Source organism: Seriola aureovittata, chromosome 17 (assembly GCF_021018895.1).
Source record: "Seriola aureovittata isolate HTS-2021-v1 ecotype China chromosome 17, ASM2101889v1, whole genome shotgun sequence".
NCBI classification, from domain to species: domain Eukaryota; kingdom Metazoa; phylum Chordata; class Actinopteri; order Carangiformes; family Carangidae; genus Seriola; species Seriola aureovittata.
The window spans coordinates 14,650,281-14,722,369 of NC_079380.1; the positions used below are offsets into that span (position 1 = coordinate 14,650,281).

Genomic DNA, 72,089 nt, shown 5'->3' on the forward strand with positions numbered 1-72,089 from the left:
TACTGTATGCTTGTAGGACAGTCTAAGTCGTGTGTATAGTTTGATGATTGGACAGTATGCCATTCAGTTATGTAAGATTATTGTTATAGTGGGCTTTTCATCGGTTTACACTTTAGTTACATTATTTGCTCCCAGTGACATTCTGATAATGGTTCTACTCACCCTACCTTGCTTAGGTGTTAAAGCCATTACAGTAAAGTAAGGCAGCAAACTATTCAGAATGTAGATCATACCGACAGATTATGCACATTACTATGAACAACATGCAGGAGCAAGATGGCATAAACTGTGTCTAGAACAGCTTTATAATCCAAAAAACATGAACTGCTCTGGCTAGTCTGTTCAGTTGTACCTTATCTGATACTGTCACTCCTTGCTTGATACTGGGGTGTGGTTCAACAAAGTTACATAATGTGGTGACAAATGGCAATGCAGGGGTCAAACAGGTGATCTCTGCCCTTTTTTTCTTCTCATTTGAATGGCAATGACTTTCTTTAAGCTTAAATGGTAAAATCCTGGCTGGTTTATGGCCGGTTTTGTATACTTGAGTCTAGTAGTCTTGGGTGTCTGGTGGAGTTCATCCGTGGATGTTTTATTCATGGCTCCAGCTCTGTGACTGGAGCATTTCCCATTTTCCCAAAAACGAAACTAGGGGAGCTGCGCAGACGCAATTAGTGCAGCCCACCCCGCGGTACGGTACCAGACCACAGAGAGACGTGGAGAGCAACAGTCTGCTCTGCGACAGCGTATGAAAAACGCACTACAAGTGTCTCTTTCTCACAATCAGGACCAGGAAGAGGACAAAGGCTGATTTCTCTCAGAATTTATTCAAGGTAAGAACAATCATCGCCTTTTTATTTATTTATTTTTTTGCTGGTGGTTGGTTTTTGACTTACTCATATTACAAAAAAAAAGAAATCGCCATTGTGCAGTATGGAGCTCACACTTTTCTGTGGTTAACGGTTATACCACATATCCGTACTTAAAATAAGTTACAACACTATGATTTCACATAACACAAAGTATGCTAACAGTTGAACGATTATATGGCTGTAGCTAAGGTGGCAGCCAATGACTTCTGCTATTGCTATATATTAACCTAGCTATGCAGTGTACAGTAAGTGAACTTGTGCTCAACCTACATTTTTGCAGTAGTGTGGTGGTAGCTCAACTATATTCGCATTATGATTCAAGCAGTTAATTTTTTGTGTACTTAGCTACAGAACAGACTTTTTATATGATTGCTTCACCTCGTGATTGAACACAGCCCCGTCCCTTTTTCTGACACTCTGACTGCTGTCAAGACATGCCCCATGCCCAATGCAATGCACTCACCAGTACACAATACACTTCAACTTTGTGCTTGCTCATACTTGCACAAAAGCCACGGGCGGGGATTTTCAGTAATCACACAGCGACGTCATCATGGATAAAGCTCCCGGAAATTCAGCCTGGATCACTAGGGCAATACTTGAGCCATTATTGTATACAAAACTAAAGCTGACACGCATTGCACTTTCCCATTAGGAGTGTGTTATATCACATGTATATTGTCAATTTGATGTTTTTTTCAATTAGTTTGAACTAAGTAGGTTAGTTAACTTAACTAGATTTCTCTCAAGGGTTGCTTTGCTGTAGTTCAACTTCTTCCAGTGTGAAGTATCGGTAGTTTGCAAAGCTATGTTTTCAAAGTAGCTTCCCCAACACTGTAGCAATGGCTGTGACTGTGACAGGATGGCTACAGTCATGTGTTGAAAAAGTAGCATTATAAAATGGAAATGTAAAGCTAGACACTCCTGCCGATATTTTAACCTTGTTGCGTTACTTCTATCGAATATGAGATAGATTGCATAGATTAATCACATTATGATGTTGTTACCTATTACTGCTTGGTTTTACATACAGGTAAGATAAGCCAAGCTATGAGTTAAGTTATTTTTCACCTATCCCCATTGCCAGGTCCAAGCTCATGGATATGGCCTAGAGATGGAGATCAGACCTGCTGCTCATTTGGAGCCTTAACATTGGACTTACACAGGTGACGAGGCACACAACTCAACATGATAATCATGCCTTGTATTTGCTGTATGTAATTGGCTGTTTGCTAACAAATCTATTTGTGATTCCAGTTTGAAGGTTTCACCACGAAGTTTGAGTAGATACTGTATATCTACTCAAACTTCGTGGTGAAACTTTCAAACTGGTCTGTCTGTGAGCCAGGTTAATTTGTATGCAAGATGATATTGGACTGAATGTAACTGTATAACACTTTATTTTATAGATTGAAGGTGATAAGTAAACACCAAAGAAGTTGTTAATGTGAGGAAAGGAGAAAAGAAATCATGGGTGAGTGGAATGACTAGTTGTTTTTTATGTCCAGTGTACGGAGTCAGTTGGCTGCGTGTGCGTGTGCGTGTGTGTGTGCGTGCTGACTTGAAATTATGGTGGGGCAAATTACATTCAATATTATTATGTTATTATCATTCTTATTATCATCATATTTAATACTACTACTACTATATATAAAAATAAGAACAAGTTAATACATTATTGGTAAAACAAGCCAAATATTGTCTTGACCTTGACAAAGGCATCGCTCTGAACCCTGATCAATCACCAAGCTCGTCGTCATAACCTTAGCTACTACCAAAGATCTTTAAATTTGCAAACTACAAATATGTCTGCAGTATGGAGGAGAACTATAGTGCTTCTCTTATTCTATCACTTATGATTAAACCTATTGCTGTTTTGTCTCTTCTCACTATTTAGCTGACAAACCTGAACAGTCACCCAAGAAATGGACAGAATCTCAAGTAAGCACCTGGCTAAGATCCATTGGAGTGAAGGAGCAGTATGTAGAAAAGCTCTGTGAGGAAGAAGTAGATGGACAAATCCTTCTTACGCTGGATGAGGACTTTTTGAAGGCAAAGATTTGCATGAAATCAGGGCCTGCTCATTTGATTATTAAAAAGAGAGATGAGCTTCTCAACTCCCAGCAAAAATCAAAGGAGAAGAAAAAGCCCTCCAGTGGCAAAAAAACTGAGCTGGAGCAGAAAAACAATCAAAACTCAGTTCAGTGTCTTACAGCAAGTGAAGATCCTTCAGCACAAGTTCCTGTGAGAGATGAAGGTGTCTTAAAGGAGAGACAAACTGCTCAGAAAATGTCTATGTCCAAGGCAGACTGTAAACCACGACCATTTGATCAAGAAGGGATTGATCACATATATGTAAAGCACACAGTCCTGCTACCTGAATCGGGTGCTTTTAATTTGATCTCCCCATGCCATGAATATAAGTCTTTTGCTGTAGCTGCTGCATTGGATCGCACAAGACTCCAAGCTAAGTTTGCCAAAGAGGTTCTTAAATTTGCGACTGGCTGCATGAATATCAGATCGAATGGCACAATACACTTTGGTGTGATGGACAGCAAGGAGGATACAGGATACGTGCATGGTGAGGTAATTGGCATCCCTGTGAAAGAGAAGGACATTTATGTAGATGCTTTGGACCACATTGAAAAGAGTTTCTCCTTGGACAAGGAGCATGTACGCCTGTGTGTGCGGCCACCAAGGTTCATCGAAGTAATGGATCGAGAAAATACAGAGAAGATGTATGTGGTAGAGGTTGACATTGTACCTTTAATCAGAATTGTTAAGGGCAAGGTGTATACAGTTCGTCTGCCAAACTTCAAAGAGTCAGCTAACAAAGTGGAATTTGAGAAGGAAGCGGTTCTGCGGAGGGTGGGTTCAAAAACCGAGCCAGTGAGTGAGAAAGACCTAAGTGATTTCTGCCAGCGAGTTAGGGATCGGGATGCTCAAAGAGACGAAGCAGAGAAAAATCAGTTCCTCTACGCTCCAGAGATCTGCCAAGACCTCGGAAGGAAACTCACAATGCTAGCAAGTGATGGGAAGAAATTCATTGAAAAGGAGAAATGGTTCATACTCGTGACAAACAAATTCAAACCTGACGATCTTTGCAACATTGACTGGCTGCTTAACATGAACATTTTCTGTGTGTTTGACTTTGACCCAGAATCAAAGATTTCAGGTCTTTGCAGTAAATACCTTCAGCATCATGCTCCAAACATGCATTCTCTGCAGAGCTACAGGATATCCAGTGACACAAGCATCAAAGAATTCACAAGCAACTTGCATCTCTTTGATCAAACTAGCTGGATCTTTTGTAATGGCCGTTCTGAGTTCAAAGGAAATGAAACTCCATGTGATGAAATGACTTGGATCAAGACAAAAATGACCTTCTTGAGGGAATGTGTGTCATTGATTTGTAAACAAATCTTGCCAAAAGGGGCGTTCCAGGTCATGTTCCTTCTCACATCACCAGTCGAGAAACCACTCTTACACACCTTTTATGAGTTTTTCACAGACATGGAAGGTCATGAAGACATCATCTGCATCTGTGAATCACAGGAAAACTTCCAGAAATGGCAAAGCTTTGCAGAGGGATCATGTGGAACAGAAACCGTGAACAATTTCAGTGTTGTTGGGATGAAAATGAGTCATGTTAATGCAACTCTGCAGACAATACAATCTGTAAAAGCCGGTGCCAGCAAACACTTGCCAGTCTTTGTGAAAGGCATATGTCTTCTTGAAACAAACAAAGAGGAACAGATGGGTTCTCTAGAAATTCTGACTGTCAATCACTGTGATGAAACAAGCGAAGACTTCATTGATGAGAAGAAAGCAAACATTGAACAGCAGTTCTACCGTGGTGGGAGAGTGACCTGGTTGAATTTCTGGCTTGGTGAGCGCAAGCATGTTGGAGAGGTAATTGAACGAGATGCTTATCATGATGTTTCCAAACTTCTCAAGGATGTTTTGAAACGTAATCCAGATCAGCCTCCAGTGACTAATATAAACATATACCATCATCCAGGAAGTGGTGGAAGTACTGTGGCAAGACAAGTGTTGTGGAATAACAGGAAAGATCTAAGGTGTGCTGTTGTGAAGCCCTCATACTCAGCTTCTGTTGTTGCGCAACATGCAGTTGACCTAAGAGAATATGAAGAAAAAGGTCCACAGAGTTGTCTTCCTGTGCTGTTACTCATTGAAGACTCAGACAAAGAATATCTGGATGATCTCAAGAATGAACTGGAGGTTGCAATTAACAGCAAAAGAGTCCAAAATGAAACACTATGTTTCATTGTGTTGAGCTGTAGGCGATCCCATGATCCAGAGAGCAGATGCAAGGAGTTTTCTTTACAGAATGTGGCTGTCACTCACCAACTGTCTGCGGTAGAGAAGAAAAAGTTTGCTGGAAAACGAAAGGTACTTGAGAAACGATATGAGCCTAAATTCATGATGACATTTGTTATGATGACCGAAGAATTCGATGAGGGTTATGTCCAACAGTTTGTGGAACATTTGCTCCAAGATATTGACCATCATTCTGTTGTCACTCGCCTCATTCACTATGTAGCACTGCTGAACACTTATGTTCAAAACTCTTTCATCTCTCGGTCCCACTGTGAGGCTTTGCTAGATTTAACCATGCGCCTGGAAAGGTTTCGCCAGCATGAGTTTGAGAGATCACTCAGTGATCAGGCTAAACTAGTCTTCTTGCACCTCAGAGATGACAAGACCTACATTGAATCAATCAGAATCATCCACCCACTCGTTGCAAAGGAAATTCTCCAACAACTTCTGGGAAACCAACAGACCCAGAGCAGTTTGGCAATGAGGATGCTCTGTGAGGATGTGCTTTTTGAGCACAGATTTGGAAGGGAGGAATATCAGTCATTCTTGAGAGCACTATTCATAACGCGATCCAGAATAAGCAAAGGGGATGAATATGATAGTTTTTTCTCTCCTCTGATTGAGCATGTGCGTGAAAAAGAGAAAAGCCCAGACAAAGCAATTGAGTTACTCAAGGAAGCATTCGAGCATTTCCATAAAGATCCATTCTTTGCACAACAACTTGCTCGTCTTCATTATACTTATGAAAAGTTCGAAGAGGCAAAGTACTGGGCAGAGACAGCAGCTAAACAGCTGCCCAACCACTCATACATACTCGACACAAAAGGGCAGGTGTACAGAAAATGGTTCCAAGCAAAATGCAAAGCCATTAAAGATGGGAAAATACCAAAAACAGCCCAAACTACAGCAGATGCCGTGGAGACTGCGCTGAAAGCCATCGAGTGTTTCAAAGAATGTGAGAGAGCAGCTGAGGCAGAGAAAGAAAACATGAACAGTTCAGGATTTTTTTCTGAAGTTGAAGTTGGATGCAGCCTGCTCAAACTGATCTCTTCATTGTTTGCAAACAGAACCAATGGCCATTTAGAATGCGTGAAGTACCTGTCAACAGATTACATTCCAGAGGAAGTTCAAGATGCTTGGGAACCATTTCATGGTCGTTTGAAAGATCTTCACAAGACATTGCAAGATGCCTTGGAATGGATTTCAGAAGACCTCAGTTACTTCCAGACAGACATCGATGCAGATGAAGAAGAGATTCCTCAAAGTCCTGAAGAGAGCCTGAGCCATCCTCTGAAATGGTTGGCAAAAAGATCTGCCGACTTTGGGAAGTACTTCAGTGAAGCTTATTGTAATGCACTATTACAGCCTGGGCAATCAATCCCAACCAATCTGACTCCTTTTCAAAAACGCATGATCATCTGTCACCTTGGTGGGGGAAATGTAATATCCATCCTCTCAAAGCTAACTGACCAGAGAAATGCTGTACGTCTTCTAGAGAACATCCTTTCTCTCTACCCCAGCAATCCACTAAAGGCAAAATTTGGCCAGAGGGATATTGTAAATTACATAGTGGCCCACATTACTCTGAACTGCTTGTCACCACAGGCTCCAAAGATTGCTCCTCTTAAAGATCTACAGGCACTTTGTTTTCAGTTCCCAGCTGATAAAAAGAAATGCTCACCAAGTGCCCTGTTCTTGCTTACCTTGCTTTTCTGGCCAGAGGATAATGACACAGACCATGAGAAAGAAGGCAAATATGAAATTGTTCAGTCGGCTGTTGAACACATGGAAAAAAGCTACTGGGCCAAGATAAAAGACATTCCTCAGCGAAAGAGAAGACTTTACACCCATTTTTTTCTGGGCAGTGGGAATGGATTGGATAAATTTGTCCACAAGAAAAAGTTTGAAAAGGTCATAAAGGTGTTCTCAGTCTCTGAGAAACGCATGAAGTGGTTCAGTGGTGAGGCGTGGAAAAAGCCTGACATTGCCATGATGCTGAAAAGTGTCTCTGGATGGACTGAAGATGGAGTTGTGTACCTTGAGGGCCCTCAGAAAAAGAAGTTCAGTATACTGCCTCTTCATGTACCCTCAGTGCCTCATAGTAATGAAAACGTCACCTTCTACCTGGGGTTCTCCTTCAGAGGCCCAGTTGCCTACAACATTGTTCCAAGTAAATAGTTTGTCTTTGAACAATGGTCCTGTCACTTGCTGAAGTATGTGCCCAGTATCCACAACACTGACAGGAGCAAGAAAATATGATCAGTTCAAAACGCACAAGCCCTCCTTTGCAAGATTATCAAGCAGGCAACATTTGTAAAATATGTGACTAAAAATGTTTTAACACATGGTATGGTCTTTGCATTGTTTTGTAAAATATGAGATGGTTTGATATCTACATTTTGCATTTTTCTCTGTTGTACTTCAGAATCAGAATTTGCCACTCAATAGAATCTTTTAGCTCTCGTGTTTAATTCAGTGTCTAGAACCTTGTTATTTTTAATTGTATTTTCAGTTCAGATGGACTGCGGGTCACACTTGGCATAAAGCTTACACCCACTCTTCTGTGCTGTCCTGGATACTATGTAGAAAAAAGGGAATTATATGCAGCTATTTATAAAAGAACAAAGTCATTTTCCTGGGAATTGTATGTTTTTTTTTTTTTTTGATTGTGTTAAGAGCTAAAGAGCAAAAATATGTACAGTTGGAGAAGAGTGTGGATATATATTGATATGCAAAAGAAAAATGTTAAGGAAAGTACTTGTAAAGATATTGAATATGTTTTACACAAGCTATGGAAATCTACTAGCTTTCAACATGAAACTGCAAATAAAGCAAGTTGGAGTACTGCACATATCATACTTTAAATATATAATGATAATATTTGACTATGTAAAATGTGTCGTTGAATACAATTAAACTTGACTAAAACTAAAAAATGTTTTCCAGTTACATTTTTCATGGTGTCATTCCTTGTACAAACTGCATCTGTCTTTTCAAATTCAGCTGGTAGTGAAAGTCTTCACACAAGAAAGACTTCACAGTGGAACAATTTAATTACTAACTTTAGTAATTGTACAGAAAGCAAAGTAAAATAATATTTCTAAAAGTTAAATGGTGTGCTACTAACATAATAAGACATTTCAACTTTGGAGTGTCAAAGTAAGTGAGCTTAAAATTGAAACTTATGACAGGATCTTTATCTTCTTTTAATAAACTTGTTCCAATTGTTAAGGGTCATAATTGCTAGTGCTCAGTATGTTTTGATTTTACACCTGGAAACAGCCTAAAGGACATTGTTCATTTGCTCATTGTGATACCTACTAGAAATGATAAAATATAAAATTTCCTGGAAACCAGTGAAAGTTGTGTAATATGGGGGGTATATTATTTCTAATTTTAGTTCTGGTTTAAAACATTCTGGACTAGTAGACCAGATTTTGAGATTAAGGCGAGTAAGGTTAATCAACACAATGTTATGTTTAATTAATTAAATATTTCCAACTCAGAATAGTATAAAAGCAACCTAATGGTTTGTATGGAATTTTTATGTTTTATGACATAAAACATTACGAAATAAATGTTTGTTTTTGTGATTGATCCTTTAGACAGGAAGAGGCAGAAAAAAAAGTCGCAGCTGTAGCAGTTTGAACACTTTTGTCCTTGTATGCTTGCCCTAGTTTAACGTTATCCTGTATGTTGCTGTCTTCTTTTGCAGGCAAGTGATGTCATTATAGACATCGTACTTTTCCAAAATGCTGCTTGTTCCGCTGCGTTTTAACAAAATGTGTTTTCTGCCACTGCTCGCAGGTAATTTATTTGGAGGGAAATGCTAAATAAAAGCTCCCCACTGAGCTGCGTCATAGCTAATTGCTAGTTTACAGCTAGGTAACTTGGTAAATCCATCTGCCACCGAGCCAATGAGAAACATTTTAGCATCCAAAAATTATGAACAAAACAGCTATGTGCTCATGGTGGCTTCTTGTAATAGGTACTGCTTACTCTGTAAATGAATATATACACCATATAAGGAACTAAGTGAGAGAGCTCAACTTCAGAACGCTTTGACCTGGCAGTGCATCTCTAGTGAAAGCATTATGGGTCTGTATAATTTCACTTTAGCTGTTGTCCTTGCATCTGCTCTGTCAGCATGTATGTACATGAACCACTTGTCTAACCATGAAACCAGACTGGTTCGGTCAGACAATGCTAGGCAAAATGAGATCATAGCACATGAAAGACTTGTTAATAATCCAGCCAAACCACAGGATAATGCTGTAGAGTCCAGGGGAATCCAACCTGAAAGCTCCCAAGAGACTGATATTTACAGAGGTAATAAATGCACCATGGCCCCAGAGAGTCGGTTTGACTGTGCCAGGGACAGGCTTCTCAGCCAGACACAGTGTGAGGAGAGGGGATGCTGCTATGCCCCTCTGCCCAACTCTGCAGGACCACCTTGGTGCTTCTACCCCAGTTTGTACCCTGGCTATAAAATGGGTCCGCTCACTCCCACCATGAGAGGCCAGGGTGCCACCCTGACTCGTGCCAACGCCTCCTATCTCCCCAGAGATATCTCCACTTTAAGCCTGGAAGTCATTGAGGAGACTGCAGGCTGCTTGCACCTCACTGTGAGTGCCTAATACCCTGTATTCCTCTACAGCCATTCAGGAGGATGTGATGAAGACAGTGCAGGAGGGTCTCCTTGAATTCCCTGTTGATTTGGATGTCAAGTATTGATGACTTTGACTGGAAAATATTCAGTAGTAAAAAATTTCTTCTATTGAGTTTGGCAGATTAAAAATATTCAGGAGTAAAACAAATGTGTGATTTTGGAAGTGGAAAGTGATTCCCATTTTCTTTTATAGTTAAGAGTTGATTTTATATGAAATGGTACCCCTAACCCTGGAAACCTTGAAATATTCTGGTGAAGATGATCAAAAATTTGAATAGTTACTTTGTCTCAAAGGCCTGAAAAAAAATGTATTCGTTTAATTACTATTTTCTCAGATTATTCCAATATCCAATTCAATATCCAAAATTTCAATTCTTTGTGATTCATGAATTTTGTTGAAAAAGGTTCTAACAATCTGAATTGTTTGACAATGTACACACAGCACTGTGAATGTTGCTTATATGTTTTTGTGGTGTCCTGTCAGCTGATGTGAGCTTAGCATAGTTGTGTGAACGAAACAGTGACACAATAGTAAGACCTTATCTTATTCATACATGTGTCGTAGATCAAGAGATGAAACCCTCTACTTTTACACACAGAGTTTATTAGGATGCAGTGGCACGAAATTGAACTGACATGTTTTCCCTCAAGTTGAAGGACCCATCATCTCAGCGATATGAAGTCAAGCTCCCAGCTGGTATTCCTCAGAGCAGAGCTGATTCCTATGATGCCCTCTACACCACTGAGTACCAGTCTGACCCTTTTGGTTTCATAGTGCGACGTAAATCCAATGGAAATGTGATGTAAGTGCATCTTTTCAGTTTTCCTCGAAATCGTAAGCATTTTATAGATGCTATCATAGTAACATATGTACACCCTTACCTATGCACTTATGCCTAGTCAGCTTGTGCCAATTCCAGCTTTTTTATACCCATTTTGTGAAAAAAAAAATTTCACATAGTAATATAGTACCACTGATGTATATGAAATGTATTCATTGCTTGTCATTTGTATCGTATCATTGTAGCTGGTACCTTCCACTTTCATTAATATGTTTCAGCCTCTTTTGAAGTGTTTTATATTTTTTCAACTCTTATTTAACTAATTTTCCTACATGTCTGTATTTTATTTTACTGTTTATTCAGGCTGAACTGAAACTTCTCTTGTTTAATGTTATGAATGAGCTCAAAAGTGTGAAAATTGCTGGAGATATGATGATTTGCTTTGTCATGATCATTATGTTGTTCATGTTTGTTTGTTCTCTGTGTCCTGTCTGTGCAGTATGAACACCACTGTGGCTCCTCTGCTGTTTGCCGACCAGTACCTGCAGCTGTCCACCGCACTGGCCTCTTCCCTTGTGTCTGGCCTTGGGGAGCATTACACCTCCCTCCTCCTGGATCTTAACTGGACCTCTCTGACTCTCTGGAACAGAGACATGGCACCTCATGTGAGTCTATTGCAGTGGGTCAGGACCCTTCAAGTAGATTCAAGAAAAATCGGACGGGTAAACGGATAATTAATAAGATAACAATGAGGAAATGCAAAACAAGGGTTAATTTTTTTCTAGTATTGGTGAAAGACAGGAATGTTTAACCTCTTCAAGTCTCTAAAACCTAAATAAAACAAACTTTTTAATGAAATCTGAGAAGGGAACATGGTTCTGTGGTTGAACTGCTCACACAACTTAAGGACATATAACCTTTGACAAGCGGTTGCAAGTAGTTACTTCACTTTAAAGGGACACAAGCCCATGAGATTAGGAACACTGGGTCTATGGTACATGTCAGTGATGTATATATATTGCACACTTCTTTTAATTCATAGCATGTTAAAGCAAAAATATTTAGACTTTTAAATCAAGCTGTCTCTGCAGAACAGTACTGCTGCTTTTGGTCATCTCCGAACTCTTTCCTTTTGTGTGTTCAAGGTGTAAATGTAGATGCTGTGTTTCTTTGCAGGCCGATGCTAACCTCTATGGCTCCCACCCGTTCTACGTAGTACAGGAGGAGGATGGCTTGGCACATGGAGTTTTCCTTCTCAACAGCAATGCAATTGGTACTGAGCTATCTGTTCCATAAGACACACACAGCAGACATTTTTATTCATTCACCTTCCATAGAACATGATTTTTTTCTAGCTTATGAAGATACTAGTTATTGCTCAATGTCTTCCCTAATGTTTCTGTAGAGGTGATGTTGCAGCCGACCCCGGCTCTCACCTGGGTGTCCACTGGAGGAATCCTGGACCTGTATATATTCTTGGGTCCTGACCCTCAAAGTGTTGTACGACAGTACCTCCAGGTCATTGGTATGTCTTCTCAGTGTTGACATTCAATAAAACATCTCCAAGTAGCAACAGCAATAGGCATACTGTACATACCAAAAGGGAAATGTGTAGTAGAAAACCTGTAAAAGCATGTTCATGTGTGTATTTGACGGAGCCCAGAAGCAACCTGGAAAAGCGCGGATGTGTTTCTGTGTTTCAGTGTTGTCATTTATCTGTCCCCAGGTTATCCCATGATGCCACCCTACTGGTCACTGGGCTTTCATCTGTGTCGCTGGGGTTACACAACCACTAAAACAACTCGCAAGGTTGCACAACGTATGCACAATGCCAGCCTTCCACTGGTAAGTTAGGTTTACAGGATATTTTCCCTATGTACTATTTGTGCGTTTTCTTGTGCAAATGATGTCATAATCAGACCGAGGTTTTGTGAATGTGTTAAAGTCAACATTGCCAACACTCAGTAACACTTGAAAATTTGTTGTGACATCCACGGACAGTCACACAATTTTTAGAGTTTTAAATGCAATTGGACTCCTCATGAAATGACTTTATCTCTTTCATCATCAGGATGTGCAGTGGAATGATCTGGATTATGCAAATAAGCTCAGGGTTTTCACTTTTGACCCCTGGCGATTTGGGGACCTCCCGGAGATGGTGGAGGAGTTCCATAAGAGAGGCATGAAGTACATCCTTATTCTGGTGCGACATCTTTGAGTTTAGAAGACCTCAGTAAATATTTTAATTCAAAAGAAAAAGACACACATACAGTATACACATCACGTGTAATCATTAACAATGTATCCCCAGTAGATGGCAGTAAAAGGTTCTTAACTTGTGACTGAGTCATGCTCTCCTGGTTTCTGCCTCAGGACCCGGGGATCAGCAGCACCAGCCCGCCTGGAACTTACCCTCCCTTTGATGATGGACTGAAACGAGACGTCTTCATTAAAAATGCTACAGGACACATCCTGATAGGGAAGGTTAGACCTCTTTTTTCTGAGGCTGTATACTTTCTTGTCACATTGTGAGGCGTGTACAGTATGTATTTGTGCTTTAACCTGTGTGTGGTTGTCATGCACATTTCCATACTGTGTATCTAGGTTTGGCCCGGCCCAACAGCCTTCCCCGACTTCACCAACCCAGAGACCAGACAGTGGTGGGAGGACTGCATCAGAGATTTTCATTCCAAAGTGCCTGTGGATGGACTGTGGATTGTGAGTATGTACAGACACAAAAGCCACATGTTATTTAGCCACCAATACTATGATTAAGACATAAGATATCAGGTCTGTTTGAAATTTTAAGGACAGGTTTTCAGTTCTGAAACTGACTTTGTGGTTATGTGTTTAATTTGCTTTGCACCACAAAATCACAGTAAGAATGATAATGTGTCCTTCCTTGTTTATCTCCCCTGCTCCACCCAGGATATGAATGAACCAGCCAGTTTTGTCCAGGGCTCAGTGGGGGGCTGTCCTGACAGTGTTCTTGAGAACCCCCCCTACACACCCAGTAAGTGCACTGGATCAGTGTCACAAGTTGATAGCATCTAAAGTCATATGAAAAGTAGATTTGATTTTGTACAAGATACCATGTAAATCACTATAGACACATAACTGATCCGTTCACTGCATCTCTGCCTGTCATACTAACAGGGGTGGTTGGAGGCCAGTTGAACTCAGGAACTCTTTGTATGTCAGCTCAGCAGAGGCTGTCCACTCACTACAACCTGCACAACATGTACGGACTGACAGAAGCTTATGCCACTAACAGGTTAGACTATGCGTCAGATGCAGTTTGCAGAGCTAGTTTTGCAGGGAGGGAATTATTTCACTGAGTAGCAGAATAAAATGAATCAATAAGTAATGAGTAGCAATTGGCAAAAATGTCCATTTTATGCAAGCTATTATCTTCAGAGGACAGATAACACACTATTGTAACGGAAAAATAAAGTAAAATCTTTTGACATCAATTGACAGAGAAGTCAAATGTTTGTATTTGAACAGTATGTGAACATATAGTGTAAGTAGTGGTTTTAAGTAGCTCATTGAAATTTAAGTTGCCCTTACCTTGCCAGTGTATGTTTATTGGGTATTTGAACATAGTAAAGACTTTAATTTTTGAATCTAGTATACTGGAGCTGACTGTAAAATCACAGAATATATGGACGTAGTTGTTGTTTGACTTTTGTTGTGTGTCCTGTATACTCTATTCCCTCTGTGGTTGGTTGCCATTCTTAGAGCCCTGACGAAGGTACGAGGAAAGAGACCCTTTGTCCTGTCCCGCTCCTCTTACCCTGGCATCGGACGCTTCTCTGGAGTGTGGACAGGTGATGTGAGGAGTGACTGGGAGCAGCTTCGATACTCCATCCCTGGTGAGGAGATGTTGTTTCTGAAAGATCTGTGTGTGCACAGTCCACTACCTGAAATGGAATAATACTGTCTTGCTTCACTGTGATTTTTCATAGGGGAGTCAATTCTGATATATTGGCTATTTTTGATGGACTTGTACGTGGTTGAAAAAATAAATTTTTATCTTTTTGTTTTCAAGTGACCACAGATCACTTGATAGATTTACACTGACATTTTGCACCTGTTCACCTCCAGCGGTGCTGCAGTTCAGCCTGTTCGGGCTGCCTTTGGTGGGGGCGGACATCTGTGGTTTTGGAGACAACACCACTGAAGAGTTGTGTGTACGATGGATGCAGCTTGGGGCCTTCTACCCGTTTATGAGGAACCACAATGACAAGCCAAATGCTGTGAGACAGAGACAATCTTTGTGTGTCTCCCTGTGTGTGTCTTTTGAGTTAGTTCAAATACATATACTTTGTGCTGTAACAGCAACATTCAGGGGGTTTTATGTTGAAGTAGAGGTCTGCCTTGCATGTTTCTTCCTATGTGTCTCTGGTTCATGTATTATGAATAGAGGTAACTCAATCTCCTCTCATTGTCTGTGTTTCTGTGTGTCTGCGTCCCTCAGCCTCAGGAGCCCTATGTATTTGGACAGAAGGCCCGGGCAGCCATGCGGAGTGCATTGAACCTTCGTTACTCCCTTCTCCCGTTCCTCTACACACTCTTTCATCGTGCACATACCTCTGCTGAGACTGTGGCCAGGCCTCTCTTCATGGAGTATGTGTCCTCTTCTCTTCTCATCTTGTCTTCTTTTCTACTTGCCTTAATTCTTTTCTGTTCACTGTTGTCTGACATAACGAAAAATAATAAAGAATGTATTTGTGTATCCATCCGTTTTAGGTTTCCCACTGACCCTAACTGTCAGACCATAGACAGGCAGTTCCTCTGGGGTAGTTCTCTTCTCATTAGCCCAGTTTTAGAACAAGGGTCAGTAGAGCTGGCTGCGTACCTGCCCCCCAGCACTTGGTACAGCCTGCACAATGTGAGTCGCTCAACCCTTATCAATTGACTCTCACAATAACTGGTATAACTGGCTTTAAGTCAAGGTTCAATCAATCAATTTTTGTTTGTTAACTGGTAAAGGCCACCATGATTGTGGTGTCCTGTAGTAACACATGACGTTTAGTGTTCACCAGTTTCCCTCTGGGGTTCGGTCTGCTGTGTTTTGATCTCAAGGGTCAACCTTTCTACAGTAAGGGGCAATACCTGCTTCTGCCAGCCCCTCTGGACACCATCAACGTCCATGTGAGGGAGGGACACATCATCCCCCAACAGGTGGGTGTCTGCTCTGGAAAAAAATACCAAAATGTAGCTGTTTTGTATCATTTCAGTTGGAGACAAAATTTAGTAGATGAATTATTAATAAAATATTTGAAGATGAGGGGGAAGCCACAATACATAATTGAAACAGGTTGAACGAGTACTTAGAATTCGTACTTACAGTTTCTAGCAGTTTTTAGCAGAATCATGTTTGAAACTGGTGTAAAATAAACAAGCAGTGCACACTGGTAACTGTCTTACTGTTAATTAGAATATTGATGGTTTGTTGTTTGTTGCTGGTTAATATCTAGTTGCGTAACAATCAGTTTTTAGCCACTGGCAAAACATTGGCATTTTTGTAAACACAATTGTTACTTTATTGCTAACCTTAACTTTGAGTAAAATGGCTGTGGCATGGCTGCACGTAATCAAGTGTTGTATCAGGTTGTGCTGACCTGTAACCATCGTGACATCTTGACTGATGTCTTAAAGTAAAAGAAAAACTAGCTGAAATACTCTGGAAGGAAGCGTGTATTCTGTAACTTTTCATTATCTTTTCTTTGATCTGCTTTTTTCTTGTGAAGGAGCCTGCTTTGACAAGCACAGCCTCACGCGGAAACCCTTTCTTCCTGACGGTGGCACTGTCAGCTGGCGGCTGGGCCTGGGGCGACTTGTTCTGGGATGACGGGGAAAGTCTTGACACCTACGAAATGGGAAATTATTGTTACGTCACCTTCATTGCTGGACAGGTAGGGAAGAGACCGGTGGTGTGTATTTGCAAATGAAAAGCTGATAAGCAGTGTTTTGCATTTTACTACCGTACTACTTGAGTCAAACGTTTGTTTACTAACTTACTGATTCCAATTCCTCTTCAGTCTCAGATTGTGAGTGATCCTCTGAGGCTGAATGGGGCCCTGGACGGTCTGATACTGGGAGGGCTGCAGGTCTTTGGGGTTCCCTCACTACCCCGCTATGTATTGGCCAACGGGAAGGAAGTCAGGGATTTCATGTACCGCAGTGATACCAAGGTGAGTTCTGTGTGACTCAGCACTACTTCCTCAGATGTTTGTCCTCCATAGAAAGATAATGATGTCATTCTGCAGGTAAGTGTCTATGTGTCTGTCTCTGATTGTCAGCCTTAAGTAGTTTATCTGTCTGTCCCTCCCCACAGGCTTTGACAGTAACCAACCTGGCCTTGCCCATGTCAGAGGTGTTTACAGTCCAATGGGCTCTCTGATGCACTGAACACTGTTACACATGAGCCTCAGCATTCTGCACAGCTGCTGAAAAGACCAGCTGATTTGTTTTAGCTGTCCCAACCACTCCAGAGCTCAGTATGCACCTTACATTTGATCTGTCTCATTTTCCAGATTGTCGCCTTTGTAAGCAGGTTTTTAAAAATGTTTTAACATCAAACATGGGAGCCATCATCTTGAGATGAAAGCTACTTTTGTTGTTAAGTGCTGCACTGAATCAAGAAAATTTAATGCCTTATAATTGTATATAGTTTTTATAACTATTTGTAGTCCTTTTGTATTTTTTTTAAAATCATCTTTGTTCCTCAAGTGCTTTGCTAATAAAAAACTGTGAAAAACCATCAATTTGTCTGCATTTGAACTGCATTAGAGCATCTGGCAGATGGTTTCATTGTTCTCATCGACACACACATATGCAAGACGTTGCATATATTGTTTCATGCTGTCTTCATTTATTTTACTCTTAAATGAGATTCATCACATTAATTATTCATTTTTATCAACATAATAGTTTCAGAAAATTAAGGTGTTGTGAAGCAACAAATGGTGCTAAAACATAATGTTAAGAAAAATCTTTTGTGGATGTGAGTATGCTCCCAAACTACAGTAAAGCCTTTGCATGTACCACCACCACCACTGTAAATATATACTGTAAATGATTTATTGTAACTTATAATAGGAGAATCACTTATTACCACCCCCAAGCCAAATTTACAACTAATTTAAAATTCTGAGTCAAAACACAATTTACACATTTAAAAAAAAAAAAACATTTATATGTTGTAAGCAGTAAACTGCATTTTATTACTTTAGTGAGGGTGTACATTATTTATTGCCTGAACTAAAACAGATTTTAAACAGCGAGGTCAAACCCTCAGCAGCTGTGTAACGAGATGCTCTGACTCCAGCTCTGGTCCTGATGATGAACCAACTGCATTCAAGCTTTTGCCAGTGACCTTAAAAACGTCACTCATGATGAAAAAGGTCAGATTTTATGGTAGGCTGGGTCGGATGATGACTTTGGTTAGTGTAAAAGTGTGGTCATGCTCAGATTTTCTCAGTGTTTTCCATCTGAAATATAAAATTCCCGGTTTGTTTGATAGAAACAGCCTGTGACATTCCGGAAGCGGTGAAATTTGTGGGATTGGTCTGTAGCTGCTAAATCAAGTTACACACACATTACCGAATTATTATAGGAAGTAAGAAATGCTTAGCTTACAAAATAAAGCGACGCGAATGTTTTTTAAAAAAGCCCCTGCACCGCGTGCGTATGAAGGCAGGGTTTACTTTGAAAGTTCCAACCGGAAGTATAGTTTTTGCTCTAGAAACAGCAGCAGTCAGACGTGTGGTGTGACTGTTGGAAAACACGGGGGTACAAGCAAGACTACAGTCCCTGACACCTGAGCTAAACCCGGGAGAAAGAAAGCGAAACGACACCGGTACATGCTGCTCGGTCCCTGTCTGCTCGGTGACATGGATGTCCGACATGGGCTGTAGTCTCCTGCGGCAGGACTGAAGGTGAGAGCTCAGCCGCTTGGCCCCGTTTCTGTACACGCTGCTTGTTATTCATTTATTTCTCCTGCTGGAACAGGTGTATGCCAACAGCCAAAAGAGGATACATTTCTTCGGTACGAGTGAAATATGTGTCATGGTTGTCTTCTGTAGCACGCTGCTGCTTGCTTAGATAAACTTTAAAGTTGCCTGTTAACGTGGACACCGTGAAATGTAACTAGCAACGTATTTCGGCCATGGTGTAGGCAGCTAAACTAAAATATTGATGTTCAAGATGGTACAGATAGAGAGTCCCGGGCTGTAAATATTAGTATGGGCCTGTGTAAATAATGCTGCGGTGGCAAAAGCCTTGCCCCATCCTCCCCTCTCCTCCTCCTGTCAGGCGGATGCTGCCTGTCAGACCCGGTGTGAAGAACTGATGGAGCCCCCGACATCATGCTAACAGGCTACACTGTTACTACTGAGGCATTTCCTCAGTCCGGCTGCAGTCAGGACAGGGAGGCCCCCGTCAGTCCGGATTTACACAGGTTGTGGAGCTGACAAAAACATCTTTGACATGTACTCACTGTGTACACTGACTGATGAGAAAAATTGAAACCCCTGTGCATTGTAATGCAGTTCAATACAACAGTTTTGTCATAGATACTACCTATGTGAGACTCCAAATAAGATGTATTGGCGCTGCATTGTATTGCATTGTACAGATATGCCTGTTCTTGTAGTTACCACATAAGGACGAGGAAGCAACTATTATAAGCCAAATTTCCTGGTCGAAGCAGAGTTGTGAGTTTTTTTTTTTTTTTTTTTACATTATCACAGCATAAACCACTTTTTAATAAGGATCCCTTAACTTTGATTATTAAATGAATTCTGTGTATGATATATTCTGAGTGGGACATTTCATAGTTGAAAAATAAACTTTCTGATTGATGTCTGCAATTAAGTCACAGTCCCAGTGACTTCAAGCTTAGGTATTTCTGCAATGCAATTTCTTATTACTTAGCAGCTGGCATATAGTACTGTGCAATACTTTTAGGCACAAAAATAAAGTGCTTGCTTTCAGAAATAATGCAGTGAATATTTTTACTTCATATGAAATGCAGTGAACAGTAAAAAAACAAAAAAACATGAATATTTGGTGTAACATTGCCTCTATAACAGCACAAGTTTTCTTCAGTACACTTGCGCATGTTTTTTCAAGGTACTTGGCAGGTAGGTTGTTCCAAGCGTTTTGGAGAATTTATAATCCCAGACTGACTCCATGATTTTGAGAGCATAATTTTGTTAGGGCCTCAATATCTGTTGCAGGATACCTTGTTCTTCTTGTCTGTGACAATAGTTCTTCATGGCTCTAGCTGTGCATTTGAGGTCATTGTCGTGCTGCAGAATTTGGCTACGATCACACTCACCCTTCTGTCTGTCTATCTGTCTCCATCCACCAAATTTAACCATAAAGTTTTATGAGTGTAGAACAATTTAAGACAACAAACAAATTTAACATTGTTCCTTGACCTGAAGTTCTTAATCACCTTTGTTTCCATATGAAAATCCCAAATAGACCTTAAAGTTTATCCACCTTTTAATTTGCCATGAAATCAACCAGTACCAGCTAGTGGTTGTAGGGGTTAAAAGTTTATTTTGAAAAGGTGTTCCACTTCATTAAATAGGTGTATTTAGATTTTAAGGAACACTGTGTATTGCTTTATCACATGAAGCTCAATATAACACGCCTGTAAGAGAAATATGTTTTATGTGCTATAATATTTGTAGATGTAGCAAAACCTAAAATACGTATACAAAACATCAGAGAAACCCATAAAGTTTACTTGTGCAGGGTCCACAAGAGCCTTGTTTTTCAGGCTTCTTTGTGGCTATTCTCTATTCAGCTGCTCCAGGCATGTTAGTGTACAGTGCAGATGAAAAGGGGGGGGGGTTCTGTATTGGCTCCTCTATTCAAATGTCAGCGTGACAACTTAATTAACGTAGCCCAGAGGTGAGAAGCTGAGACCCTGTAAGCTTGTAGCCTCTACACTTGCAGCTAAATTTCCATGGTATAGGTTTCAGGTTATTTAAAGTCTCATATTTTGGCAGGCAATCTGTTGAATGTTTGTGCAAAATGTGAAGTATTCTGTAGGTCACAGTGGTACTAGCAGAGTTGAGGGTGGCGTTTCAGTCCTAAGGATGTGAGTCATTTGATAAAAGATTGAAAGGTCAGAGAGGAGAGGCATTGTGTGAACACAGTGAGGTGTTGACAGCATAAAAGATGAAGTGAGAAGAAACGAGTGAGTCTGTCCTTTAACAGCCTGCACGAAGAAGCCCTATCAAACTGACCTGTGTCACCCTGTAATCACATATACAGACTAAAATAACCACTAGATAGTAGCACAGCAGTGTGTCATGTTGAAAATCCCAGCCTCTCATTATGGACATGACGCACAGGTAGCCTGTTTTTCAGTGTGTGTATCCTGCAGGAATGCAGAGTCAGAGTATGTAGACACTGTGTTAGTCCACTTTGGCTTATTTACAAGAGTATTTACATGTGTGTTAGCAGGCAAATAGCCCAGTGGTCACTAATATTCAGTAGTAGTCTAATGTTGTGGCTTATAGGCAGAGAAACTGGGACATGGCAAACAAAAACTTTGTTGTCCTGTAGATCTTTTCAGACCCATTTCTTTAAAAAAGTCTGAAAACAAGTAAAATCAGTAATATATATATATAATATCTATTGAATTTTGATAAAGATGAAATGCTTTAATCATTTATCAAGTATCAGTTTAAATTGGATATCTTTGGATTTTGGAGTGTTGTTTGGACAAAACAAGACATGTGAAAACATCACCTTGAAATCTCAGAAGTTGCGGTGAGCATTTTTGACAATTTTCTTTTCTTTTCTTTTTTTTTTTACATTTGATGGACAAAACAATTCATCCATTAATTGAAAAAGTCATGAAAATAATTTTTAGTTGCAGGCCAAGATTCTTGGCATGAGCAAGAAACACCAGCCCCTTTTTACAAGATGTACTGTGTGAATGGTTAAACTGTTACCGAAAAAAAAAAAAAAAAAAAAACACACCCACAGTCACACTTTTTTTAAAAATGTAAGCCAAATGATGGCCCATGGTAAGGCCCCTCTCAGAGGTCCTGTCTGGATTTCATGCCAGCAGCCTTCCTGTCCGGGGCCTGGCATCAGGAAGCGGGGTGCCTGCTTAATCAGGCAGAGGTAAACATGCCCTCCGAGGAAAAAGGAGGGAACATTCCTCAGACAGAGTGTGGAGTTTGTGTCAGAGTGTTCTGCCAACAAGAGAACAAGGTTACACACTTGAAGTGGGTCAAAAGACACAGACCTACAGTACATGTCAGACCAAGAGAAAGAAAATGAGTCAATGAGTTCTACTGTATGTGAGGGAATCCGACAGAAGCAAAAAAAAAAAAAAAGTTAGACTTTGTTTGCTTTTAGTGTTCTTTGATCCTGAAAAGTAAGATCCCATCCAAAGCTTTTCAAAGTGTTCAGCAGCACACCATGCTGCAGCATCAAAAGATCTGCTTTACTTTTTACTCAACGTGAAGTTTGTCTCGTCACACAAAGCTGTGTTTCTGAAGCAGACAAACTAAACACTGGTGGTGTGACATGCTGATCCCAGTTCAGCGCTGTCGTTGATGACATCTGTTGGCTACTGATAACTGCTTGGAATTTCACACAGATGGAGTGAAGTGTGTTTGCACATGTCTTTGTGTGTGTGTACATACCGGTATCTGTGTGTGTGTGTGTGTGTGTGTGTGTGTGTGTGTGTGTGTGTGTTGTTTACAAAAGGAGGGGCACGTTTAGTTACACACCAGTACAGTATCCACAGAACCTGTGAATGTGTTCGTAGATGCAGGTGTGGGCAAAGAAAATGTGGCACAGGGAACTGCTGAACAAGTACAGAGGGGAGGGGAATGTGGGGTTGAGCGCTGCAGTAAGGACACTGCAGTAGATACGAGCACACATGTGACAGAGGAGGTGAAGTGTAGGGGATGATCTGTGCAGCCTTATAGTGCCAAGCTTTGTCCTTAAAACATTTGTCTTTCTGTCATGTTTACTTTTTTCTCTTCCTGTTCTTTAACACTCCCATACCATTTCAGTCATGCACTGTCCTCCCATCCTCTTCTTCCTAAAACTTACTGTTCTTCTCCCAAATCCCCATATTCAGAGGATGGGCTCAGTGTCCCGGTGCCTGAGGAGATGTCTCTGGGTCGGCTCCTGCGGCGTGCCTCCTCCAAGGCCTCCGACCTCCTGACCTTTAACCCTGGGGCGGGGGGCTCATCGCTACGCTCAGGCCTGGATGGCGAGATCATCTTCTCTAAAAATAATGTTTGTGTGCACCCTGCAGAACCCCTGCCTGGCCTGGCGGAGCACCACCCAGGTTAGGTTGGACTGATGTTAAACCTGTCTTTCCAACTGTTTTTCTTTGTGGTGTGAACACAGCTGCTGAGAAGATGATTCCTGCCAAAAGGAACAGCTTTTCCTTAAGCTTAGTTGTTCCTTAGACAAGTATTGAGGTTAGAAACAATTTGTATACAGTGAAACCAGCTTCAAGCCCATAAGACATAAAATAAACACAAGGCAAAATATGAAAAGACACAAATAAAGAGGGTTTAAAAGAACAACATAAAGTAGAAGATAAAATTGGACAAAACAGATTAAACATTACACTGCAGTGCAAGATATAAATGAGTAATCCCAAATTAAATTTGATAAAAGGTACTTCATTCAATATTAGGTAGAAGAAGTTCTGTCATATTTTTACCAAAAAACCTATAATTCAAGCTTTCTAGAAGACAAGATTGAAAAAGAGTCAAACACAGCATATTTACAGCTGTGAGCATAATTCAGCCTTTTATAGCACTCTCACTTTTACTATTATGTGCGACAACTGTAAACGTACAATATTCCTCATTTTACTAAGACTGCTGTCATGCAGAGTGAAATTATTTTACCTTGGTGTACTTGCCTTATTTATGCATGTGAAGGATGTATGATTCTGGCCTGCTGGTTTTTAAAAATGTGAGCGTGACTTTGTTGCTGGTTGACTTCTTTTTAACCCACACTGGTATGAAAAGATTTACATCATTTTTAATCTGCTCTATCCTGTTACTCTCCTTTTGTCTGTGCATTGTAAGTTTGTTACTCACCCCCCAGAACTCCCTCTGTGTCATCACCTCCTTGTGTGCTTATCTCTTCTAAGGTTTTATGTTTGTCTTAAACTTGCACCGTATAAAAGTTTTTTCCTTTCTTCTCATGTTGCCTGATTAGTCCCAACATAATTACTCCTAACATAATTGTGGTTTATGTTGCCCCCTACAGGCTACCTGTGTGTGCACGTGGAGAAGGATGAAAGCCTGGGCACCACTTTGATTCTGACTTGGGTTCCCAATTCCCGCATCCAGAGGCAGGACGAGGAGGCGCTGCGCTATATCACACCTGAGAGCTCCCCTGTACGCAGGAACGCACGCCGCCGAGGCCGACGGTGGGGAAAGTCATTTCTTAAAATGTCTTGGATCCATTTAATCAGATCATTGTTATGCCTCCACGCCAGCGACAGCCAGGGCCAAAGGCATTATATTATCCTGTTGTCCGTCTGTACGTCCATACGTCCTCATTCTCATTCGCATGAACGTGATATCTCAGTAACGCCTTGAGAGAATCATTTCAAATTTGGCACGATGTACACTTGGACTTAAGGATGAACTGATTAGATTTCGGTGGTCAAAGGTCAAGATCGGTGATCCAACAAAACATATTTTTGGCTATTATTCACAAATAAATACAGTAATTATGACACAATTCAACACAAATGTCTAACAGGATAAAATTATGAAGTGATGACACTTTATAGGGTCAACTTCCCTGTGGCATCAAAAAAAACCGACTTCTGGCCATTATTCAACCCTGTAACTCAGGAAGGGCAGATGGTGACCATACAGTGGTTTCAGAAAGTGTTCAGACTCTCTGTCTTTTCACATATTGTTGTGTTGCAGCATTATGTTAAAATAGGGGGGAAAAATCATTTTATCCCTTATCACTCTACACTCAATACCTCATAATGACATAGCGAGACCAGAATTTTTTCCAATTTATTAGAATGGAAAAACTTATATCACATTGACCTAAGTATTCAGACCCTTTACTCAGTACTTAGTTGGAGCACCATTGGCAGCGATTACAACCTCGGGCCTTCTTGGTTTTGCAAGTTTTGCACACTGGTATTTGGGGATTGTCTGCCGTTCTTTTGTGCAGATCCTCTTAAGCTCCGTCAGGTTGGATGGTGACCGTTGTTGGACGGCCATTTTCAAGTCTCTCCAGAGATGTTTGATTGGGTTCAAGTCAGAGCTCTGGCTTGGCTACTCGAGGACATTCACAGAGTTGTCCCTAAACTTAGGGTCATTGTCCTGTTGGAGGATGAACCATCGGCTCAGTCTGAGGTCCTGAGCAATCTGGACCGTTATTCATTAAAGATATCTCTATACTTTGCTTCATTCAGCTTTCCCTCAGCCCTGACCAGTCTCAAAGTCCCTGCCACTGAAAAACACCTCCACACCACCATGCTGCCACCACCATGCTTCACCATTGGGATTGCAGGTGATGAGCGGTGCCTGGTTTCCTCCAGACATGACGCTTAGAATTGAGGCCAAACAGTTCAGCCTTAGTTTCATCTGACCAGAGAATCTTATTTCTCCTAGTCTGAGAGTCCTTTGGAGGATTATTTGCAAACTCCAAGCCACTTACCATAAAGCAATAAAGGCCAGATTGATGTAGAGCAGCAGTGATGGTTGCCCTTCTGGAAGTTTCTCCGATCTCCACAGAGGATCTGTAGAGCTCAGGCATCGGTTCAGTCATCAGTTTGACCCACTTAATCCAAACTTCTTCCATTTAAGAATGATGCTGGCCACTCTGCTCTTGGGAAACTTTGAATGCAGCAGAAATGTTTTTGTATCATTCTGCAGATCTGTGCCTCGACACAGTCCTGTCGTTTTTGCTCTGATGTGCATTGTCAGCTGTGAGACCTTATATAGACAAGTGTGGGCTTTTCAAAATCATGTCCAATCAGCTGAATTCCCCACAGGTGAACTCGAACCAAGGTGTAGAAACATCTCAAAGATGATTAAAAGTAATGGAGGCACCTGAGCTAAATTTCTAGTGTCATAGCAAAGGGTATGAATTCCTATGTCAATTGGATATTTCAGTTTTTCATTTTTTCTATATTTGCAAACAATTCGTTATAATTCTGTTTTCACTTAGTCATTTTGGAGTATTGACGGAAAAAAATTTTAACATATGGCTGCAACATTAAGAAATGTGAAAATATTGAATATATTCTAGTTAGTCCTTTGGACATGGTCCCTCAGTCATGTTTCTGAGGTGATGATATTATCATTATTAATATCCAATCTTAATCTCTATCTATTTAATCTATGTGTCTGTGGCTCGTCAATAAAAAAGGTATTTTCAATAATGCATGCCATGTAGTAAAATAGTCTCAGGGTAATGAGAAAAGAGGCTTTAACTGTGATATCAAAGCAGTAAAATATTATGTCTTTGACTGGATTATGTTGTCTTATTTTTGTAAAATTGTTCATATCAAGAGGATTCCTCAGTATGTGTTTCAACAACTTATTATAATGATAATCAATAATACATCTCAAAATGTGCAGTAGTGCATCAGTATTATACATGATACTGATTGTGTTTTATTCCATCCATGGGCCTCCAGACCCCACTCCCGTCCCCCGGCAGCCCAGGAGGAAGATGAGGATGAGGAGAGGATCATTACCAGCAGCACCTCCACGGAGAGCCACAGCCTGGTGGTGGAGGCTGGAGCAGATACCTCCTCACACCAGCAGCAGCTGCCTTCGGCTGGGGAGGAAGGGGATGAGGGCTCCTGCGAGCTGTCCGACGAAGTGAGCAGGGACAGCACCATGGGTTCTGACTCAGACACCTTCTCCTCCCCCTTCTGCTTGTCCCCTGTCAGTGAGGCCCTCTGTGAAAGCAGCGGCTCTGTCTTCCTAGACAATGAAACCAGGTCAGTGAGAGGGTTGAAATGGGCTTCATTCATGATCTATATTGTTATTCCTACACAGTAGAGATGAGTGCATTGGCTGGATCACAACTGTGGGGCCAGCCCTAAAGAGGGGTCTGTTGCTGATTGACTGACTCACTGATGAAGTTGCACCGTAAGTCAGCCGAATGCTGTGTGAATGAGTGATAAGTTCAGCTCAATATTGAAGTTTCCTCATTGGTCATTGCTTTTCAAAATGATCAGGCGTGACCAAGCAGTGTTGCCAACTTAATGCCTTTGTCTCTAGATTTCTGGAATTTTAACACTATTTTTTTTTAAAAACCACCTAGTGACAAATTTAGTGACTTTTTGGATAAACCTTGGTTACTTTCCTTAGAAGTGAGTCGCCAGTAATGTCCCGTGAGTGCGATGTCGGGCTTTCCCTCTGCAGGCATACCACGCTATGCTGACCACACAGCAGCTGATATGAAAGAGCTTCTAACTTTCCCCCTGAGTGATCATCAATATACCTGAAATCAAAGCCCAGCCTTTGTCTTTAACTTTTGCGTATGGTAATTTTGTGAGACAATGTCACAGTTATAAAAAATCAGGTTTTTTGCAGTGCAGAACAGCTGCTTGGAAATGGCCTGACAGTGACAGGTTAACATGTAGTCTTTATGGGCTGTGTTTCAGCCACTATTTCAAATTTGTTCTGTTGTCAGACAACAGAAAGAAAACGGCTTTATTGTGAATTAAGCTGTATTTAAATACTGTATATGTGAGCACAGAGAGTAGGAGAGAAGCAAACGGATAAAGGGTTGAAACCGGCTTACTGTGAATTCCAAGTAAATTTATATTATTTTCTATACAGGAAAAAATACCAATTTAGTTCGCAGTCAGTAAGATTAAGATTAGAACAGCAATCCAAAAGTTGCATAATATTTGTTGATACCAGCTGCATTGTTGCTTTTGTTTGCAGAGAAATATATGCATGGAATCAGCCTACTAAATACTCACTGTGCATAAGTAGCTAAAGCCCAAATACCCAGAGGACACGGCCCTATGACTTGTGAGACCAAATGAATGAAAAGGTTATTTTGGGTCACTTTTTGCAAACAGATTTAGAGATTATGGCAGAAATATAAATCCTCTGAGGGTGTTGTCAAGTCATGTAAGATTGTGTGTGTTTGTTTTAATGAGTGGACCGTCTGTGTGTTGTATTACTTCTGCAGCTCCTACATTCCTACAATTATATTACAAATTTACTCAAAAAATGCAACTCAACTCAACTGATTGTTGTATATATTACATGTCTATCTGGAATTTACCATACTGTCACATAAATTAGTAGTGTATTCACATCTACCCTAAGCTATGTCACCCTCTGAAGACAGTACATTTGCTTTCGCTCTCTCAGACAGACAAATGGTGGTTTTCATGTGAGGAATTTTGAGTGGCATGCTGTAATAGCCTGCTGTAACACAGTAACCCGTTATTATGAAGGTGGTGTGTCGGTTACCCTAACACGCCACAAGGTGGAGCCAAAAAGAAAAGAACTGGTGGCAAAAGGGATAGTTTACACTCTTTGGCCACATGGTGGCTTACTGCACTGCAACTGAATATGAAAAGCAGGTAGATGACTTCAACAGGGGGCATGAAATTTTATCATTCAAAATGGGTTCACTTGTTTAAATCAGCTCTCAATTTAAATGTTTTATAAAGTCACAGATGGCCCAAAATAAGTCCCCAAATCTTACAAACCCAAAACCTCAGTGCTTCCAGAAACTGTTCTCTAATCAGGGGAGCCATCTGGACAGTGACTGTGTTGCTGTCCGGACCTCACGGCCGTTTAACTTTATGATTCCCTCCGTGGTCGTTTCCTCACGCAGCTATTTGGCCTGACATGTTGCCCAGAATGTGTGAGCCTGTGTCAGTGTGTGTGTGAGGAGAGTGAGAGAGTGAGTCAGTGTGTGTTTAAGCCTTTTTAACCACTCTCAGACCCCAGCTTGCTGTAAGTGCAGTCAGTGTGTGACTTGGCAACGATCTACGCTTCACAGCTTCTAACCTTTACTCTGTCCTTCTCTTCCTTCTCTCCTCTGTGCTTCACTTGCTGTTAGTGTCTCTCTTCAGCTCTGTGGCACTCATATCCATACTCATCTTTCCCTTTTTTTTCACCTTCCTCTCTTAGTTTCTCCCTCTGTCCCCTTATCTGTCCATTGCTCACACTCTTCCTTTTGCATTTTTCCTGTTGATCATTCTTTCTGTTTTTCTCAATATTGTTTCTTTCGGTGTTGCCCACCTCTCAAATATCTTGCCCTCCTCCCCTTCCCTTCCTAAAGTCTGTGTGAAGCCCTTTGATTCCCAGTGCTCCCGGGGTTGTTGTGCTGGGCTGAATGTCAGCTCTCCGGATTAGAGGACTGAAGAGAGCGGAGCAGCAGCCAAAACCCTGGAACCCACTCAATCTCTCTTTCTCTCTCTCTTGCTTTAATTGACACTGTTAAGGGGCCAGGAACTGGAAACATGTCACTTGGAATCATTCAAAGAGAAAGAACCGCGTATGGGAGTGCGAGAGCGGATGAAAAGGGGGGGAGAAAGAGGAGAGTGGTGGGAGAGAGCAAAAAAAGAGAAATCCACAGCAATCTCTGTCAAGATTCTTAACAAGTTTCTTTAAAGTTTAACCGTATTTTATTGAACCACTCTTCACTGTCAATGTGAACTGCCCTCTTGGAGCTCTACTTGCAGAATTTTAACATGTTATTATATCTCAGAACAGTGGTTCCATACTTGGTTTCCATGTTGTGCTTTTAGAGTTTTCACATTTTATTGTTTTATTAGATTTAATCTGAATAGATTTAATGAGATTTTCTTGACACCGATCAACAGAAAAAGACCTTTAAATGTCAAAAGGGTTAGGGTTAGGGTTAACAGATTTCTAGAAAGTGATCTAGATTAAATGTAGGTTTGAATTCACCTGTATCTGAATGAAGCAAACCCCTCACATTTCTCTCGAGGGTCCTGACCCCCGTTCCAGAGGAGGGCTGGTATGTAAAAAGTCCTGGAAAAGAAGATATCTGACTTTAATGTGTGTTATTTTGGTTCTGGGATTATTGGTATACCACATGATTAATACATTTCTCTAAACTCTAAACTGTACTGACCACTTTCCAGTGTGTGTGCTGCAGAGCTTGCACCACCCGCCCCCTTCACCCGAGCCCTCCCTCGGCTCTCTTTTCCCTCCAGGGATTAGCTGAAGGGCCTGGGAGTCCCTGGAGCACTTGGTCCTGGTTCTCAGGGTGACTTGGCAGCACCTTCCCCTGGGGTAAAGTCCCCTGTATGTGGAGAGAGGTGTTACGAAGGGCCTCAGGGCAGTTTGATCTCACCCTGGCCTGGTGGGACATGCCAGTTACAGGAGCCTGGCTCCATCAAAAAACAGCTTGTTTACATAATGTACTCTGTGTACAGTTTATGGTGTGGCTGCTGCCTACAGTACATGAATAGAATCGGGCTGTTGACTCTGACAGACGTTGTTAATCATTCATTGAGTTTCCGCTTGAATGCAGCACAGTGGGCGATCCATGCTTAAATGCCAAGAATCATGTGCGTTTTCCACGGTTTTTGCACTTTTATTTCAACGCAGAGAAATATGCAAAGATGTTTTTGCATATGTACTTAAAGTATGCAAGAAGAATGTCGGAAAGGTCTGCTGTAAATGGGCTCATAGGTCTTTTAAACACCTCGAACTTGACAGTCATTGAAGTCATGAAAAAGAAAGTACAGTAGTCCTCCACATCTCAGATTGTTTAACTCCCTTACCAGAGCTCTCTGTGCCTCTCTCCCAGTCTCCTTGTGTTCCACAGTCTGGTTTGTGGTGTGATACATGAGACAGAGAGCAGTAAATCACCAGATAGCAGGGGAAACTGTGCAGCTTGGATTGATCAGCCGTGTTATTTTCCCATCTGCTAACAGGGAAATGATTAGCCAGACATGATTGATTCAGGGTGTAATAAATTAGACCTGGCCTGCCTCCCTCGTCTATCCAAAGTACCAACGTGCCACTTGTGTTCGCCTGTAATACTGTTGCGAATAGAAAAGATTAGAAGAGATAGAAGTGAAAAGATGTGTAATTTTACAGAATGATCCTTTTAAATTCACACATTTACTCAAACCAGACGGAGAAACAATTCTTGTAGGATTCTTTTTTTATATTAAAGATTAAATGAACAAAATTTGCCAATTGAATGACTTCTGAGTTTATTTTTTAAAATGAATAACAAGTGTTTTTCATAGCAAGTGCTATAGTAAGCACAGATAACTTCATTTAGATGTCTACGTCTCAAATGTCAGCGGGTTTAACACATTATGTGTTGGTCTGTTTCTCAGCATTAGCATGTCTTGAGACGTGTTTGAGAGTGCATTATGGTCATTAGCCATGGTCCATTCACTTGTGTGTGTGCGTGTGTGTGCGCGCATGTGCGTATGTGAAGAGAGAAAGACATTAAACAAGCCAGCCAGTCAGCGATTCTTATAATTAAAGAGCTTTTGTGTGTGTTTGCTGTGGTGCAGAGTGCATGTTCATGTCAGTCACATATACAGTTTTGTCTTCTTTCTGTGTTTTCACATTTGTGTGTGTGTGTGTGTGTGTGTGTGTGTGTGTGTGTGTTTTTCTGTACATATATGCATGGTGTGTGTGAGTGCTTGTATGGCTACTCCTGCAGCAGAAGAACCCTCGGCTCAGGTTTCAGTGCCGGGAACAACATGCTGGCCATGGGGGAATGACAGGGGAAATTGGACGGCAGACAGTGTGATTTGTGTGTACAGATTTCCTTGTGTGTGTGTGTGTGTGTGTGTGTATGTGTGTATGTGTGTATGTGTGTGTCCTCAGAAGCCTCCATGCATTCCTCCCATTCTCAGCCTCTTGGCGGAACCATATTGAGACACAAAACAACAGGGCAGAACTGAGCAGGGGATAAGCCTATATGTTTGCACAATTATCTCTGGCTATACACCGCTGGCCTATGTCTACATAATATTTATTATTAATGTCCCACATGGAAGAAGGGATCTATATGTGTGTATGTGTGAGTGTGAGGCACAAGAAAGACATTTTTGTGCAGAAGGGATAAACAACATCTGATGTCTCACTCCTTTGATTTCATGGAAAACATGACTCAGTTCCCTTTAGCACAATTAAACTGCAACAAATAACCTCTGAGATCCTAATTCATAGAAACTTTTTTTTTGTTTGTTTTTTTGGCCAGAGAGTTGTGCGAGGAGCCCATGGCCCATTCGGCCAGCTCTGCCTCCAGCCTGGATAGCCACGCCCCATCTGAGAGCAGCGGGCAGTCGCAGGGCGCACGATGGGAGGAGCAGCAGAAGGTGTTGGCTCTGGAGCAGTTGTGTGGAGTTTTCAGGGTCGACCTGGGTCACATGAGGTCGCTCAGACTCTTCTTCAGGTCAGCTGGGTGTGCAAAAGGTCAAAGGGAGGTCATGATGGGTCACCTCATTGCCCTACTGTGTAATGTTTCACGCTGTGTTGTAGGTTTTAGGACAGTGTCGGTTTGTTTTATGGTAAGAATGACAAGAGGATTATTATTAGAAAGTAATAAGTAAGGTTGTGTCTTTCACTACACTGATTAACACATTTCTGGGTTTTGTCAGTGTTATCTTCTTGTCTTTATCATTCTTCATTATGTTGCTGCAGTGATGAGGCATGCACCAGTGGCCAGCTGGTGATAGCTAGCAGAGAGAGCCAATATAAGATCCTCCACTTCCATCATGCTGGCCTGGACAAGCTGGCTGAGGTCTTCCAACAGTGGAAGTGCTGCCGGGAAACTCAGCTTAAAGACCAGGTCAGGTTACAATCCAAAATCCTGTTTGGCATCTAGTTTTATTGGGAAACAAAGGAATTTTTCAGCCTTTCTCTCCCTGTTTTCTATTCAGATTTTGGTTCTTTTCCCACATTTTTCTTCCCAAATGATTTTTTTTTTTTCAAAAGTTTGTCTTTTCTCTGTCCTTCAGGTGTCAGATGAGAAATCCTGCATGCAGTTTTCTATCCAGAGGCCCACCCTGCCGTCAGCAGAGACCCACCCAGAGGAGAAGCTTTATCGACGGCTAGATGTCACCACCTGGCTACGTCATCTCAACCACACTGGGCAGGTAGAGGAGGAGTATAAGCTACGCAAGGTATGTCTGGGGTTGTGTGTGTGCTCGTGCATGTTTTTACAATGCTGTGGTATCAGTTAGAAAAATAAATAAGCCAGCCTGAGCATGGGTTTCTCCTGCTGCTATCCATAGAGTCAAGCTTCACACTTTCTTGCATTTTCTTTTCAGCCACACGCACTGAAAGTCATTTTGAAAGTAAACCCCATAATGTGTTACTTTCAGTTTTACTCAGTGGCCCCTCTCTATAAACAATGAGAGGGTTGGTCATGGCTGGTCCCCCTGTGAGTCATTTCACTTCTGTAGGATTGACTCAATCGAAGATTCACCATCTAACTGAAATGACTCAGTGGCAGTTAGAATGTGACCAACACATTTCCTCAGTAAACACACTAGTGCAGAGACAGAGTGGTACTGTTTTTGCTGGACATGTGGTATTTTGCAACACTCATGGAATAATACATCTGCTGTAGTTTGGTAAAGTGAGAGATGAGTCATCTACACTACTACTCATGTGAATGTGTTGTTTGCATACAGTATGATATGTTCTCACAGTTATCTATTAGAAGTGGAGTGCCCTCTGTTTGCCCTCTGAACGCTTTGAGAACGCTACCTTTGTTCTCACTGTGTTTGTCCACCTCCCACTCATCACCAGGCCATCTTCTTCGGTGGTATTGACCCATCCATCCGTGGCGAGGTGTGGCCTTTCCTTCTGCACTACTACAGCTATGACTCCACCTCTCAGGAGAGGGAGGCCTGGAGACTGCAGAAACGCAGCCATTATCAAGACATCCAGCAGAGGAGGTGTGTGTTTGCTGTATGGAAATATGGGTCTTTCCTGGCTGCTGATAACATCTGTGCCACAAAATGAAAATTGGGTGACAAGCAATAAGTTATTTCAAGGTTTATTTGACGTTATGGAAATCAATTCATTTAAAAAACTCTGACTGAGAGACAGCAGCATTCCTAACACCGTGGAACAGTAGATAAACTGTCACATGGCTGCAGTATCGGCTGCCAAATGCTCAGTCAGTCAAACATTATACCATATGTGAGCCTGTTGTGGCTTTTCATCGCAGGAGCTGAGCAATCAATAGGCACAATCAGGGAAGTGTTAAGGGGAGGTGCCGGGTGTAAAATAAAAGGTCTCTGGAGAAAAAACATGTCAGCGCTTATCAGATCATACTCTCTCATCAAACACAGCTCTGGTACGCATGGACAAGCACACGCACACATGCCACACACTTAAGCACATCCACGAGTCTTCATTTGTCTCCACCCCACCATCAAAAGGTGGAGTGTGCACATATTTTCACACGTTGTGCCGCCCTGTCTGTAATGAATATGATAATTGGGCCGGTTTCATCTCTATGGCCTATTAACATTTTGAGTACATCAGAAGATCTCATTGAAGTCAGGTAATTAGGGCCCTTGTTCTGACTCTGATATGGATTCTTTTAAAGACCATTTGACTAGAGCAGCCTCCAGGGCCACTGGTTGATCATTAGGAGCAAGGGTACATGCCTCTGGTTTTGCTCCTTGTCTCCTAACCTTCTGCACTTCACTTAGCTGTGATAACCGAGCAGATAAAAATGGAGGACGTGTAGCTGTAACAAGTAAACAGATTAACCAAAGACTGGATTACTGTAGACGCAGGTAAGGAGGCGAACAGTGAACAGAATGAGTGAAAGTGACAGTTGAATATTTAAGATATTGTCATTGTAGAAAAATGCTACAAAATCACTGAGATTGTCTTTCTTTTTTGTTTCTTTAGCTGTATTTTTCATGGTGAATAAGGCTACAAACAGCAAAACAAACTGATGTACAGCATAGATACACACAAAGCATTTAAGAAAGCATCTATATAGTTAGTTCTATATTAGTAAGTTCATCATACTGTCATAGACAGTCTGAAAAAGTACAGAGTTGGTTGGGTAATTTAATGTCCAGCTAATGTCATAATCATCCCATTTTTCTGGAATGTTTGTAGGTGGCCTTCAGATATTCTTTCTTGCACTGAAACATTGCTGGTTATATTTATGTTTTGGTGTAAGTCAAAATTTCATTAGTAAAATATTTTGAACTTCTCATGTAATACGCTGCACGCTTGATTTAAGGAAATGTCCTTTGCAGCTGGCTTGAACAAAAAGCGCTTATATTTAATTGTTGATGTACAAGTGACTCAAATTCCAAACAGCTCTATTTCTGGTTTAGATCTTTGGAAGAAAAGAGGAAGTTCACTTCTCGCTGCCAATAATGTGCTCTTTTGTTCATGAAAACACCTTTTTCCAAAGTTCAATTTGAACAATGTCCATCACAGTCTCAAAATGTTCAAGATGACGTCTTCAGATGTCTCGTTTTGTCCAATCAGCAGTCCAAAACCCAAGGATGTTCAATATACAATTATATGAAAAGGGCCCAAAGCAGCACTTTCGAGATTTTGTTTTTGCCTTAAACCATTTACCGAGTATCAAAATAATTGCTGATTAATCTTCTGATCGTCTAATTGCTTAATTGTTTCAGGTTTAATTCACACTGTGCATTTTGTCATTTCTATTTTGTATTATTGAGCTAGAAAGTAATAAATGTGATTCTTAACTCAGCCCGGAGGGCATCATGAATGGGATCAATTTAAACTCCAGTTGAAACGGCTTTTAAAGTGGGATCAGTCATGTGGATGATCTGGTGCTTGTTACTGAGTTTTATGTTAATTTTATTGTTCCGCATTGATTGTGTTTTGTTGTTTTGATGCTGTTTTGTCTGCATTTCCTTGTTGATTTTTGTGTTTTTAAAGGCCCATCTAGGGACGAACATTGCAAACAAGCTTAGGCTGCTAATGCTGTGGTATGTGGTATTGGTCCATGTTATATACATGTTCCTATAAGAATAAACATGAAACAAAATGAACAAAAATCAGCTGTACAGACCAGTGGTAGTGTCTAAATTGAAGATGTTCCTATTTAATATTCCTGTTTAAACATATCTATACTTTTGCTTAACCCTACCAGCCTCAGAAATAAAGTGTTGAAAACATGCACTGAACTCCTGAGTAGCATCCTCCAGAGAGAGAAAGAAAGAAAGAAAGAAAGAAAGGTGGCCGGGGAGGGTCCAACGACACAAACACACAGCACTGAAACTAAACAGTTGCATGGCGTTGCATCAGGTGTGCGCTCATTATTCCTGGTGGGGCCACATGGAAAACAAACAGTGTTAATTAAATCCCCTCTGCTTGTTAGGACTTGAGTACATTAGTGCCATACACAGAGTACATTGCTAATATAGTCCCTAACATTTAGAGAGATGGTCGGGGGTTTTATGGTTGTGGTATTATCCTCAATGGAGTGCTTTGGTGAAATACCCCCTCAGTCTACCGCTTGCCTACCCCCACATTTGTCAGTTAGTTTGCAGCTAAGTATTAGTTTTTTACACCAGAGTAACATTTAAGGTAAAGATTATTTTCTTATCCTAATTACCAGGCAGTTCCTTAGAGATTGTGCAGTAAAAACTTTCTTAAACTTACTTGCTCTTATCTTTTTGATCTATCACAACTGAGCCAGTTAGCTTTGGTAACTCTGGTTTTCCATTTCTGCCTGATGTTTATGGCGTTTCTACAGACTGTCCATGAGCCCAGAGGAGCACAGTGAGTTCTGGAGAAAGGTCCAGTTCACAGTGGATAAAGATGTGGTGAGAACAGACCGCAGCAACCACTTCTTCAGAGGAGAGAATAACCCCAATGTGGAGATCATGAGGTTAGACCCACGTCTCTTCATTTTCCCCGTCTTTATCTTTTTTTCCCCCCACTCTTGATTTCCATCTCTGTTTTTTTCGCCCTCTCCTTCTCTCTCAAACCATCCTTATCATCCCTATTCCTCAGCCCAACGCACAGGCATACCTATTCATTTCATATTCTGAACTCTGGGGGAGCCGTAAATGAGTTTCATGCTTTATTGACTCTGACTAAGCCGTCTGAGCACTTTTGATGCATACTCAGAGCTAATGGCTTTCTAAACGAGGAGCAAGAGGATTTAAATAGCATATTAGTTTAGTGACTCTCATCGAGGCTCCTGGTATTTGTCTAGGTATTATGTCTTATGCTGTGTCTGGGGCGGGGTGATACCAGCGCTGCACATGTCCAAATGTAGAGCACTCAGCTTGTGCTTCCTCTGTTATCTCACATCTATTGCACTGATATGTCACAGATATGTTCCTCTGGGTCAATCAGTCTAAGTATTCATTTGAACTGAAGATGCTGGTATCCTCTTATCATTTCTATCTTTCATTTTCCAAACACACAACCACCGCAAAGTCTGCTTCCTAAAAAGCTCTTCCTCTTCTTCTTTGTTAATATTACATTAAAACAATAAAAAACTCCTCAGGGTTTTCCCTTTGTTTGTACAACACTTACTAATGCATGAGGACTGCCAGGGAAGTTAACTTCAAAGTAGTATCCGTATACAAAAAAAACAAAAAAAACAAAACAAGAAAGATCATTAATTATCTCCCTGGTTACCAGCGGAGTTGGCATAGCAACCGCTAAGCAGGGCTTGTCATGTTTTTCTGGGCATTACCAGCAATGCTGAAACACATGTTGGATCATTCAGAGTGTTTGGGTGGGACCATACTTTTCAGTGGTTTGGCTATATAAGAGACTGTCAAAAAAAGCCAACAATTAAAATGTTTATGATGCTGTATTGCCCCATCTGCTGAGATGTTACCTCAGTGCTAAGATGTCCATGGCTGTTCTTGTCCCAGACGGATTCTGCTCAACTATGCAGTGTTTAATCCAGACATGGGCTACTGCCAGGGCATGTCTGACCTGGTGGCCCCGCTGCTCACCGAGATCCAGGATGAAAGCGACACCTTCTGGTGCTTTGTCGGCCTCATGGAGAACACCATCTTCATCAGCTCACCACGGGATGAGGACATGGAGAGGCAGCTGGTAGGACGTTTCTGTGTGTGTCTGTGGTTTAAATGTCTGGTCGTATCATAGAGATGGAAAAAGCTGGAATTATGCTGATGCGAAGATACACAAAAAGTGCATGTTGTATGTTCAGATAGCACCCCCACCATAGACTGTGAATAAAGATGGACTTAGCCTGTGTGACGTCACCCATAGGTTTCTGAAGAGCAGTTTTTGAAGCTCAGAGTGGGCTGCTCCGCTTTAGCAATCTTGGCAGTGCTTTACTCCGTGGAACTTTTCTTTGCATTGTACATCTGTGTACCTTTGCTTACATGCAAAATTCCAGTAGTGCCTAAAAATAGTGAAATATAACTGGAAAAAGTTGTGTTGGAAGATGGTGTGTACCCTCTCCGACCTCTCCACAGATGTACCTGCGGGAGCTGTTGCGGCTCATGCTGCCCCGCTTCCACCAGCACCTGACCAGGCTCGGCGAAGACGGCCTCCAGCTGCTCTTCTGCCACCGCTGGATCCTGCTCTGCTTCAAACGAGAGTTCCCCGACACTGAGGCTTTGCGCATGTGGGAGGCCTGCTGGGCACACTACCAGGTCAGGGCAAAGTCTGCACAGCTCCTTTGCATACACAAGTTTTTTGAAAAAAACTTTGCATATATGAGTGCACGTGGGTGGTGGTATTCAGTTTCACTGCAGTACTTGATGATTTTTCAGGATGCCTGCAGAAATGAATTGTTAAAACAGAAAGAATCCATGTTACTCCTTTAAAGCCTGTCACCACAGACTGCTGTAATCCTGCTAAATGCCTTTAAAACGTCATATTACTTCTTCTTAGTCCTGAAGGCGTTTTCAGGATTTAATTCAACAGCGATTAGATTCGATTTTTTCAGTGAAGGTTTAACATATCATAAAATCCCACATTCCAATGGAATCCAGTCTAATTTTATTAATTTCAGTGCTTTATAGAAGCATAGAGCTTTTGAAATGCAAATGCTAAAAAATAAGATAACTGTCTATATAAACCAACCCCCCCCCCCACCCCACTGGAACGAAATTCCAGTAAACTTGTATCTGTCATGTTCAGTGCCAGGACACAGAGCTTTAACACCTCTCCTTGCTGAGGCGGGGTCAAATATCGGTCTTTCTGTTTCATGCCATCTGTTCAGACTCTCCGCTAGATGTTCTCATCCTCAGCTACAGGTGGTGATAGAGGAGATAGCAGAGTGAAACCTCAGTTTAGACAGTTGAATGTCACATACCAGATCAACCAAAAACAAGAATTTTCAAATACCGGATTTTTCTGTGAAAGGAAGGCACTGAGTAATATTGAATCACAATAGACTGTTCTTATGTTTACACTAGCTGACCCTCAGTTGTATTGTTGGTAGGTGCATTTAAAATCAAGAAAAGGTTTTTCTTGAGGAAATTCAAGAAAAGAGAGAGGTGAAATATATAACTCATTACCAGTGATGGAAGGTGAACAGTGCAGAGATCTTTTAGCAAGATAGAGGCTCCCTCTGTCTTTAAGATATGATGATCTGAATGAATCATTAAGATAATAACAGGGCCCTGCATATTATTTAAATAAATTCAAAATATAAACAGAAATTCTTCTGATGTTCATACAAAAACACAGGATGAAGTCTTACTCATAGAAACTTTACCTTTCTTTTTTAAACTAAGCGCTTATTCCACTTCTCCATCTTTAATCTTACATCTTCCATTACTATAAACTCCTAATTTGTATTTTCCTTGAACTGGATTTCAATGTTAATTTGAGTTCTGTGCATATCTATTCGTGTCCCTCTTTGTTCTGTGTAACCTTCTCATTTTTCCCTGCAGCAAGGGCATGACTAAATACAGAGATGTGAGACCGTGGTGTAGGCCCCAAAAATCTGATCATTTGCAGATTTGCCTGTGTTTGTCTTCAAGTATTGACCCTTTCACTACTCTCTCTCCTTCTCTTTATAGACTGACTATTTCCACCTGTTCCTGTGTGTGGCCATCATTGTTCTCTATGGGGAGGATGTGACAGAACAGCAGCTTGCCACTGACCAAATGTTGCTCCACTTCAGCAACCTCTCCATGCACATGAATGGAGAGCTGGTGCTACGCAAGGTATCAGTCTTTTTTTTGTGTGTGTGTTTAATGTTTTATTCTGTACCTCTGCAGACCCAAAGTACATGGGCATCCCTTCATCTCAAAATATTAGAATAATCTGAATAATCTGTGTCTGCTGCATTACTATACATTTAATGCAAACCAGTGTTGTGTTTGCATCAAGTATCCCTGTCCAACGGTGCAGCTAAGCAGCTCTGATATACCGTAACCTTCCCACAGAGGCCTTGAGGTGCTAAATGGTATGCTGCCATGCCATGCAGAGGATTTATGATCTGCATCTGTGTCTGTGCCTGCTTCCTCATGTTTATGGATGCTGTGTTAGTACTGCTGCAACCACAGGCAGTGAGTTCATGTTAGCATGCAGCACGCATAACTCCTTTTGTTGTTGCCTGAGATTTTGCATCCAACGTTTCCAGAACAGGCAGTTCGGCTTCTTAGCCTTAGGTTACACACAACGCAATGCTGACCTTGACAGCGTGTTGTTTTCTTGTAGCTGGAAGTCAAGGCTATTGATGTATTTTAATGTTTCACTCCACTAAGTCTGATATCTGCAGTTAACTGCTCTATCTTCACTTGTTTTTGTCAGTCCAAAGCTCCTTTCACTCTTCTATATTTAGCTATTTTAGTTTATCCTGCCACTTTCGTCCTGCTCTCCCAGGCCCGCAGCCTTCTCTACCAGTTCCGCCTCCTACCCAGGATTCCATGCAGCCTACATGACCTTTGTAAACTGTGTGGCCCAGGGATGTGGGACAGCCGTTACATCCCCACTGTGGAGTGTTCAGGCGAACACCCAGACTCACAGAGCTGCCCCTATGGAGGCACCTCAACCCCTCAGCCCTCCTCGCCCTCCCCGTCATCCACACCCTTGCCTTCACCAAACCCCACCCCCACGCCTCCACCAGAGGGCAAGAAAGGATCCAAAACCCGGGATATTTTCACCTTCCGGAAACAGTCCTGAGGTTGAGGTTATGGGGATGCCGGTCTTGGTTAATGTTAGTACAGCAAAGGTTTGGATCCAGCAGCTGGATTCCTGAACTGTTTGCTGCCCTCTGACTCCTATCCACAGCCCCTGCTTCTAGCTCCACTATCTTAATGAGGATTTTTGTCACTCGATCCTTTCATGTGGGGCATTGTGGAACACTGCCTTACCAGAATGTTATTTGCAATGTTCAGTATCACATGAATCTGCGATGAGGATTGTTCGCTGTCGGACAGGCTGGAAGTCAAGAAGCTGCTTTGCTCTCGGAGCAGAACGGACAATCACCAGCCACTGTGTTGGTCTGGAGCTACTTCAGGTTCTCATCTGCTGCTGGCTTGGCATACTTCCATGGGCTTTGTGGGCAGGGGTCACATCAGGGTCTGAGGCAACCGGCCTGAATTCTCTCTGTCTCTGACCACGGGTCAAATGAAACTGGAGATTCATTCACAGGACTTGAACTAGAACTTTTAAAAAATTTTCCTGTGTTCCCACAATGGAATATTTATGTGAATATCAAATTATTATGTGCATATCTGAAGTCTGAACAGGACATTTTTAACAGGAAATTCAAACCCTTGCTGTCGACAAAGAAAGGTTAACCCAGAAATAGGATAATAACAAATTACTGGTACATTTAAGTTTTGTCTAATTTCATTTTCCAACAAGTGAATGTCTGCGTTTATATCAGAAGTTACAAAATATTTAGAAGTATTATATCCTTGCATGAACGATTCTTTCCATATAGAGGGCACAATATGTTTGTTGGAAAACACATAAGCCCCAGACAGAAGTAAGAATGTGTTTACATGACAAACACTCACATCGCGATAGGGCTCGGCATGTTTCCTCGTCAGACTGTGGTAAGGAACATTCTCATCATTTCTCTGTGTTTAAATGGTGTTTCCCGACAAACAGGAGGAAGCTTGCCCCTTTTTCTTCTGATAAAGTCAGATACAGATGTTCATGTTACCTGTCGAGCAATAGGAGCTTCTCCGTTTACACATTAGCATCATGAGATATAAAATGAGTTTCCTGTCGGAGGATTTGGATGGATGTGACAGCAATGTCTGCCAAAGAGAGCTTAGATCATGTTTTTTCTTGAGAGGGAAATTGATGGGGCCTTCTGTTTTACTTGAAGTTTTGCCTTCTGTGTTGAACCATGTTTAGGAAGGGTTGTTTTTTTTTTTGTTTTTTTTCCTCCAGCGTCATGTCCACTCTCACCTGAAAATGAATGACAAGGCACTATCAACACTAAGAATCAGTCCACATGAATGTATCTGTTCTTTGCTTCTTCTTACTCGACTACAACAGTGTGAAACTCTTCAATGTATGCATGGGTTTGTGCATGAGTCTGTGTGTGTGTGTGTGTGTGTGTGCGTGTGTGTATAAACTGGAGTGACCTCTAAACATCTGGTAATGAGTCGGAGAACAGCCATAGAAGGCCTCCCCTCTGACCAGTCTCTTTAATTATAGCAGTCATCATGGGGAGAAACAGGCAGAGTAAAGAAGAAAGAAAATTTGGCTGTTTGGACTCCTTAGAGGAAAAAACCCGAGAGAGACGGAGAGGAAAGGGATGATTTAGGCTTCATACAAGGATACATAGTGTTCTGCATCTTGCCTCTGTGATTTGCAAGTCCCAGATGTAAAGATGGCACTCACACAGGCTTTCCCCCTGAGAGCTATTGAGTGACGCTCCTGGGGGTGAAGACATTTGGTGCTAAAACGTAACAATAAGACCCTCAGTCAGCCTTCCCTCTCTTGCTCTCTCTCTCTCTCTCTCTCTCTTTTGGTCTCTTGCACTCTCACTCAGCAAGCAGTCTCTGCAAATGACATTCATAACTGCTCCTTTTCCCTCTTACTTATCATGTGCAGCTGCTCACTGGAAATGCCCGCAGAGTTTTGAAGATTGCGTCGAAATGAGCTAAGTTAGAGATGCCCGATGGGGTAATCAAACTCCCTCTGTGTGTGTGTGTGTGTGTGTGTGTGTGTGCGCGCGCCTCTATGATGATTGATTTATTAAAGTCTTCAAAGAAACCACATTGTCTGCACAGGCACTGTAAGTCACAAGCTTAAAGAATAACTACTCCTATTTAAAGGGGTTGTGACCAGTCAACACTGAATGTACAATGTTGCTGTTAAACTCTAAGACATGTTGATATGACTGTACACATCGCAGAAAAAAAGAGCCTATTCTTATTCTTGGTATTAAAAAAAAAAAATAGAAATACAGTCTCATACTTTCATGAAAGATCTCTAGAAATTGTTTTACAATACCATCACCGACACCTTTTGTCATTAAACACTGCTGAAGAAATAGCATTAAGTCTATGCATTTATTGTATTTTTTTTAACTGAGTATATACCTCAAGTTTAACAGAGAAAGATGCTTATAGAAGACAAATGCTTTCTATATGCCAATATATTATCATAAATCATAAATTCAGATGGCATGCGGTAATAGTAAAGAAAAAAGTTGTGACTCAGTAATGGAGAAATGATGATAAATTATCCAGAGGTATATGGTTAAAAATGTAAATGGGGTATTTGGATATTGTATATCAGTCACATTCATGGATGGATTACCAAACGGACCTACTGGGCACAGAGACCTATGTGAAGTGACTGACTGAATGAATGTTTCTTGCTTGAAAGACAAAGAGCTCAATTAAAAGACACAAAATGACAAAAAGACGTGCAAAACATTCACAGGTGGAAAAACGATTGCAAAGAAATGAAAAACGATAATAAAGAGACACAAAAATCCCACTGAGATGTTAGATAATAAAGAGATGAAAAATTATCATAAAGAGGTTGCTTTGTTTATGGCCATTTTGTGTCTCTTTCAGTCTGGGGGTCCTATATTAGAGGGGTGGGGTGCCTCTTTCCTGTTTGTCCCCACAGGCCCATTTTCTCATAATCCCTCCATTATGAGAAAATGGGCCCTATTTAAGAGCAGGACTATGTAACCTCTGCTGAACAGTGGGGATAATGTTAAAGGGATAATGTTAAATTATAAATCACTGTGAAGCAGTTGAGGAAACATAAGAAAATTTTTTTTTTTTTTCAAAAGTTACATGTCTTTATAGTATTTCGCTCTAATAACACCTCACACTATGATGTGGTCCAGGAAGCTGCTCTGACTATATATGGTGCAGCAGCAGGATTTGCCTTGAGATGAAAATTAAGTTTTAAGGTTAAGGAGGTGACAACAATGTTAAACAAGCTTAAAAATAATGCCCCCATTATTATATTACATAATTGGAGAAGCTGAAAGGCAGAGTCGCTGACCTCCTGAAATTGTTTACTTGGTCCTCCAGCAGCCCTTGCATCAGTAACTGGGGGCACCTGAAGCATGATAGAGGAAAACACTTCTGTGTTAGCTCAAAGCTAATTAATTTACCCAGACTAGCCCCACATTGGTTGGCAAGAAGATTTAACTAGGTAGGGAAATCCTCCCAAATAAGCTTGTTTTTTTGCTTTGTGCAGTAGAAAAACTGACTGTTGCACAGACCATGCACATGTTTATCTACGGATACAAAACTGGGGACAAACTTCAATGTCTCAAATAATTCATTATCGTTTATTTCTTCCAATCTTTCTTATGTTTGCACCAAAACTTTATGCCTCGCAGTGCTGATGTAATATTTTTGAAAACTTCAAATTTTCATCAGTGGCATTTCTGTCTGCAGCTGTGCTTACTTCTGCCTGTGGAAATAAACTGGTTTCACTTGCAAAGTGGCTGATTTGACAGCCTTTTCTAGATTTTGGGCTGTCAGCCACTGAAAGAATGTGTAGAGAAAACAGGAAAAGCACCCCCCCCCCCCCCAAAAAAAAAAAAATTATACAGTTGCAGTCACATGTAGGCTAATGCTCCAATTTCTAAATACATACACCTGACCAGCTCCAAACCCAAGCACTGACACTATTATGTTCCTAAGCAGCTATGAAATAAGATGTTGTTTTTCAGTTTGCCTTCTTTAAACTCTGCAAAGATGAAAAAGATGAGGTGTGAATTCTGTCTCACAGGGGATTTCCTCTCCAGTTTTCTGACAAACAATACAAGGCCTCCCATGAGACGAGGCAGCAGAGGCAGCAGAGGCAGCAGAGGCAGACGGCACGTTTCCCAGAGTTTAACCCTAAATGATCTAGCACAGTCTTATCGGCCTCTGCTGCTTGTTGTGGCTGCTTGTGGCTGCTTGACAAGTGGCATTTGCCAGCGATCAACTGACTGTCACGGACAGCTGTGGAGATAGCATCAGACACCATCGTCAGGTGGCTTGTTCCTTGAAAATGAAAGGAAAGACTCGGGCTGACAGTCGTCTTTGGTGAATTGCTCTGGCAGTGCAGGTATTTTGATTTAGTCATTCTGAGAAGTTCCAGGAAAACAAAATGTCATCCATTTTTCTTTGGAAGACCAAAGTGTATTATGAATGTATTTTTTGGCCAGGGTCACCACACCTCTGCATCGTCCAGTGACTTAAGAGTCAGGAGTTTTTCAACCCAACTGACGTCTGAAACTTCCTTTCACTTCTCCTTGTCTTCCTGTTTTAACCCCCCACTATATTAACCATGTTGATTAATGCAAGACATCGCCGGGATGAGTATAATGGGTTTCAAAAGGAAAATGAGTTGGAAATTACCTTAACCTTTACCCCAGGGACCCAATCCATTGTAAGCAGTTCTCTACTGTTCGTGTGATTATTCTGCTATCCAGAGACCCCGTTGCCTCTGATGTGGGGGCCTGCCTGCCTGCAATTACAACCCATTAGCCCCTGATTGATAGCTTCTCTGAGGGCTAATGCATTTCTATGGCAGAAAACAAGATAAAGGGAAAATGAAAATAAATACATAAATGAATAAAATGCCACTTCTCATTACTCAAATCTTTGGCTTCCTTGCATCACTTGAGTGACTAATGCAGTTTTTATCCACAGAAAAAAAAACTAAATTACTGTATTTGTGCATGACAGTGCAATGCATGGACCCACTGAACATCATAAAAACTACATCACCCTGCTGTAAAGTCTGCCTGAGAACTGCAGTGCTCACTTTGCCTATTTCCAAACAGCATTAGATTAGTATTTCATCATGATTGATAAGATCTGTGGTTTAACGGTAAGAAAGAAGTGTGTGTGTGTGTGCAATGATGTACCCAACCTGTTGTCCTTCGAGTGTTACAACCTAACACCGCTAGCTGCGGTATTACAAGCAACACACACACACACACACACACACAGTATCAGTAACCTATGCAAAGCACTTGAGCTCTGTGGAAGCTCTTGATGGAGTTGTACTCAAATACGCTTTCTCTGCTTTATCACTCTTTGCATGCGCTTCACACTAAAACCTGCCTGTGTGTACATCTGTTATTGCTTCCAAGAAAGCACCTTTTTCTCTCCTCAACCCTCACCACCACCACCACCACCACCACCATCCGTGCAGTAGCTCACAGCCTTCCTCTCCCCTCCTCCTCCTCCTCTTCCTCCTCCTCCACCACAACTCTCTTGTTTCCCCTGCCTCTGACTGAGTGACAGGGTGGGGGCCCGGCTACTCTCCTGTTGTGAGGCCTGCATTGAACGCTGGGTTATTGCCCCCTAATTTTCAATTACAGGGCTCAGCTTCCACACCTGGAGCAGACCAGGCTGGGAATGAGCTTAGCCCATTAGGATGGACCTCCGGCTGGGCTGTTTATGGAGGGGGCTGGGTTCTACCCTCCGGAGGTGTTAATGGGCCTTCCAGGGATACAGTCAGAGGGCTGATCTGTCAGAGTGTCTGATAACAGAAAATGAGAGCAGCTTCATTCACATCGCTGTCGGGATCTTAGTGTTTATTACGAGATAGATAGACATACAGTATATGCAGTTTTCCATGTTTCACTGGTGTGAAACTTCTGAGAAAACATCCATATTTTGTTTTAGTTGCTGACATGGAAGTTAAAGCGCAATAGTGATTCAGCATTATTTGCAAATCCATGTGATATGATGGTCTACATTATGCAATAAAGGGAAACTCCACCAATTTCACTTTTCACAATCATGTTAGTCAGAGAACAATGAGTCACTAGAAATCAGATTTTCAGGGGAAACCCTACGTAACAAACTGAAGACACAGAGTTTGAATGGTTGAGTGTTTACCGTACAGAAATGTGGGGTCATCGCCTACTAAATACACTAAGGAAGACCTACTAGACAAGTATGAAAACCATGTGCCACTGCAGCCAAGATTTGTAACGGCTTCAGAAAGAACCTGGTCTCTGAATTATTGCCTCCATGCTTCTCAGAAGTTTTCATCCCCTGGTTTGGTTAATATATTCAGAAAAGGTGCAGCATTGAGAGAATACTATAGTTTGCATGTCAATTGCTTGTACCTGTGGATATCTTTTCATACACTATGTGATGGAGAATGACAGACGACATGCACAGAGCGCTGCTTTGAGGGAGAAGGATACAGCCACCTGTATCCTCCTCTCTCTTCTCTCTATTCATGTATGAAGACGCACAAAAATAGATGTCTTTTCACCCTTGAATGCAAGTAGATTGACTTTGCCTCTTATCACTACAACAGTTGCTCTTTCAAGCCTGTCTCATCTCTGCTCTATTCAACTGTTAGTGGCGTTTAGGTGAAGGTGTCAGCGTATGGCAGCCATGCACTATATTGTACAGAAGATTGAAATGAAAATGAGGCATTTCTCAGAATAGCTGCAGGCAAAAGGGGGAGGGGGGGGGGGGGGGGGTCTGCTAGTCAGAGGATTGAGGGTGACAGGGGTGAAGATATATGTTATGACTTTCTGTGTATTTTAGAGCTCACTGCTTGTTGTGGAGTCTTTGCCATGCTGAATGCTTCTGAGATATGTCACAGGTGTTATGAAGGATTGCGGAGCGTGGTATGTGCCGCATTAACTTTGCTATTGGTTTACATTGTGCAAGAGTGAGAGAGAAAGACACACACACACACACACACACACACACAGTGCAGGTGGGTTTGCTTGTGAATGCAAACACAGATCTGTATTATTGTGTGTATATTTCAGATCCCCACCCTCACCCCATCGGTCTTCCTGCTGGTGTGTGTGTGTGTGTGTGTGTTTGCATATCTTGTTGCAGGCAGAGCAAGGGATGAAATGAATGACTAAGACACAGCTTTGCATTTTTTCTCTTATTGTAAAAACTCTATGATACATAGATTGAAAATGTGCCTTTTTTTTATTACAATGTTTTCATATTGGTGTGCATGGCCCTTTATGTTTCTGTCAAAAAATAAATGTAAGCATTTTTTAGCAGGAAGAAATGAAAAGTGACCGACACAGTGCGTCTTTCTAGCTGTACGTTCGTTGCTTTTGCTCTTAGTTTTTCAAGGATTAGTCTGATGATATTCTATTTTTACTTATACTGTCAACAAATCCCATGAAAAGACTAAAACCATCAATGATTTGATTGTCCTAACAGGTATTATCTGTGTAACTGTGCCTGATGTGAGCTACACTGCTGCACTGAGCTATGTGTTCCTTCAGTACCATGAATGTGGGCACTGTAGTTCATTTTGACTCAATCCCATGTACACCATCTTGGTGCTGTAAAAACTGTGTTGACGTATTGTGCATCAATCTGCAGCTGAAAATATCCCCAAACAAATGGACTATTTACTCCTTTTTGGGTAACGTTTTCTAAAACCTAGTCTCCAGATGTTGGAGGAAATTATTAGGCCTTTAAAAAAAACTATATAAACTATAAATATATTTATGAGGTATTTTTAAAGAGGAGCAAATTTGGTTAGGGCTGAGAGATGGACTAACATGTTGGTTTTCAGCTTTTCAGGGGATTTGTTGACAGTAAAATACATATAGAATAACAACATATTGTTAACAATAAATTATGGCTACAGTCAGAGAATTGAGCCAGTAAAAACAAAATGATCCATTTTTTCATGTTCATTATAACAAGAAAAATGGAATAAAATAGAAATCTCTGTTCTTTTATAAGCAGGGCGAATCACTTTTGCCTCACATTACAATCAACCATTTCTGTTAAATTTCAACATTTGGAGCTGTAAGTCCCCCTGACGACCATTTACGGTGTTGCCATGATGTGTCCACACACTCTCAGTGCATTAACTCTCCCTGCTGTCCCCTGTTGTGCTTCACTGGGGCCGTGGGATATGTGCACTGACGCAAGCTTCAGTCCCTCTTGGGCAGCCATGCAGGTAAATAAACTGGTGATTGTGAGCTGAGGGAGGACATCATGTGCAGAGATGAAAAAAGCCTGTTGATTACTGATCGGTTTGCCGAGCTAATAATATGCTATGTCCTCACTCTTAGCCTCAGGATGAGCTCTGGATCAATCTTTAATACGGTGACTGAGATACAAATTCTGTATTGACCTGCAGGAAAATTCTCCTCCAGCCAGCATCATATCTGTGCCCGGCAGCCACTCATTGATTTCAATATGGAAGATGATAAAAATCGCCTTTCACCTTAATTACTGATCAATTTAAAGAAAATGAAACTCTCCTATTATTTATTATGTAACATCTCTACTCTCCACCTGTGCTGTGGATGACTTATAGTTACTTCATGACATCTTTTCATTCCCAGTGAGTCTGTTGCTCTGACACATCTCACCTCATCAAGTGATATTGCTTTTGTGTTGGATCAATCTCAGTGCAACATGAATCATTTGTCACTCCTTATTGTCTGGAGAATCTCTGCGGCTTCTCTATATTAGATATTTGACCCCTATCTAGTCACTCTTGTGTGTTTTTATCTCATCTATTAGTGAAACCTTGATGTTTGCTTTTACTTTGACTAAGGGCTTAAATATGTCGATGTCTGAAAGACTGTGTTAGAAATTCATTCAGGTCCTTTTTTTTTTTTTTTTTTTTTTTTTTAGCTTTTTATATTCATTCCTCACTTGTGCCACGTACTGTATGTGTCTGTGAAAACTCATATTCTTCCCTGTTGAGAACACCAGTGTTAAGGAAGGTTAAGGTGGGAACACACACACACACAGAAACACACCTCACTGTTCTCACTAAGACAAAAGCCGCCATATCCAACAATGCATCCATTAGAGTGTATCCTGTGCTTACAAAGTGCTTCGTTGGGGGCTCAATGCCTCCCATTCTTGAATCCAAATCTTTGTCACCTCAAATGAAAAGCACTTGTAACATCACAAGGCCTATCCACCATTATCCCTCTTTACCATTATTCATCTCTAGTAAGCACCGCAGCTCCCCTCAGGGCGACAAGGCGAGGTCTGATGCAATTCAATCCTAATCAGACACTGTTTGCCTGTTTTTGGATTGGCTGTTATGCTCTCTCACGATGTGAAAGGCGCTGCGCCTCAGGCACAGCTGACTGTGACGGGGGGCCCCCATGAGGGACCCCATGGCCGCTCCATGGGGAGAAATACCTAATCCAGGATTATTCTCCCAGCTGGATTAGGGGATAGTCGGCAGAAAAGGGCACCGTCAGCACTCTTTCCTTAGCAGCTCAGTGGATTAGAGCCATGCAGACGCCGAGCTGCCTGTGAGGTGCAGAGACCGAGAGGAACAGCAAGCCACGCCGGTCCCCTTGCAGCTACACAGCAGCACCATACATGGAGATGGAAAAAAGGGGATGGTTGAGTGCACACTCATACACGATGAAGAGTTGATTTTTCCAGTCTTGACTTGGGGGGTGCTCAAATATGGTGTCAGGAGATAATGGTTGCCTTTACAGCTGGATGGTGCTAAACTCAATTGAGGAAAAGGACATTTAAATAAAAACTGCATTCACAATCCATATCTCATGGCCCTGTGTGCTGGCCGTACAGTCTGACATATGACAGCTTCCATACAGCTGCAACCTGCCATCCCTCATTAGAGAGATTATCTACTTTACAGCAACAGTGTGGGTGTATACAGTGTGTTGTGTGTGAGAGCAAATTGAAGTTTGAGAGCAGCTACTGGTTGCATTTGTATATCTTGTGTTTTCATTGTGGTTTGTGTGTGTGTGAAAACCCAGCAGCAGAGAGCTGATACCCCAGCTAGTTTCTCCAGCCAGTAATCAGCTACTATTGATTGTGAGGTAGTCAATGAGAGTAAAGTCTCAATGTGCCCTCAAAGCTGCTGTGGATGGATCGATCACGGCCTGCTGCTGAGCCTTTGTATGACCGACATAATGGAATGTGCATGGCAGTGTGCAGTGTTTGCTGTCCTTGATAAGAAAAAAGAACATCTTATTCAGAGCTTTTCTTCTCATTGTTGGTCATTTTTCTGCAAGATGCTGCAACGTTAGGAAATGTGATTTTTTTTTTGTTTCTCTCTGGTTAATTCAAAATGTTAATGCAGTTTGTTTATCGCTGCGCAAACAACTGCATCTGTTTATCCATGAGACTGTGCTGCATGCAACCACATCACCTCCCCATCATAACCACATCCTATCAGCTTAATGCCGAGAAAAGAGGCCATATTGAAATTGCCAGGTGCCTAATTTGGTCTTTGTCGCACATAATTGAAACCACTCATCCCTCCCCCCACTGAAGGGGAGAAAGAGAGCGGGAGAGAAGAGAGAGAGAGATAATTGCCTTATAAGGCAGTAGGCTGTTATGAATGTGACGTCTCATTCCCAGCAGCGTGCTGGCAGATGATACAGTAAAGCCCACATCTCAAATCCATCTGAAGAAGGCTGGCTCTCACAGGCTTTGGTTTGATAGCTCCAGCTGTCTCGTTTAGGACTGTATGTGTGTGCGTATGTGTGCACATACATACATGTGTACATGTGTGTGCTTGGAATGAGGGGGTGGTGCATATAAGTGTGCGTTGGTGTGTGTGTTTTCAAAGGGGGGGGGGCATTGTGTACAAGTGAGTGCATGTGTACTGTGTTATTGACTCCTGTATTACTTCTCTGCAGGAGGATTTTGTTGGAATTCTGTGTGTGTAGGTGTGTGTGTGTGTGTGTGTGTGTGTGTGTGTGTGTGTGTGTGTGTGTGTGTGTTGTGTGTGTGTGTGTGTGTGTGTGTGTGTGTGTGTTCGGCAGCAGTCGGGAGAACATAGATGATAAATAGAGAGGTGTGTGTCAGTTTGAATGTGTGTGTGCATGGACAGAAAGTGGGATGCTGAGTCAGGTGGGTGATTTACAGTGTCAACATTGCATTGCAGGTGGAAGCACAGACACACACACACACACACACACACAACACACACACACACACACACACACACACACACACATACACACATGGCATGTGTAACCAAATTTTTCTCTTCCTCTTTTGTCTTCCTTTATCCCAGTCCTCTTCTTCCCTTCCTCACTCTTCCTTCTCTTCTTCCTCTACATCCCATCTTTTCTCTCTTTTCCTCCCTGTCTTTCTCTTCCTCCCCCCTCTTCATTGCTCTCCTTTCCTCTCGCCGATCCCCTCTTCCCCTCTCCATCACTATCCCTCGCCGTCTCCCTGCATCTCTGTGTACCCCTCCCCCAACCAGACAGCCGGGCTGGATATATGTGTGCGTGTGTGTGTGTGTGTGTGTGAGTGCACTCCCAGCTGGGGGCAGCAGTAGGGAGGGATGTTCTTTGGGGAAATGGAGGACGGCATGCAGTCTGCTCCTCTTGGAAAACCGTCAGTGTATCATCTCTTCCTCTCGCTCTCTCTGTCTTTTGTCAACTGTGAATTTCTTCTTCTCCTCTATATCTGCAAAATATCTCACTCTACCTGTCACCCCTTCTCCCCTCCTCTCTCTCTATCTTCCTCCTCCGTCTTCTCCTGCTTTCTCTATTTCTCTCCACATTGCCAGGATTTTTTTTTCCCACTGTTGCTGGTGCCCTCTCTGCATGTGCTGCTATCCCCCCACAGAGAGGGTTTTCTCCTGTCACTACACACTCTTTGCAGAGTATCCTCTCTCTACCAACAGTCTCTTTAAAGCGTAGCCCTCCATTTATCACAGCTCTCCTTTTTTTTATCTCCCCTTCTTGCTTTTTTTTTTTTTTTTTTTTTTTTAGAAGTGCCGCAAGCTCCTTTCAATTATCTTCCCCATCCTCTCTGTGGTCGCTGGGAGACAGCTTTTCTGTGCAAATATTTGCTTTTCATGAATATGCCATCATTAAGCACCCTGCATAGGTGTGGGCGCAGCACCGACAAAATGTTAATTGCTGCTCGGCGAGGCCCTCTCGTGCATTCCTCCCCTTGCAGGAATCTGGCAGGAGCTCAGACGGGGAACAGACGTCTGGGTCAGGGCAGGCTGAGGCAGAGAAAGTGTAAGAGAGACTGGGAGTGAGAGAAGGAGGAGGAGGAGGTGGGAGAGCAAGGGGAAGGAAAGGAAAATGAGGAGTGTGAATAGAAGTGGAACTTAGAGACAGATGTAAACATGAAGAAAGGAAGAAAATAACTTCTGAAACCTCCATTTGCACCATCAGGTTTAGTGCACAGTCTAATCCCCCCAGGCCTCCAGGTCCCAGCATGAACCACAGGAGGTTTGGACTTTTGGAAGGACCTGCTAGAACACACTTCCTGAAGGCACATTGGACGCTGGACTCATTTAAAGAATTCCTAAATTATTATCAGAGTGTTTTGAAGTTACTAGAAGGAGGACTACTAATTCTTCTCCCGCTGCTTCATATTTTTCTCTTCCATGTTGTTTTACCTGCTTTTAATTACCATGTGGCTCTATCCTTCTCTTTCCCCTTTGAGATTTGCATTTAATGAAACATGTGTTATTTATAAAATACATGATCACAATTATTATTAAGGCCAGAAAAAAAAATGAGAGTCCGTATGCCCAAGGGAGTTCAGTTGTCAATTCTAGTACAACTGGATGAGGACCAAGAGACCAGCATGAAAAGAGGGATTAGAGTCCATTTCAACATGGAGCTGGTATCTGTTGCAAGATCGCCTTAATATGGTGAACAGCAACGGCTTTGTTTTAGGCGAGGAATGCAGCCGGTTCAGCTAATTTAGAGGCGGCCATTTCCGCTGGCATAGGGGCTTTGCTACGTTGGCAGAGCTCCTCGATGGGGAGGCCGTGGACAGTGTGATACGGAGTAAGGCAGTTAAGGGAGCCAATCGGAGGCGAAGAACATCGGGGGATTGATGAAGGACTCATGTGGCAAAATCAGCAGATGTTTGGTTAGAATGAGAGACTGCAGGTCCCTGGCTGTCATATGTTCACATTCATTTCAAGTTCAGCTTCGATCAATTACATCCAGTCATTGCATTGAATACATTTACATGACATTATTGACAGTAGCTCTGTGTGAAAAAAAACAAAAAAACATTGGGTCATCCAGAAAGCTGTGTTGGCCAATCCAGTGTTCAAGCACATGTATCAGGTGGATTACTGTGCAACCTGAATACAGCATCTCTGGTTTCCCTTGGGATCGTCTCAACAAGAGTTAAAAAGGTCGCCGCTGTGATCATCAGTTTAGAGTTATAAAATCCTGTGTGAGAGTATAATCAACTGCTGTGCAGTGTTTTGACTTCAAATTCAAGGATCTGAACAGGCAGCCTGGAAAACAGACAGAGGCACCAAGCAGAATGACAAACCAGCCAAGAGGAAGGAACGACAGCCTGACCTTTAGATGCTGGACAGATTGGTATATAACCTATGTGGTTTTATATGTTGTTTCTCTTCTCAATCACCTCTCACATTCTGAGACTGGAGCGTGAGAATATGTCAGACATCGCTGCCACAGACACACAGGGTGTAGTCACAGGGCTCACATATGACATGACTGTAGTTAGTCACACTAGGCCAACGTGACTGCTGCCACTGCTGAATGAGGCCGCTTTGGTATGTTGCGGCCCATCGCAACAGCCACGTGTTGTGTCTGCCTCGCCTTCGTTTTCATCTCATGAGTTTATTTTCACAACTTAAGGAGAGGTAGAACAGGATAAAAACAAGATACTGCTTCACATTCCCCCCCCCCGACATCAGGATGTGTGTTTGTTTTTTTTTTCCTCACCATCTTATTCAACTCTTTCTGCGGCAGTGTCTTATTTCTCCGTCCCTGTCATCCACAGTCAGACGTGAAACTGTCATGTGCTGGCAGTGCAGGTGCAGGTGGGCAGAAGGGATGCTCTCCCCTTCCTCGTTATCCCATGTTTTATCCTTTTGCTTCAACCCGAAAAACATGCTCCTCTCTTCCACAGCTCTGTTCTGTTCCTTTTCCACAGGTGAATTCTCCTGCACCCACCCCTCCTTTGTCTCTCGTCTATCACTCTCCCCCTCTTCCTCCTCCTCCCCCTCCTCCTCTTCCGCTCCCCGCCTGCTGCTTTCCCAGAGATGTCAACCTGTTATCGGCAGGGTCTATGAATAGCACAGGGTTAGAGCTGCGACCCACTCACCTCCCTAACATAGCTCATGTCTTATGCATTGCTCCTGCATGCCAGAATCCCTCAAGCATTATTCCTACTGTTACTCGGCTGTAGTTCTGCTACGACACCTTGTTTCCAAAAAATCATGCGCAAAACCAGAATGGAGGGATTTACAAACCATATAATGTATTTAAGAATGCTTTGAATGTGCAGGTTTAAGGCACGACTTCACAGTGCAAAAATAATGTGAAGACATCTTTCTGTTAATTAACAGCAGACAGTTTAGTTTATCACTTAGTTTATGTCTGACTGTGGGTGTCTCAGGTGAGATCTTTCTGCTGCTCCTGAGCTGAAAAAGATGATAAAATGTGTGAAACTGCTAGTAAATAATTACACACATTTGCATTCTGCACACATTCTCTCCCACTTTTCCTGCACCAGACACCAGCATATACTGTATATTCGTTCCCCAGATTGCAGCTCAGCAGTCAGAACTGCGCAGAGATAAGCATCCCCTGCCGTCGATGCCATCATTCTTCCCACGTTTGCACCTGGAAATTCAGTTATGGCAAGATGCTTATTTTTCAAAACACCGAAACCTGTTTACAATGCAGTGAGCGGCGGCATCATCCTCCCAGTGTTTCTCCTCCATGCCACAGCTCCAATAATACGCCAGGGACAAGGAGCTTAGCAGTGACAGCCCCAAATCCCTCTTTCCACAGCACTGATTTCTGGATTAAGGAGGGGAGATTTCCACACCTCTGAATTGTATTGTGTTACGGGGCTCACGCATCTTTTCATGCATCTTTTCTTCTGCGGTGTGCATCGAAATGGGAGTATTTCCGTATTTACACAGATTTAGAGCGATTCTGGATGGGGCATGGATGGCTCTAATATGGATGAGGTTTGAGGCAGGGAGAAGGTGGAGAATAATGGTGATTATTGTGGTAAAATCCCTTTATGGTTGGATTTTGCGAGCCTCATAATAAGCAGAACACCTAAACAGAGTGTTTATGCATATTTTAGTTCCTGAAAAGCATGTTCACGCAAGTTGATTTTTTTTTTTTTCTTTTGCTTCAAATTCAAGCTACGCCTCAAATCTGGATTTATAGCTCTCCCATTACTCTGACAGATCTAGATGCCTCGAGAAGAAGGTTGGGAATATTTTCATTCCAGTGTGATAAAAAAAAAAAACCTCCCCACTTCATTCCTCCCTTCCCTCCTCCACTTCTTGGCCACTCCTTTTTTCCTCTCCCTTGCTCTTGTCCTCCCTCCTTGCAGGACCCTCCTCACATCCTTCGTCATTTTTGCCCTCATTCCATTACTGAACATTGTTTTGACTTTCCAGGTTCCTCATTCCTCCGCTCAGCATACCGACCTGCCTGCCGGACTGCCGGAAGAATTCCTGGCCTGTGATTATCCACTCATATTTCATTTACACACTCAAAAGCACACACACACACACACACACACACACACACACACACACACACACACACACACGGGGAAAGGCAATAAATTAATGGAACAGGCTTTACTCTTTTATTACCTCTGAAGAAAGGTTTATTGTTTCTTGTTGCAGGGGGTTGAACTGATTTACTTATACATTCCAAAATGTCCAAATGCCATTGATTTGCTTTTGAGTGATCAATCTAGGGAGATTTGTGTCTGTTAACAGATGTTGTATGGCAAGTAGAGCATGTTTGTGTGTGTGTGTGTGTGTGTGTGTGTGTGTGTTTGTGTGTGTGTGTGTGTGTGTGTTACTCTAATTTTTCTTCTTTGTGAGGCAAATTAAAAGCAGCTTTATTATGTGTTTATTTTACATTTACTGACAAATTAACTTCTGAAGAGCAATTAATTAGGAGAGGGAAATTACCAAAATCTAAATCAATCAAACAGAAAATTTCCCCCGTGATGCATCTGCAGTTATGTATGTGCATTCATAATTATGGCAAAACACACGTTTTCTCAGAGAAACAGTCATTTTTGCCTGAATGAATGAACAAATTAAAACCGGTTATGTATTTGGAGCAGACACATTATTGCATGTACACTCACATGCATGCACACACTTAGCAACAAATGCACACGTACACATACACGCACACAGCCTACCAGTTGGCAGTGGTTGTTAATTGTGTTGGGCCTCAGGGCAAAAATAACATTGCACCAAAGACAGAGAGATGGAGTGTGCTCTGTCTTTCAGCAGCCTACCCCTTTTCTATCAACACAAAACAACACAATCATGTCACAGCCATAAAATGCATGTAGGTCCTTTATTCATGTAGAAATTATTGCTCATTTCATACTATATGAATAATGAAAAACATACTAATTCTTTCCTGTTGTTCATATGTTCTTTCTTTTCCTATTTACGGCCCATATCCCCCAGTGAATCCCAGTAGACAGTGTTTTCATGACTATATGACTGTTAATTGCTAATTAGGCTGGTGTAGCAACAGACCCCTGTGTGAGGTGATGGCACTGTCTGTGTACACAGAATAATTACAATGAAAGGTGTCGTAGGAGCGTGTCAACATCTGCTCCCTGCGTGGCTGAAAGAAAAGAATCGTTTCTCTCTCTCTGTTTCTGAGAGGGGCTCTCACAAGTGTGACAGGCTGTGCTGATTGGCACAGTGGTGCTGGTGCAAATTTAGAACCGGGGCAAACCTTTCACGGGTCATTTGCCGCAGCACAGTTGATACAGAGACTTTAAGGCAAGAACTGAGAGAGTATTTCATCGTGTCAACTTTTTCATGCAGCAACGTGTTCTTTTATTTACACAGAAGCTTGTCTGACCTGCATAGGTGAAGATTTCAGGGGAGTAAGGGGGGCGCAGGGGATTCATCCCCCCTCAGTATTTGGAACATGCGCATGTGCATCAAAAACATGAAAGAAGCAGAGTACTTTTATTGAACAACTGCTATAATGTTACTCATCGCAACAATGCCTCTGGCAGGGGTGGATCTTTTTTCGTTTGATTCCTAATAATCACTCCACACACAGACGTGTGTGATATGTTTCGAACATGAACAGAAATCTTGCTGAAACACATATGAGTAATTAAAGTCCTGGGCTTTATAAATTAATTACAGTGAATCGATTTATCAAGAATAGGTGCCACATACTTGCCCAGACAAAAGACATAATAGTGGATGGACGAGTAAATCATGCCCATATATGTGTTGACTTAGCAGGGATAAGATTAAATGAGAAAAGTTGATCTTCAGGAGAATCAAGATTTGAAAGCAGCGCAGAATGCCTGAGAGCCTGACTGCATTATATTCCATTATATTTTGAATTGTCACCCGGTGCCTGAATTTTGTGTTTCCCTAAAATAAAGACATTTCCACCATAAATTGATATATATAAATTCACCAGAATGCAGGAAATTAAGTGATGCTCAAAATTTCGTTAGGGGGGATCCCCAGACCTCATCCCATGTTCAAATGAAACCTACGCACATGCCTGTATTGTTTAATTGTTTAATCATTTCACCTATATTTTTATGGATTTCTGTGCACATATGGCTACAGTGTTTTTCATCAACGCTAAACTTTTGAAAGGTCATGGTGAAACAAACAGATGTAAATTCACTGTCTGTGGGAGGAATCCTTGAACTAATGCAACATTTGGGAAAAAAAAAACCCTGTGACCACAACAGTGTACACACACATCCTCGGCATGTCAGCGGTGCATCAGTGATGGCATCATGTGATTAGCTCCCTGACAGTGTCTCATACAGTACATACTTTCTCTCATCCCAGAGACAGCTTACCTTAATGTACTTCAATCGTTTGTGTGTGTGTGTGTGTGTGTGTGTGTGTGTGTGTGTGTGTGTGTGTGTGTGTGTGTGTGTGTGCGTGTGTGTGTGTGTGTGTGTGTGTGTGTGTGTGTGTGTGTCTGAGAGATAGAGACAAACAGGAATTTTGTGAGGCTAAAAACACAATGTCCCACAATTAAAACCAGTAAAACAGGCTTTAAAAGTTCGAAGAACAATAAAGATCCTCTCATGAAATTATTGTGGCACACTGCTGTTTGACTGTAGTTCTTATGTAGCACACACACACACACACACACACACACACATACGGCCACACATTCCCCAACGTTAATCTTAACTCGCTGCCTATGTGAAGCATTTGTCTCTGTGTTTGAGGTTTGGGACTGCAGCACGCTGAAAAGCTTGTCTGTGGGTACAACTATTCTGAAAACACATGTTGGTCTAATGGATTTAATATGGCTGTAAATTACAGTCAACAGAGTGCTGGCGCATCAGTACCACTCACATGGAAATGAGCACTGCTTGAGTGGCTTTTAACATAGTATTCAAAGCTTTATCAGCTGTGTGTGTGTGTGAGTAAGTATGTAAGTGTGTGTGCAGCATCTTCATTTCTACACATCTATCAGTGGACTGAGTTAAGTGTGTTTGGTGTGCTTGTGGTCAGTTATGTCTTTGGTTATTCATTTCCTTTCATATGACTTCCTCTTGTGATTTCTTTTCTTTTTCGTTTCGTGCTTTGTTTCATAACCCGGAGCAGATTGCATGGATTTCTTGTCAGTCTATGATTAATATCATGCTTCATTTGAATGGATTGTCTCATTATTCAGACAACTGATTAAAGAAAAATAGCTTGTAAAGGCTGTAGCTTTAAATTTGAGCTGCAATTTGTCTGCGTTGCCCTTTATTTTGCGGTTCATAATTTAGAACATTAACAACTGTGCAAGATTGTGGGGCTTTCGGCCCTGTTTTTTTTTTTGTTATTGTAAAGTGGTAAAGTTCTCATTCATGTAAGTAATAGGCTGTGATACGTGAGTGGATATGTGCATGTGTGCAATGTTTGCATTTATGCCTAGGTGTTTGTGCATGTGCGAATATTTGTGTATGCAAGTGTGTGTTTAAACTGTTGATTGTGCAAGTGGAGCAGGCAGATTTTAACCTGCGCCTTTGCCTCATTAGGCCTGCCTCCGTTGCCATGGTTGTCTATTAGAGCAGCGGAGATTAAAGACTAATTTACATGTGAAAGACGCAAAAGTGGTTAGAGAGAGAGAGCGAGAGAGAGAGAGAGACTACACTCTCCTCACTTGAGTGTATTCTGGAGAAGAGGGTCAGGTAGGGCACAGGCAAATGTTTGTAGAAGCTTTGGCCATTTACGTATATATCTATGTGTGTTTTCGACCTGGCTTCTATTTTGCAGGATAATGCACTGAGCATCTTGTCCGCTTATGGCTGTGGTTTTCTGTATTAGTTTTAACGTCACACTGAAACAACGTCTAACAAGAGTGTTCTCAAAAACATTTATGACTGGGCGTTCTTGTGGCTTGTGGTATGAGATAAAAACCATTTCATGACAACCTGTGGACCAGTGTTGCAAATCAACTATCTTGCTTTCTTTACATATTTCCTGTGCACCTCTAGTCTCAAATAACGGCAAAAAAGGCCCAAAGAAACATAACATTTTTTTTTTATATCATTTATACTAATTGTATACAAGGGAATATATGATGGCATAAATCCCCTGGTTTGTACTTAAGCTTCCCAATTATAAAGTGGCCACTTAATTCTGTAAACCTCAACAGCCTGATGCAATCCAATCGCACTGTTCTGCCATAAAGTTGACTTTGATGATGCCAATAATGTTCACTTTTTGTTACTGTCATAGCAGAGTTAATTAGTTGTTTTAGTATTAAGATCATACTAAATGGTGGCCAGTGTTGTAGTTGAGTCACTAAACCTTAAGTCTGAGTCGAGTCTGGAGTCCCCAGTGTTCGAGCCCGAGTCCAAGTCCGAGTCACCAAAGAAGAGTCCGAGTCGAGTCTGAGTCAAATCCCCATTACCTGAGTCCAAGTCCGACTCATCAAGGTCGAGTCTGATTTGACATACAAATAAAAAAGGTCGACATCAAACACAAGTGACACAGCTTGTATTTTTTTCCTGTGTGTGACACAACAGCCAAACAAATGCACTCACAAACATGCACACACATGCACGAGTTCTCGTCTCCACCCTTGGAATCTGAAGGCAGTCAATGCTCGAGTCTGACTCCAACTCCAAGTCATCAAACTTGGTGGTGGTGGCCTTTGCACTGGAGTGGAGAGCCAGAGGTATTTGTAATATTCTGCCTCCCTCATGTTTGTAAATGATGAAGGACAAAAAAATAGAAATTGATTGTGACCTCAGCAAGAAACGCATGATTTAATTTACACATTTCTGACAAAGTCTTATGAGCTTCGCAAAGGTAGAATTCATGGCAGGGCAGTTGTATTGGATTGCATTAGATAGTACAGGTGAACCTGATAAAGTGGACACTGAGTTTACTATGTGTGTGTGTGAGAGAGAGAGACAGCTGTAAGTTTTGCATACCACATGTAGGCCAACATCTGGCATCCTGTCTCGCCTGATCCTCTCAGAGAGAAAAAGAAATAGGAAGAGAAATAAGAAGGGCAGGAGAAGGAGACAAGACTCGGAAATGAATTGCAATTTAATTGAAACAACTTTGCAATTATTTTGAAACCCCCCCTCAAAAAAAACATTGCAGTGACCGTGAGAGAAGAGGAAATGCTGTAATATGTTGTTATTTTGGAGATTGTTGTTGGAGGTGGTCTTAATGACTTTGAACATGTAATTACTGAGGCTGTTCATGGGAGGCATGAGTCACCTCCTTCTCTCTCTCTCTCTCTCTCTTTCTCTCTCTCTCTTTGATGTTCATTATGACCCAGAGCAGGAAAGACAAAGTGGAGCACTCTGTTTCACTCTGACTCACTCCACCATGGTGACTTTGACCAAAACAAGCCACAAGATCAACCTGTCAGTCTGCAAACCTCAACTACGGCACTGAACCGTGGATCTGCTATTTCTCAGCACAAGGCTGACAGTCATTTGCTACAGGCTGGCTGGCCAAAAAAAAAAAAAGTCTGCTATTTTACTGAAAACTAAAGATACACAAACAGTCAACAAACACAGATTATCTGCTGGATACATAACAGTGATTTGTGCTACGTATCACCTTCACATTAACAGTCCAGGCAGGCAGTCTGAGAATCACAATAGCCCTTCCCAGCAGAGAGTCTGCTAGCCATATTTTAGATTCCTAATAAGCCAAGTCTGTGGGCTACAGGCAGCAACAGACAGCAAGGAGAGAATCTTCTCTATGAATATTAATGTGTGGTACGGGGGAGGTTGAGGGGCAGGGAGGGTGGGGAACCAAAGCCTCCTCCAAATCCTCCACAGATAAACTGAGAGGGGAAGAGAGATGATTACACGCATGGTTTTTCACAGGGCTCCCCCAAATCTCATTTTCTGTAGTGCATTTTAATGGGATCCTCGCACACACCTCAGCCAGCTAAGTCTCTGGATGCGGCCGTTAAAGAGGTTCACCGATAGATTCACAGCCCCCGTGGATTTTTGAATTTTTTTTTTATGCAGCGCAATGAGGGCGAGCTGCAGCGTGGTATCTTGTCACGGTTTTTATGCGAGCAAAAACTGGGCCTTGTCGACCTTTTGTCTTTGTAATGTGCCGTATGTATCACTGTCATTTAAATGCAGCCTCAGACAATGGAGAGCTGTGAGAGATGGATGAGATGAGGCGCTGAAATAGGAATCAAAGTCATTCTCTGCTGCAGATGATGGAAGAGGTCACCACATATATGCCCAGAGGGAAAAAGATTTAGACGTGAGTGTGACACGAAAACATGATGGAAAATTAGTTTATATGAAGAGGAATTGGTCACATTTAATGATGCTGTTATAGTTTTTGTAGGTTTAGGTCCATCCCAGTCTTTACAAATTGTGATCCATTAACACAGCAAAAAAATAAAAAAATAAAAAATTGCATAATGGACCTTTACTCTCCAGGAATTCATATCACATGCCATGATTTCCAGTTTTGAAATCCGACACTCTTGCATTGATCTCCGTCCCCTCTTTCTCTCTGTCCGTCTCCTGTTTATTGCTGATAGGCATCAGGGTGACCTGAGCACACACAGGGGACTGTTTAATTACACACTCTTCTCCATCAATAATCCAACTGATGCAATCATTCATGTGGCCATTTCAATCAATACCCTCAACAGAACTGCAGCTAAACTCCAGGTCATGTGACTGAGGCCTTAACATCAGTTTTATGGCATTGCTACTCCGTTCATTTTACTATCTGGAGTTTACCAGCCATTTACTATCAGTCCGTTGGTTAAATGGGCCATTCATTAATCTTTATGTAGCAACTGCACTTTCTGTTGAAAGGTGATCCACAAACGTCAGCAGCCTTGGGAAATGAATTCATGAAATTAGTTACTTACAACAGGGACATACTTCATTCAATAATGACTGACATTTTGACGATATCATTCTTTATATTGAAGTTTGAATATCACTTTCAAAACATGTCAGTTTGCCTTTAATCTCATGGATTCAGCAAATGAGATATGGCTTATGTTTACCGATGACTGATCAGTTCATAACAGTGAGTCAGTTTCATATAACAAAAGTTATTCTCAGACATTCTGCACAAAAGAAGTCCTTCATGCTGTGTTTTTTCATCCCCCCTATTTCACTTGTTTTAGTTTTCTAATCTCATTCCCAAAGGCGTATAGTTTCCCTCTTCTTCTTTTAACTCTTCTTCTTTTAACTGTTCCTCTGAAGCTGCTCCTCTCTCTCTTTTCAAAGTGCTTCAGGGAGACATCTCTAAAACTGGTGTTGTCCCGAAGAAGCTGTTTGGCTGAGTTGTTGTCACTTGGCTAGAGAGGGTCTGGAGATGATTACATGTGTACAGGATCATTCTGTTTCCTTAAAATGATGAAGTATCAATTGCATTGATAATAATCAGAGGCCATTGTCTTTTCTTTTCATGGAGGACTGTAGAAAAAGATCAGACTTGCGTATGTGGCGCTTAATAGCCTTATTCTTCGTTCTGTGTGTGTGTGTGTGTGTGTGTGTGTGTGTGTGTGTGTGTGTGTGTGTGTGTGTGTGTCCAGGGCCAACCAGTGTAGTGTCTCTGTAGCTGCATCTATCGTCCATTGCGATTTTACCCGAATCATTGCGCTTTATTGTTGAAAGTTTAGAGTTTTGCTGTCTTCTCTCACAAAAAGATACCACTCATACCACTCTATCCAGTCAGTAAGTTGCATCCAGATACAACAAAAAGATTGTCTCGCACTTTGCATAAATTTAATCGGCTATGGAGCTGACATTATTTTTTTTTCAGCTTTCTGTAGCTGTGGGTCTTTGAGAGCGGTGACATCGATTGCAACAAAAAAGGCTAAGCAGCCCTCTATGCACCTGTTCTTGTGTATGTGATAAGTCGGATTCAGCAGAAAGATGGAAAGGTGTGAGAGTGAGCTCAGCCACTGCGCTCACTCTCAAGCTCAAAGGTGTTAGATTAACAATACACATCACAGCCCTCCGCCTCACTCTCTGTCATCCCACACAGGCAATACACATGCAGAAGTGTGTGTGTGTGTTCGCACAAGAAAAAAAGCTCATGAAACTGTGATCTCTTCCATAATTCACTTTTAGCCACAGCACATGTGAGCGTCTGAGTGTATGAATTCAACCTTACCTCTGTGGTAACACACACACAGTGTAGGCTATGTGTGTTGTTTTTCCAAAGGTGTGAAGCACACCCTGAGATCTGTGGTGTGGTAGTGACACAATGCTCTCTATAGAACCTCAGCTCTTCATCTGCCACTATGGTGTGTTGGCATGTGTGTGTGGGGGTGTATATGTGTTTATTTGTGTATGTGTTTGGAGGAGGGTGTGGTTTATTTTCAGCTTATTGTTTATGTGCAGAAATGTTTGATTTTTTTCAGTCACATAGATCAATGAAAACATGAATCAGACGTTCACTAGATCTGATGTGATTGTGTTCGCACTGAGAAAAACAGGATCACACTGACAGCTTGTTAGTCATCCGGTCTTCTCAGGCTGCGCGAACACAAAAGAGGCTTTTTGAAAACAAGCCCCAGCCTCGACCCAAGGAGTTTGGCGAGAGGTTCACCCTAACAAGAGCTCTCCAACTTGGGACACAAGGAAGACAACCTTCCCTTTGTCAGTGTGGGAGCGTGGGTAAAGCTGAACAGTCACGAGCTGTTTCTTCAGCTGTCACCATATCTGGATGTGAAGTGTCACTCTCTTATTTCCCACCCACGGCATCCACATCTTTTCATACCCAAAGGCTATCGGCGGTGGAGGTGGTGGTGGTAGGAATGATTAAGCAGGATTTGCTGTAGATCCTCAGCCCTCCCCTCCTCCTGCAGCAAAGCCAGGTTTGCAGCACTTCAGAGTGTGGTGAGTCACTGAGGGACTGCCAGCTGTGTCAGAGATAAAGACGATGGAGGAGGCACTGACTGACAGAATGGAAAGTGTAAACATCGAGGACCTCCAGGCGTCTTGTCTTTTGACATCTGGTTCTCCCTGTGTTTTCATCTTTGCTGGTGGTGGGTGAAGATTCATTTTCTTGTTTTCTTTTATTTCTCTCCTCTTGTCATCGTCTCATTCCTTCCTCCAAACCCGTCCACTCAAAAAAAACAAAAAAAAACCAACAACATTCCTCTGTGTAACCACTCCTGTCTTTTCTGCCCGGTAGGAAACTGCTGTCCAATCTATAAGTCATGATAACAACCATCTTCCTCCTTTCCCTCCTACACACACACACACACACACACACACACACACACACACTGTAACACAGACAGTGGAAAACCACCTCCTTGCTCCGAGCATGATGTCAGACGTCTGCTGGCTGACAGGTCTTGCCATGGGAAAAACACACTTAAGTGCGTGTAAGTGTGTGTGCACACGCACCACAGGGACCTCGCAGGCACATCAGCACACTCATCCACATGCTCCACATGTGTGCAGGCACACAAAAACACACCCACAGCTGTAATTGAACTCCACAAAGAAGGCACATTAAGGAAAAAAAAACTAATTTTAAAACGATGCAGTGAATTTATTCCTTGATTATGAATTTTGCATTGAACTCGATAAATGGCAAGAATGATTACACATTTATTCTTATAATGTAGTTTTAAAATCCATCTGTTCCTTTTTGCCAGGACTCCAGTTCAATTTAGCCTCCCATCCTTTAGGCCACTCTATGAAATGCCCACTCTCCCCATATGGCCTGTGTTATTGATTTGCCATTATGTTGTATGGGGGAGAAAATCCATGACTCTCCCTTTAAATAACCATCACATGAAGACAAATGAGATATATCATGGAGAAACCATATCGAATCGGAACACATGTGACACTCTGTGTAAGCGAGGCAATCTTCTCCATGCCTCTTACGTCTGACAAAGAAGAAACTGGTGAATTATCTTAAGCTTTGCTGAATCAGGCTTTTCTAGAGACCCTGATCGTGTGTATTATTGTGAAGGATTCCTCTCCACATGGAGACTCCACCAATAAGTCTGCATGTATTAATATTACTACCCAGTAAGCATGTTTCTGGTAACATAGATATCTTGCCTACTACTACGCAAAATTGAGCCGCGAAAGTTCACTCTTGAGTTTGGAAATGGTTGTTTGCCCAAATCAATCTCAACTCAAGGTGCACTTTCTCTCTTTTTCAAGAGGTCAGATGGTGTTTTGATCAGGTTAGTGGGTTTAATATTGTGGAAAAGTGAAACTTTTCTTTAGAAATCTCAGCATTTCAGTGATTATGTGTCAACATGTAGTTCAGATGAACTGCACACTGAGATATAATTAAAGGATACCTTTGTCTTAAAACAATACTCACATGCCCTTATGTACATTGAAGGAGTTATTATTGCTTTAATTGTTCTTTAATTGTTCCACCTCTCCATACTGAAGAGCCATGGATATCCTGATGTGATTTCTGTGGAAAAGATAAAATAGTTATTCAGTCCTTGTTCCATACAAAAAAATTTGGAAGTTCTGCCAAATCAACTATGATGCTTAAGTCTGACTTTATCAAAAGAAATCAGTATCTTCCAAAATGACTGTTTTCAGTATAATATCTTCTCTTTGTGTATTTATCCCTCCACTGTAGTTTAGCAAATAAATGCTGTCTGCACTAAAAAGACCTGAAGTTTGGGAAATATGCATTGAGTCAAGCTGCTGAAGCCTAATATAGCTACATTTTACACAGAACAAAGAATTAGGATTTTATCCCGATGACATTTGCATAGCGACTAACAGTACCTTTAGCAGTTATATGACACCGAGATGTCTCAACACTTTCAGGGTTAGGGTTAGGGCTAGAAGCAAAGGGTTTTTGATCTATGACTCACCAATCAGTGCTCACTGGGTGTTGATGGGTAAAAGCAAGGGCGAAGGTTTGCATATGGATGAGAGCGCCTTACCAGTATTTTGGGAGGACAGAATTGTCTCTACCAATATTTGAGTGAACTCGGTCGCACTATGTTTGGAGTGAAGTCATATAAGATCATTCCAATGTGCCCTCCAAGAGACTATATCTCCAAGACAACCGATTTAAGCATGGTAGCATTAGATTGACGGAAAAGGTGGGGGCTATTTTAAGGTTCATGTCATGTGAGGATATTACAGTGGTGAATAAGGTCACCAGAAAAATGTGGAATGATGTTATTTAATCATGGTAGCATTAACTAGCAAGCTAGCAGGAGTAAACACAAAATGGTGACTATATCAAAGTATGAGTTTAATTTCTGTCGAAATATCCCATGAGAATGTCACCAGGAATACTATGATGTTGTTATGCTTTAATATACTATGATATTTAATGCCTGACTTTACTATGACATTTTTTTGACGTTTTAATACCTTACTATACTATGGTGTTTTTTGACATTTTATGCCTTACTATCCTATTGCTTTTTATGACGTTTGTATGCCTTATATACTATGAAGTCTTTATGACAATTTATGACTTACCCTCCATTGATGTTTTTTTTTTACATTTTTATCCCTTGCTATACTATGATGTTTTTGTGACATTTTATGCCTTACTATACTATATTGTTTTTTTGTTTTTTTTTACTGTTTATGCCTTACTATACTATGTCGTTTTTATGCCTTATTATAGTATGACGTTTTTATGCCTTACTATACTGAGACGTTTTTATGACTTTTTATGCTTTACTATACTCTGTTGTTTTTTGGACTTTTATGCCTTACTATACTAATACATTTATTGCCTGTTTATGCCTTATTATACTATGACGTTTTTATGACCTTTTATCCCTTACTATACTATGTTGTTTTTTGGACTTTTTATGCCTTACTATACTATGACGTTTTTATGACTTTTTATGCTTACTATACTACGTCGTTATTTAGATTTTTTTATGCCTTACTATACTTTGTCGTTTTTTGGAATTTTTATGCCTTATTATACTATGACATTTTTATGACTTTTCATGCTCTTTCAGCATGTCTTTTTTATGCTTTTTATGCCTAACTATACTATGTCGTTTTTATGTCTTACAATACTAAGACATTTACGGACTGTTTATGCCTTACTATACTCTAACGTTTTTATGACTTTTTATCCCTTACTATACTATGACATTTTTATGACTTTTCATGCCTTACTATATTATGTCATTTTTTGGACTTCTTATGCCTTGCTATACTATGTCGTTTTTATGTCTTACGATAATAAGACATTTATTAACTGTTTATGCATGATGTTTTTTGGACTTTTTATGCCTTGCTATACTATGTCGTTTTTATGCCTTACTATACTATGACATTTTTATGACTTTTCATGCCTTACTATACTATGTCGTTTTTTGGACATTTTATAACTTACTTTACCATGACGTTCTTGTGACTTTTTATGCCTTACTTTCCATATAGTTTTTATGCCTTACAATACTATGTCATTTTTTAAAACTTTTTATGCCTTACTATACTGTAACGATTTTATGAGTTTTTATGCCTTACTATACTATGTCTTTTTTATGCTTTTTATGCCTAACTATACTATGTTGTTTTTATGTCTTACGATACTAAGACATTTATTGACTGTTTATGCCTTACTATACTATGACGTTTTTATGACCTTTTATCCATTACTATACTATGTTGTTTTTTGGACTTTTTATGACTTACTATACTATGTCTTTTTTGGACTTTTTATGCCTTGCTATACTATGTCTTTTTTATGCTTTTTATGCCTAACTATACTATGTCGTTTTTATGCCTTACTATACTAAGTCATTTATTGACTGTCTATGATTTACTATATTATGTTGTTTTTATGTCTTACGATACTAAGACATTTATTGACTGTTTATGCCTTGCTATACTATGTTGTTTTTATGACTTTTTATGCTTACTATACTACGTCGTTATTTAGATTTTTTTATGCCTTATTATACTATGACATTTTTATGACTTTTCATACTTTACTATACTATGTCTTTTTTATGCCTAACTATACTATGTAGTTTTTATGTCTTACAATACTAAGACATTTATTGACTGTTTATGCCTTACTATACTCTGACGTTTTTATGCCTTTTTATCCCTTACTATACTATGTTGTTCTTTGGACTTTTTATGCCTTACTATACTATGTCTTTTTTTGGAATTTTTATGCCTTGCTATACTATGTCGTTATTATGCCTAACTATACTATTTTGTTTTTATGTCTTACGATACTAAGACATTTATTGACTGTTTATGCCTTACTATTCTATGATGTTTTTATGACCTTTTATCCCTTACAATACTATGTTGTTTTTTGGACTTTTTATGCCTTACTATACTATGTCTTTTTTTGGACTTTTTATGCCTTGCTATACTATGTCATTTTCATGCCTTACTATACTATGACATTTTTATGACTTTTCATGCCTTACTATACTATGTCGTTTTTATGCTTTTTATGCCTCACTTTACCATGACGTTTTTATGTCTTTTTATACCTTACTTTCCATATAGCTTTCATGCCTTACAATACTATGTCATTTTTTAAAACTATTTATGCCTTATTATACTATGACGATTTTATGACTTTTTATGCCTTACTATACTATGTCTTTTTTATGCTTTTTATGCCTAACTATACTATGTAGTTTTTATGTCTTACAATACTAAGACATTTATTGACTGTTTATGCCTTACTATACTCTGACGTTTTTATGCCTTTTTATCCCTTACTATACTATGACATTTTTATGACTTTTCATGCCTTACTATACTGTGTCCGTTTTTTGGACTTTTTATTCCTTGCTATACTATGTCGTTTTTATGCCTTACTATACTAAGTCATTTATTGACTGTTTATGCCTTACTATACTATGTTGTTTTTTGTACTTTTTATGCCTTACTTTCCGTATAGTTTTTATGCCTTACAATACTATGTAATTTTTTTGACTTTTTATACCTTGCTATACTATGTCGTTTTTATGACTTTTTATGCTTACTATACTACGTTGTTATTTAGATTTTTTTATGCCTTACTATACTATGATGTTTTTATGACTTTTCATGCCTTACTATACTATGTCGTTTTTATGCCTTACTATACCATGACATTTTTATGACTTTTCATGCCTTACTATACTATGTCGTTTTTTGGACTTTTTATTCCTTAATTTACCATGACGTTTTTGTGACTTTTTATGCCTTACTTTCCATATAGTTTTTATACCTTACAATACTATGTCATTTTTTAAAACTTTTTATGCCTTACTATACTATAACGATTTTAGGACTTTTTATGCCTAACTACACTATGTCGTTTTTATGTCTTACGATACTAAGACATTTATTGACTGTTTATGCCCTACTATACTATGACGTTTTTATGACCTTTTATCCCTTACTATACTATGTTGTTTTTTGGACTTTTCATGACTTACTATACTATGTCTTTTGTATGCTTTTTATGCCTAACTATACTATGTCGTTTTTATGCTTTTTATGCCTTACTATACTATGTCGTTTTTTGGACTTTTCATGCCTCACTTTACCATGACGTTTTTATGTCTTTTTATGCCTTACTTTCCATATAGTTTTCATGCCTTACAATACTATGTCATTTTTTAAAACTATTTATGCCTTATTATACTATGACGATTTTATGACTTTTCATGCCTTACTATACTATGTCGTTTTTATGCTTTTTATGCCTTACTATACTATGTCGTTTTTTGGACTTTTTATGCCTCACTTTACCATGACGTTTTTATGTCTTTTTATACCTTACTTTCCATATAGTTTTCATGCCTTACAATACTATGTCATTTTTTAAAACTATTTATGCCTTATTATACTATGACGATTTTATGACTTTTTATGCCTTACTATACTATGTCTTTTTTATGCTTTTTATGCCTAACTATACTATGTTGTTTTTATGTCTTACGATACTAAGACATTTATTGACTGTTTATGCCTTACTATACTCTGACGTTTTTATGCCTTTTTATCCCTTACTATACTATGACATTTTTATGACTTTTCATGCCTTACTATACTGTGTCCGTTTTTTGGACTTTTTATTCCTTGCTATACTATGTCGTTTTTATGCCTTACTATACTAAGTCATTTATTGACTGTTTATGCCTTACTATACTATGTTGTTTTTTGTACTTTTTATGCCTTACTTTCCGTATAGTTTTTATGCCTTACAATACTATGTAATTTTTTTGACTTTTTATACCTTGCTATACTATGTCGTTTTTATGACTTTTTATGCTTACTATACTACGTTGTTATTTAGATTTTTTTATGCCTTACTATACTATGATGTTTTTATGACTTTTCATGCCTTGCTATACTATGTCGTTTTTATGCCTTACTATACCATGACATTTTTATGACTTTTCATGCCTTACTATACTATGTCGTTTTTTGGACTTTTTATTCCTTAATTTACCATGACGTTTTTGTGACTTTTTATGCCTTACTTTCCATATAGTTTTTATACCTTACAATACTATGTCATTTTTTAAAACTTTTTATGCCTTACTATACTATAACGATTTTAGGACTTTTTATGCCTAACTACACTATGTCGTTTTTATGTCTTACGATAC

At 40.9% G+C, this 72,089-nt stretch overlaps 3 protein-coding genes across 4 annotated transcripts; all 3 read left to right on the forward strand.

The window, feature by feature from the left end:
- Nucleotides 1-631: 631 nt before the first annotated feature.
- On the forward strand, nt 632-8,149 carry samd9l (sterile alpha motif domain containing 9 like). Its single transcript, XM_056401909.1, has 4 exons — nt 632-833; nt 1,960-2,038; nt 2,282-2,346; nt 2,770-8,149. Exons 3-4 carry the CDS (start codon nt 2,343-2,345, stop codon nt 7,389-7,391), a joined length of 4,626 nt encoding a protein of 1,541 aa, XP_056257884.1. The 5' UTR covers nt 632-833; nt 1,960-2,038; nt 2,282-2,342; the 3' UTR covers nt 7,392-8,149.
- Nucleotides 8,150-8,864: 715 nt separating this feature from the next.
- On the forward strand, nt 8,865-17,433 carry gaa (alpha glucosidase). 2 transcript variants are annotated; one of them, XM_056402614.1, is made up of 19 exons: nt 8,867-9,838; nt 10,534-10,685; nt 11,164-11,329; nt 11,841-11,937; nt 12,070-12,189; nt 12,391-12,509; nt 12,736-12,867; nt 13,038-13,148; nt 13,269-13,382; nt 13,593-13,677; nt 13,821-13,938; nt 14,406-14,539; nt 14,772-14,923; nt 15,145-15,293; nt 15,417-15,558; nt 15,753-15,851; nt 16,421-16,585; nt 16,712-16,864; nt 17,008-17,433. In XM_056402614.1, exons 1-19 carry the CDS (start codon nt 9,308-9,310, stop codon nt 17,071-17,073), a joined length of 2,805 nt encoding a protein of 934 aa, XP_056258589.1. In that variant the 5' UTR covers nt 8,867-9,307; the 3' UTR covers nt 17,074-17,433. The 2 variants fall into 2 exon arrangements, 1 of the variants encoding a protein (XP_056258589.1); XR_008830207.1 differs by lacking the exons at nt 16,712-16,864; nt 17,008-17,433 and having other exon boundaries at nt 8,865-9,838; nt 15,770-15,851; nt 16,421-16,465.
- A 972-nt stretch (nt 17,434-18,405) lies between these two features.
- tbc1d16 (TBC1 domain family, member 16) lies at nt 18,406-44,633 on the forward strand. The gene is made up of 13 exons (XM_056402066.1): nt 18,406-18,610; nt 22,795-23,007; nt 23,949-24,111; nt 26,356-26,664; nt 31,899-32,093; nt 32,342-32,489; nt 32,659-32,823; nt 33,455-33,603; nt 36,414-36,548; nt 37,552-37,738; nt 38,125-38,304; nt 39,682-39,828; nt 40,490-44,633. Exons 2-13 carry the CDS (start codon nt 22,827-22,829, stop codon nt 40,787-40,789), a joined length of 2,259 nt encoding a protein of 752 aa, XP_056258041.1. The 5' UTR covers nt 18,406-18,610; nt 22,795-22,826; the 3' UTR covers nt 40,790-44,633.
- Nucleotides 44,634-72,089: the final 27,456 nt, after the last annotated feature.

Coding starts and splice junctions, on each gene's coding strand:
- tbc1d16 (XM_056402066.1), top strand. CDS start 22,827: ATGTCTCTGGGTCGGCTCCTGCGGCGTGCCTCCTCCAAGGCCTCCGAC. Junction 32,824..33,454: donor AGGAGTATAAGCTACGCAAG/GTATGTCTGGGG, acceptor ACTCATCACCAG/GCCATCTTCTTCGGTGGTAT. Junction 33,604..36,413: donor CAAGACATCCAGCAGAGGAG/GTGTGTGTTTGC, acceptor GCGTTTCTACAG/ACTGTCCATGAGCCCAGAGG.
- gaa (XM_056402614.1), top strand. CDS start 9,308: ATGGGTCTGTATAATTTCACTTTAGCTGTTGTCCTTGCATCTGCTCTG. Junction 12,510..12,735: donor ACAATGCCAGCCTTCCACTG/GTAAGTTAGGTT, acceptor TTTCATCATCAG/GATGTGCAGTGGAATGATCT. Junction 13,149..13,268: donor GACACATCCTGATAGGGAAG/GTTAGACCTCTT, acceptor CTGTGTATCTAG/GTTTGGCCCGGCCCAACAGC.